Source organism: Oncorhynchus mykiss, chromosome 16, assembly GCF_013265735.2.
Source record: "Oncorhynchus mykiss isolate Arlee chromosome 16, USDA_OmykA_1.1, whole genome shotgun sequence".
Classification (NCBI taxonomy): Eukaryota; Metazoa; Chordata; class Actinopteri; order Salmoniformes; family Salmonidae; genus Oncorhynchus; species Oncorhynchus mykiss.
Genome location: NC_048580.1, coordinates 59,761,287 through 59,831,738, shown reverse-complemented (window position 1 = coordinate 59,831,738; position 70,452 = coordinate 59,761,287). Strand labels below are relative to the sequence as shown.

The following is a 70,452-nucleotide window of genomic DNA, read 5'->3' as shown; positions in this document are numbered from 1 at the left end:
AACAAGAAATTACATGATAAATATTCCCTTACCTTTGATGATCTTCATCAGAAAGCACTCCAGGAATCCTAGGTCCACAATAAATGTCTGTTTTGTTCGATAATGTCCGTTATTTATGTCCAAATACCTCCTTTTGTTAGTGCGTTTTGTATACATATCCAAACGCTCATTCTGGTCAGCGTTACGTCGGACAAAAACTTCAAAAAGTTATATTACAGGTCGAAGAAACATTTCAAACTAAGTACAGAATCAATCATTAGGATGTTTTTAACATGTAGCTTCTATAAAGTTCCAACCGGAGTATTCCTTTGTGTCTTGATGAGCAACGGAACGCAAGTGGATACCATGAGGAATGCGCATGATCAGAAAATGGCTGACTGCCAGTCACCTGATACATTTTGCTCTCATTCAGTCCCACAACACAGCAGAAGTCTCATTCAAATTTCTATAGACTGTTGACATCTAGTGGAAGCCCTAGGCAGTGCAACATCATTATGGCTAGGGGTTCCGCTAGCTGAAAAGGCAGTGCGCGAAATTCTAAAATATTTTATATTTTTGTTAGATCACCACCAAATCCAAAAAAACACACAGCCATTTTTCCCAGCCAAAGGTAGTCACAAAAGTAGAAAAATAGATAAAAATGAATCACTAACCTTTGATGATTTTCATCAGATGACACTCATAGGACTTCATGTTACACAATACATGTATGTTTTGTTCAATAAAGTGCATACTTATATCCACAAATCTTAATTTACATTGGCGCATTACGTTCAGTAATGTTTTGCTTCCAAAACATCCGGTGATTTTGCAGAGAGCCATATCAATTTCCAGAAATACTCGTAATAAACATTGATAAAAGATACAAGTGTTATTCACAGAATTAAAGATGGACTTCTCCTTAACTTCTTGGTAACAGGGGGCAGTATTTTCACGTCCGGATGAAATGCATGCCCAAATTCAACTGCCTGCTACTCATCCCCAGAAGACAAGATATGCATATTAGTAGAGTTGGATAGAAAACACTCTGAAGTTTTTTAAACTGTTTGAATCATGTCTGTGAGTATAACAGAACTTATTTAGCAGGCAAAACCCAGAGGACAAACCATTCAGATTTGTTTTTTTTAGATCACTCTCTTTTCAATGGGTTTTCATTGGGAATCCAGATTTCTAAAGGACCTTCTTGCAGTTCCTATCGCTTTCACTGGATGTCAACAGTCTTTAGAAATTGGGTGAGGTTTTTCCTTTGTGTAATAAAGAAGTATGGCCATCTTGAACGAGGGTAACTTGAAGTGTACTGTTAGATAGAGACGCGTGACCAGAAAGCTAGCTATAGTTTGTTTTCCTCCTGTATTGAACACAGATCATCCCGTCTTCAATTTTATTGATTATTTACGTTAAATACCTAAAGTTGTATTACAAAAGTAGTTTGAAATGTTTTGGCAAAGTTTACAGGTAACTTTTGAGATATTTTGTAGTCACATTGCGCAAGTTGGACCCTGTCTTTTTCTGGATCAAATGCGCCAAATAAATGGACATTTTGGATATATATCGACAGACTTAATCAAACAAAAGGACCATTTGTGATGTTTATGGGACATATTGGAGTGCCAACAAAAGAAGCTTGTCAAGGGTAAGGCATGAATTATATTTTTATTTCTGCATTTGTGTTGCGCCTGCAGGGTTGAAATATGCTTCTCTCTCTTTGTTTACTATGGTGCCATCCTCAGATAATAGCTACGTTTGCCTTCGCCGAAAGGCCTTTTTGAAATCTGACATGTTGGCTGGATTCACAACAAGTGTAGCTTTAAATTGCTATCTTGCATGTGTGATTTCATAAAAGTTTGATTTTTATAGTAATTTATTTTAATTTGTCGCTCTGCATTTTCACTGGCTTTTGGCCAGGTGGGACGTCCCACATATCCCAGAGAGATTAATGCAACCGCTGTGTCAGATTTTTTTTTTACTTTACGGAAAAAGCACATCTTGCAATTATCTGAGTACGGCGCTCAAGAGACCAAAACAGCCAAAGATATTTCCGCCATGTTGGAGTCAACATTAGTCAGAAATAGCATTATGAATATTCACTTACCTTTGATGATCTTCATCAGAATGCACTCCCAGGAATCCCAGTTCCACAATAAATGTTGATTTGTTCGGTAAAGTTCATCATTTATGTCAAAATTCCTCCTTGTTGTTAGCGCGTTCAGCCCAGTAATCCATCTTCATGAGGAGCGAGCACTAGGTCCAGACAAAGTCCAAAAGTTCCGTTACAGTCCGTAGAAACATGTCAAACAATGTATAGAATCTTTAGGATGTTTTTAACATAAATCTTCAATAATGTTCCAACCGGATAATTCCTTTTTCTGTAGAAAAGCAATGGAACGAGAGCTACCTCTCACGTGAACGAGCGTCACGAGTTTGTGGCACTCTGCCAGACCACTGACTCAAAGAGCCCTTATGAGCCCCTCCTTTGCAGTAGAAGCCTCAAACAAGTTTCTAATGATGGTTGACATCTAGTGGAAGCCTTAGGAAGTGCAATTTGACCCCATAGACACTGTGTTTTCGATAGGCCAAGCTTTGAAAAACAATAAACCTCAGATTTCCCACTTCCTGGTTGGATTTTTATCAGGTTTTCGCCTGCCATATGAGTTATGTTATACTCACAGACATTATTCAAGCAGTTTTAAAACTTGTTGTTAACCTGTTGGATCTCTAGGGGCGCTATTTCATTTTTGGATAAAAAACGTTCCCGTTTTAAGCGCGATATTTTGTCACGAAAAGATGCTTGACTATGCATATTCTTGACAGTTTTTGAAAGAAAACACTCTGACGTTTCAGAATCTGCAAAGATATTGTCTGTAAGTGCCCCAGAAATCATTCTACAGGCGAAACCAAGATGAAACGTCTAACAGGAAATGAGCAGAATTTCTGAAGCTCTGTTTTCTAATGTCTCCTTATATGGCTGTGAATGCGACAGGAATAAGCTTAGACCTTCTGCCGTTTCCCCAAGATGTCGGCAGCATTGTGACGCATTTGTAGGCATATCATTGGAAGATTGACCATAAGAGACTACATTTTCCAAGTGTCCGCCTGGTGTCCTGCGTCGAAATTGGTGCGCAAAGCCAGCTGCAAGTTTTTTTCCATTTGATTGAGAGGAGAAACCATGCTTCCACGAACGATATATCATCGAAGAGATATGTGAAAAACACCTTGAGGCTTGATTCTAAACCACGTTTGCCATGTTTTCAGTCGATATTATGGAGTTAATTTGGAAAAAAGTTCGCGTTTTGAGGACTGAATTTTCGGGGTTTTTTTGTAGCCAAATGTGATGTACAAAACGGAGCTATTTCTAATACACAAAGAATATTTTTGGAAAAAACTGAGCATTTGCTATCTAACTGAGAGTCTCCCCATTGAAAACATCCGAAGTTCTTCAAAGGTAAATGATTTTATTTTAAGGATTTTATGTTTTTGTTGAAATGTTGCGTGCTGGATGCTAAGGCTAATGCTAACGCTAAATGCTACGCTAGCTAGCTACTTTTACACAAATGATTGTTTTCCTATGGTTGAGAAGCATATTTTGAAAATCTGAGATGACAGTGTTGTTTACAAAAGGCTAAGCTTGAGAGATGGCATATTTATTTCATTTCATTTGCGATTTTCATGAATAGTTAACGTTGCGTTATGGTAATGAGCTTGAGGCTGTAGTCACGATACCGGATCCGGGTTTGGGAGATCAGAGAGGTTAATCCCACCACAGTGTCCGATTTCAAAAGGCTTTACGACAAAAGCATTCAATGCGATTATGTTGTGTCAGCACCTAGTCACAGAAAAACATAGTCAGAAATAGCATTATAAATATTCACTTATCTTTGATGATCTTCATCAGAATGCACTCCCAGGAATCCCAGTTCCACAATAAATATTTTTTTTGTCCGATAAGTCCATAGTTTATGTCCAAATACCTCCTTTTTATTCGCACGTTTAGTTCACAAATCCAAATTCACGATGCGCAGGCCAGATGTGAAGTAAAAAAATTCCATTACAGTTCGTAGAAACTTTAGGATGTTTTTAACATAAATCTTCAATAATGTTTCAACCGGAGAATTCCTTTGTCTTCAGAAAGGAAAAGGAACGCAGCTACCTCTCATGGGCGCACGCCTGACTGAGCTCATGACATTCTGCCAGACCTCTTACTCAATCAGCTCTTATTCTCTCCTCCTTCACAGTAGAAGCCTGAAACAAGGTTCTAAAGATTGTTGACATCTAGTCAAAGCCTTAGAAAGTGCAATATGACCCCATAGACACTGTATATTGGATAAGCAAAGGCTTGAAAACCTACAAACCTCAGATTTCCCACTTCCTGGTTGGATTTTTTCTCAGGTTTTCACCTGCCATATGAGTTCTGTTATACTCAAAGACATCATTCAAACAGTTTTATAAACTTCAGACTGTCTTCTATCCAAATCTACTAATGCATATATTAGCTTCTGGGCCTGAGCACCAGGCAGTTTACTCTGGGCACCATATTCATCCAAGCTACTCAATACTGCCCCCTGCCATAGGAAGTTAAAACATTTTTCTCCACACAAAATTCTAAAGACAGGTCACCAGATATAAACTCCTTCGGAAATTTTAGCATCTAACACCCAGAGTACATTACAATTGTTTACCTCATTTATTAATGCAATCATACAGATATTATCCCCTATATTCGTGAATTAAAAGCACTGACCTTATTAATTGCAGCTGAGGTTTCAATGTTGGTTGGATCTCATCACCGTTTCTGTCGCATACCAGTTTGCCACCGGCCTGTACAGAACCCTCCGAATGGGGCCAGGTCTCGGTGCACGGTTTCGGTGTCTCTATGGAACGACAGAAGCAGATATTGAGATCCGGCTCAAAGGACCAAGCTGTCACGAGAATTTTCAATCCCAATGATGATAACTAACAATTACTTAAGCTTTGACCAATCCCCAAGGTTTGTAAGACCCTGGGTTTAATAATAATTAGGAAAAGACTCAGCTTATGCAAAAGGTTGGCTCTTTATTCACAAGAACGTTCTGACGTCCATAATACAAAGACATGCCATTTTATAACTCACCCCCTCCCTACCTACTACACGCACATACACGCACATACAGACACACAAACAGTAGGTGGGATGTATCTTTCCCCATAGTTCTCACCACTCGTTTATCACTACCAAGCTGGCAGTTCCATCCTCCCGAGATTAGAGGGACCTTGACGGACTCCCTTTCCTGCCATAAGTTTCTCAGAGATCTAACCATGCACAGTTTAATTGTTCTCTGTATTTTCTTAGTCACACACACACACACATTTCTACTTGTCTCGACCAAACCTTATTAGACTGAAGTTTATCATTCTAATTCATTATACATGTTACAAAATCAAATAATGACTAATAGTTACGTTTGTCTAATTATTCCTTACATATGTTACATAATCTAATCATTATGTTTCAGGGTGGAATTCTTTAGTCATTACCTTAAAAATAAATGACCTTATCAGTAACAAATCAAATCCCAGGACATAGGCATATCTGATATGGGCAGAAAGCTTACATTCTTGTTAATCTAACTGCACTGTCCAATTTACAGTAGCTATTACAGTGAAATAATACCATGCTATTGTTTGAGTAGAGTGCACAATTATGAACTTGACAATGTATTAATAAACAAATTAGGCACACTTGGTCAGTGTTGATACAACATTTAGAACAGATGTGCAACAGTTCATTGGATATGTCTAAAATTTTGCACATATACTGCTGCCATGTAGTGGACAAAATATAAATTGTGCCTGATCTGGAATAATACATTATGGCCTTTATCTTGCATTTCAAAGATGATGTTACAGAAAAATAAATGTTAAAAAAAATGTATTTGTATAATCTTTTACCAGATCTAATGTGTTACATTCTCCTATATTAATTTCACATTCTCACACGCTTCAAAGTGTTTCCTCATTTTAGGCGAAACATTAAAGAAAGGGTCGGATCCTTTTAACAAAGCCTAAGTCTTAATGTTTCTCAAATGGTGACAGTAAAACCATACTACACATGATAGCAATTCCAACATACCAAAATAACTGACTTACCCTGCTCTCTCTGAGTAAGATACCTCAGGGTGAATGCACAGCTTACAAAATGACTCCTAATTTATACTCTGTGTTCCTCCTTTCCTGTCTCCTCCCCATTCTCTCTTCCATCATTTTATTTTCCCTTGAGGGAAAGGGTCTGGTTTGTTCTGGATCTACTCCAGAGGTGAGGGGCTTTTCTTTTCTCCCTCTCAGTATCTCATGTGTCACTACTACATCGCCAGGGGCACTTACATTACCAGAATTCACCACTAGGTGGCAGCTGGACACAGAATTGAGCGAAGTTATTATTACCTTATGCTTACCATATGCTTCCCAGTCAAAACAGTTTGCGCAAATATTATGACAACATTTTGTGTAATTTTTGTTCGTTTTGGTATTTAACGTTTTTTTGTGGGCTGTTGAAGCACACATTCTTGAGGTAAGTTGAAGTTCTGCAATTGGTCAACAGTAGGGATTCTTCAATTAAGTGTTTGTTGTCATTTAATGACAGACGGCTAGTTTTCAAGCTATTTTTTTCACTTGAAATATACGCACCAAACATCTTAGTTAGATGTAAAATTACTCAACCAAGACCTCCTCGGCAAAAACGTAAAAAATATTAAATTATCTTAGATTAATTCAGACTATTTGAGGAAGTGTGCTGGCTGTGTTTTTTATATGTCATCTGGTGATTCTTAGTAACTATACTGTTCTCTTTGAAGTAGAAAGAAAAATGTATATAAGTTGACATATTAGACATGTGTAAGCAGAATGAAGGCTGAAGCCCATGTAAGTGTACAAAGCTGCAACAACAGAGTTAAACATTAAACATGTAAAAAACTGAACGCAAGCAGAATCTGTGTGGATGAGGCATGGTAGATTAACAAAACGTGACTGGTCTGGGTCATGGGCCATCTTGTGAAGGCTATTGGACATGCACATGGGTTAATCATACATAGACAACATCGGCCTGAACTTGTGAAGACCTTTGACAGGAACATTAGCTAATCAGTGATAGGCACCAGTAGGAGTATGCATGTCACGCCACCAATAGAATCTATGCCTCAATGTCTGAGCCAATAAGAGAATGGAAACTAAGTAAGACAACAAGATTCACAAAGTGGAGTGATGATGTTATGTAAGGGTAAAACTGTATAAAACCAAGCACTAAGAATGAAGAGTCAGTTCTTTCATGGAATTGCTTGGCTTTGTTACTCTCTGTAATAAAGTCTATTTGAATTCACAAGCTCCGGTATCTGATAAGTATTTGATTCAGTATTTCCCACAACACCATCTCAAGAGGACAAACAGTAGAATTGCTGCTTGTTTCTTGTTTTTCAAGCGAATGGCTTTTTAAGGGAGAATGCGAGGCTTGCTTCGCCTCGCTGAGTTCTGCTAGGAACAGACCAAACCTGACCTGAACCCAAACATATTCAATCCCCCCCCTTCCATCAAAGCACACACACACACACACACACACACACACACACACACACACACACACACACACACACACACACACACACACACACACACACACACACACACACACACACACCTGATAGGCTACTGAATGGGCAGTGTCCTTGGGTAGATAGTGTCTTTGTCTTTTCTGTGCCCTTAAACCTCCTGCATTGTCCTCAACACACTGTCTAAATCACTTTAGTGTCTAATTCTTTCCTGACCAGAGACTAGGCTGCAGAGTATGTGCCTGGGCACTGTGTCAAGCTTGTACACATCTTTCACCTACTGCATCAACCTTCTTTATCGCCAGGTTGCTTGTTTGACACCAACAATCAATACAAAAAGATACTCTGTAATGTTACTTGGTAAGGAGGTCTGGTGAGGAGGTCAGATGTCACAGGTGAATGCTCATACAGTAAATGAGGAGATAATAACCAAGCATTGGCTACCTCAACATAAAGCCTCATCAGGCACCACATGCATTTATTTAAGTATCATTACAGATGCTGGCAGTGTAGAAGTTTAACATTTAACATCACCTCTTGCACTTAGCCATCCCGGATCCGGGATCGTGAATACAGCCTCAAGCTCATTACCATAATGCAACGTTAACTATTCATGAAAATCGCAAATGAAATGAAATAAATATGCTAGCTCTCAAGCTTAGCCTTTTGTTAACAACACTGTCATCTCAGATTTTCAAAATATGCTTCTCAACCATAGGAAAACAATCATTTGTGTAACAGTAGCTTGCTAGCGTAGCATTTAGCGTTAGCGTTAGCATTCAGCAGGCAACATTTTCACAAAAAACAGAAAAGCATTCAAATAAAATCATTTACCTTTGAAGAACTTCAGATGTTTTCAATGAGGAGACTCTGTTAGATAGCAAATGTTCAGTTTTTCCTGAAAGATTATTTGTTTAGGAGAAATCGCTCAGTTTGGTGCCAAACGCCAAACTTTTTTCCAAATTAACTCCATAATATCGACTGAAACATGGCAAACGTTGTTTAGAACCAATCCTCAAGGTGTTTTTCACATATCTCTTCGATGATATATCGTTCGTGGAAGTGTGCTTTCTGTTCTGAATCCCAGGAGAAAATGCCCGCAGCTGAAGATTACGCACCAATTTAGACAAAGGACACCGGGCGGACCCCTGGAAAATGTAGTCTCTTATGGCCAATCTTCCAATGATATGCCTACAAATACGTCACAATGCTGCAGACATCTTGAAGAAACGACAGAAAGGGCAGGCTCGTTCCTGGTGCATTCACAACCATATAAGGAGACAATGGAAAACAGAGCCTCAGAAATTCTGCTCATTTCCTGTTTCGCCTGTAGCATGAGTTCTGTGGCACTCACAGATAATATATTTGCAGTTTTGGAAACGTCAGACTGTTTTCTTTCCAAAGCCGTCAATTATATGCATATTCGAGCATCTTTTTGTGACAAAATATTGCGCTTAAAACGGGCACATTTTTTTTATCCAATAATGAAATAGCGCCCCCATAGATTCAACAGGTTAATATCAAATACAATACACCACATTAACTGGAATGACATTCACTCTCACGTGTGAAAAAAAGACCCATTAGCAACACCTCCAACTCTTCTGATAAGCTGTCACCACTACATTGCCCCTGCCGCTATTCAATGTGCATGCGAATGAGTTGTTGGTGTCATGCCCTGACCATAGAGAGCCTTTTATTCTCTATGATTGGTTAGGTCGGGGTGTGACTAGGGTGGGTCATCATGGGGATTATGTTTCTATGTTGGCCATGTATGGTTACCAATCAGAGGCAGCTGTTTGTCGTTGTCTCTGATTGGGGATCATATTTAGGCAGCCATTTTCCCCTTTGTGCTTTGTGGGATCTTGACTATGGATAGTTGCTTGTTAGTACTATTGTTAGCTTCATGTTTCGTTTTGAGATTTATTGTTTGATTTTGCTGTGAGTTTCAATAAGAAATAAAAAGATGTGGAACCCAGATCACGCTGCGCTTTGGTCCAGTTATTCTAACGATCGTGACAGAAAATCCCACCAACAACGGAACAAGCAGTGTGCCCAGGAGGAAAGCCAGGAGTGGAAGACATCCTGGATGTGGGAAGAGATTATGGCAGAAGACAGAAGCCTGCCATGGAAGCAGGCGTAGGCAGCGAGGGAAGAACAGCGACAACGCCAGGGTTCACTGCCACGACGCAAGCCCAAAAGAGCCAGAAAAACTGTTTTGGGGGTGCACACAGAGTGGTTGGCGACGCTGAGGGGTGAGTCAGAGACCGAGGAGGTATATTGGGACAGATTGAGCGAGGAGTGGGCAGAGAAAGTAGAACCAGAGCCAACTCCCCATACTCACCGTGGGGAGAGTGTGACCTGTCAGGCACCATGTTTTGCGGTGACACGCACTGTGTCTCCAGTGCGCATTCACAGCCCGGTGCGTTCTGTGCCAGCTCGTCGCACTTGTCGTGATAAAGTGGGTATCTGTCCAGGACGGGTTGTGCCGGCTCAGCGTGCCTGGTCTCCAGTGCGCCTCCTCGGTCCAGGATATCCTGCGCCGGCTCTACGCGCTGTATCCCCAGTGCGCCTTTACAGCCCAGTACATCCTGTACCTCCTCCCAGCACTCGCCCTGAGGTGCATGTCACCAGCACGGTGCCACCTGTACCGGTACCACGAATCTGGCCTCCAGTGCGTCTCCACAGTCCAGTACATCCTGTGCCTTCTCCCCACACTCGCCCTGAGGTGTGTGTCACCAGCCCGGTACCACCAGTGCCGGGTCCAACGCGTCAGGCCTCCACTGCACCTCCACAGTCCAGTACGTCCTGTGCCTGCTCCTCACTCTCATCCTGAGGTGTGTGTAACCAGCCCGGTACCACCAGTGCCGGCCTCACGCACCAAGCTTCCGACAACAGTTCCCAGTCCATAGCTTCCGGCGACAGTTCCCAGTCCAGAGCTTCCGGCGACAGTTCCAAGTCCAGAGCTTCTGGTGACAGTTCCCAGTCCAGAGCTTCCGGCGACGTTTCACAGTCCGGAACATCCAACGACGGTCCACAGTCCGGAAACTCCAACGACGGTCCACAATCCGGAACCTCCTACGACGGTCCACGGTCCGGAAACTCCAACGACGGTCCACAATCCGGAACCTCCTACGACGGTCCACGGTCCAGAACCTCCTGAAACGGTCCACGGTCTGGAACCTCCAGCGACAGTCTGCAGTCCAAAGCCTCCTGCGACAGTCTGCAGTCCAGAGCCTCCAGCGACAGTCTGCGGTATAGAGCCTCCCGCGACAGTCTGCGGTCCTGAGCCTCCAGCGGTGGTTCTCAGTCCATAGTCCCCGGCGATGAACCATGGTCCGGAGCATCCGGTGACGATCCACGGTCCGGTGCCTCCGGCGACAATCCACGGTCCGGTTCCTCCGGCGACGATCCACGGTCTGGAGTCCCCGGCGACGATCCACGGTCCGGAGCATCCAGTGACGATCTCCGCACCAGAGCCGCCATTGAGGATAACGTATCCTCGAGCGGAGTGGGTGCTTCGCCCCACACCGGAACCACCGCGTTTTGTTTTGAGATTTATTGTTTTGGTTTTTCTCTGAGTTTTATTTAGAAATACAAAGATGTGGAACCCAGATCACGCTGCGCTTTGGTCCAGTTATTCTAATGATCATGACAGTTGGAAGCAATTTAGAAACTTTCATTAAACAAAAAATACATAATTTGATTTCAGGCAAATTGAATAAAGTATAATATTTTAAGTACAAGTACATGAACATCAATGTATTACGTTTAGTCATACTGTATACGAGTAGGAATTGTTACAGTTTCAAAGTATGTATATTTTTGAAACAGAATAAAACAATGCTTGATGCTTAATAATGCTCTTCTCCATTTACATATTCATTACTGTATTGACTCTCACGTATCACACTTTCACAAAAAACATGAAGACATGGCTAAAGGTCAATCAGATTTGTGAACATAATCCCTAGCTGTGTATTGCCGCTTTCCATTTTGTCTGTTGTCTGTAGCTTGTGAGGTGTGGAAACACTTTGTTGCTTTTATGGATTTTGTCTTGTTGCTTTTTGTGCCATGTTGCTCTGTCTGTATGCTACGTCTTGCTTGTCCTATGTTGCTCTGCGTTTGCTCACTGCTCATTGATTGTATGTATTGTAATTGCTTTTAATAACCTGCTCAGGGACTGCGGTTGAAAATTAGCCGGCTGGCTAAACCGGCACTTTTACTGAAACGTTAATTAATGTGCACTGTCCCTGTAAAAAAAATATCCTCAAACAAACATCAATGTATTACATTTAGTCATACTGTATACAGTATACGAGTAGGAAATGTTACAGTTTCAAAGTATGTCTATTTTTGAAACAGAATAAAACAATGTTTGATGCTTAATAATGCTCTTCTCCATTTACATATTCATTACTGTATCGACTCTCACTGTTTTTTTCTCAGACACTGAAAAACAGACCAGGCAAGAGGATTTACAAATAGCTCACATTGCTAAGAGTGTACTGTGCAGTATGTCCTCATTTTATTTTTGTTTTTAGTTCTCAACCTATAGCTCATATCTCAAAGTAGCATCAATCATTCTCAAAAAATTATATAAGACACTTCATGATCTTTCTCATTCACACTCCAGGATATGACACGATATGATCCTCACTCTGTATATTTCAACACTATAGCCCAGTTAACTGTGGACCAATGGAAGACTGGCACCCCAGCCGAGCCTATCGTAAGTCTATGTGCGCCAAATAAACAATCAATCAACCTGACCACAAACAATCAGACAATCAACCTGACCACAACCCCTAGACTACAGTGCGGAACTGTACGGTGGTGTTCTTCATCTTCTTCTTATAGTCTTCATCAAACTGTTCACTCTGGGCTACAGTGAAATGGTTCTTCCAGTCACCAACCTTTCCTGGAGTGTGGGAGAGTGAGAGAGAGTCATGAGCAAAGAAAAGGTGGTGGATATAGAGAGGGGAGGAGAGAACGACTGACAGAAAGAGAGATATAGGGGAGAAATGAAAAAGTCTACCTTTTCGCATGAATGGTGAGATCTTGAAATCCATGATTGGAACGGTGGAATAGTTGGCCATGCTGTTCTTCTTCATAGTATCAAACTGCACTCCTCCTCTCACCCTCTCCTTCTCCTCTGCTGAAGGAGACAAACCTAGGAAGGAGCACAGCCTGTCCAGCTCTCTCCCCGTATCCTAGAGGAAAACATACAGTGGATACTGTACTTGTAGTATTATCTAAAAGTATTATCTGCCAGTCCATGTTGTCCTGCATCTGAGTGAGGACAATCCCTAGCCCAAAAGACGATGCATGTGCTGATACCTTTGTCTTAGCGTGGGGACGGTACTGGGCCAGCACTCTCTGTGGGGCCAGGTCTCCATTGACTTTCTCAAACGCCGCATGTTGCATGTGACCCAATGACCAGTCATTCCCTTTGGCTAATAATTCTCTTACGGGTTTGGTTTTGTCTGAAACCTGTGGGAGGAACTTACCCACGTATGTGACCACGCCTAAAAAGGTCCTAACTTCAGCCACGTTCTGGGGGAGGAGCATGTATGTGACGGCACTGATCTTGTCCTTGTCCGGCTCTATTCCAGCTGCACTGAATCTGTGTCCCAAGAACAAGACCTCTGACTGTGAGAAGGTGCCTTTTTCATTGAGTGTCAAGTCAGTGTCCTGGAGTCTAGTCTGAACTGCTGTGAGTCCTCATGCTCTGCTTTGTCCCATCCGCAATCGAGCACACGTCCGCGTGGACTATGACTCCACTTTGCCCATCCAACAGCTGGGACATGCGTCTTTGTAATTGGACCGGAAGCGATTCCAAATGGCAAAACGTTGAAACAGTAGCGGCCAAACCGTGTTATAAACATTGTGAGCGCCCTACTCTCTGGTGACATCGGTATCTCCTAAAATCCTGAGTGGTATCCAGCTTTGTGATGACCTGTGAGCCATCGAACTGGACCGGCGACTGTTCGATGTGTCTCTCTCTGCAGAGTGCCTCATTCAAGTTAGTCATGTCCATGCAGATCCTTATGTCCCCATTGGCATTTGGGAACCACCACCGTCCCTGCACACCAGTCAGTGGGACTCTCTATTTTAGACACAGCCTCAATTTCTTCTATCCTCCCCAATTCGTCCTTTACTTTGACCAATAAAGGGATAGGCACATGGCGGGGGGTGGTAATGGCATTGGGGATGTCATCCTTCTTGAGGCAGATTTTGTAGTCACCTTGTAGCCTAGGAATTTCTTTTTCAAAACTTTGATTGTCAGACAGCTAAAAGTGTCCTCTCCTGTGACATTTCCTGCATTCCTCATCTTTCCAGTTGTGGAAAGGGGATTTCCCACATTTGCCACAAACGCTTGAACTGGTTACTGGCCCTGTCCGTGATTGTTTTTTCCACGTCTGTCTCTGTGTTCCCCTCAGGTTTTTTAGCACGATATGAGAATGCATATATTTCCTCACTCACTTCACTCTGTCTGCATAGAACTTCCTCTGCACAGCATTTCCTGCTGTTTTTTACTGTCTCACTGTGTGATTTACAGCTTTGGACAAGGTAAGCTGTGAATCCAACTATAACTTCAGAAAGTTAGATATTTCTTATTCCCACTAAAATCTGATTTTGGATCAGTTCTTTCCTGAGTGAGCCAAGCTGTCAAATTGACAATGTTCCACTAGCTTGTGAAGAGCTGTGATAAGGCTGTCGGCGGTTTCACCCAGCTTCTGTTTGTGCACATTAAACCAACCTCTCTCAAATATAATGTTGTGTTTTCCTACGAAATCTTTAAGGGCACTGCAGTTAAGTTTCTCTTCCTCAGTCAACAGTGAAGCCTTTAATATGTCCTCGGCTTCATCACCCATAGTGTAAACCATACAATCAACATTCTCAGCGGAGCTAATGCGAAATCTGTCAGCACTAGCCACTGGCCTGTCCAGGTTTGTGCAAGAGCGCATTGAACTTGGGAGTCACCAGACCTGAAATCCCACCAGCTTCTTCAATAGGGTCTAGCTGCAATGTCATCTGTCAGAGCAGTCATCCTTCAGGGTCTCTATGCTGCTACCTACTGATATGTCATCTCTCAGTGCATCTCTCAGGAAAAGTGGGGGTGTATAAAGGAACCACATTAGGAGAAGTGGGGATTTCAAAAAGAGTCTTGAAATACTAGAAACGCTGTAATTCTATAACAACTAGAACCACCATGGCTTGATATTTCAATTATTATTATTTTAAATATTCAATAATATTCCATATTCAATATTGAATATCACCCTTATAATAATATTCAATATTGTAAAATTAATGTATGCTCTTATAAGTAAAGGTAGCTAACGTTCAAAGACAACTCACACAACTTTGTGGGCTATACTCGGCCTTGTCTCAGGATCGTAAGTTGGTGGTTGAATATATACCTCTTGTGGTCTGGGGCCTGTGCTTTGGCAAAGTAGGTGGGGTTATATCCTGCCTGTTTGGCCCTGTCCGGGGGTATCATCGGATGGGCCACAGTTTCTCCTGACCCTTCCTGTCTCAGCCTCCAGTATTTATGCTGCAGTAGTTTATGTGTCGGGGGGCTAGGGTCAGTCTGTAATATCAGGTGTATTTCTCCTGTCTTATCCGGTGTCCTGTGTGAATTTAAGTATGCTCTCTCTAATTCTCTCTTTCTCTCTTTCTTTCTTTCTCTCTCTCGGAGGACCTGAGCCCTAGGACCATGCCTCAGGACTACCTGGCATGATGACTCCTTGCTGTCCCCAGTCCACCTGGCCATGCTGCTGCTCCAGTTTCATGTAGTTTATGTGTCGGGGGGCTAGGGTCAGTCTGTAATATCAGGAGTATTTCTCCTGTCTTATCCGGTGTCCTGTGTGAATTTAACTATGCTCTCTCTATTTCTCTCTTTCTAACTTTCTTTCTTTCGCTCTCTCTCTCGGAGGACCTGAGCCCTAAGACCATGCCTCAGGACTACCTGGCATGATGACTCCTTGCTGTCCCCAGTCTACCTGGCCGTGCTGCTGCTCCAGTTTCAACTGTTCTGCCCGCGGCTATGGAACCCTGACCTGTTCACCGGACGTGCTACCTGTCCCAGACCTGCTGATTTAACTCTCTAGAGACAGCAGGAGCGGTAGAGATACTCTCAATGATCGGCTATGAAAAGCCAACTGACATTTACTCCTGAGGTGCTGACCTGTTGCACCCTCGACAACTACTGTGATTATTATTATTTGACCATGCTGGTCATTTATGAACATTTGAACATCTTGGCCATGTTCTGTTATAATCTTCACCCGGCACAGCCAGAAGAGGACTGGCCACCCCTCATAGCCTGGTTCCTCTCTAGGTTTCTTCCTAGGTTCTGGCCTTTCTGGGGAGATTTTCCTAGCCACAGTGCTTCTACACCTGCATTGCTTGCTGTTTGGGGTAGGCTGGGTTTCTGTACAGCACTTTGATATATCAGCTGATGTAAGAAGGGCTATATAAATACATTTGATTTGCATTTTTTGCAGAACTGAAATTCCATACTGTCATCTGTGGAGACCATGAGTAACATCCGATAACCCAAGCGATGTCTTGAGTGGCACCTTTCGCACTCCACTTCTCCGTATATGGTTCCTTTCAAAACATCCACTCCTTTCAAAAGCCCCACTTTCCTGAGAGGTGCACTACACTGAGATTCCATATCATTAGGTGTCAGTATAGAGACCCTGAGGGATGAGTGCTCTGAGAGATGACGTCGCAGCTGGACCCATCTCGGCTTCTACCTCTTGTAACGTTGCCCGCAGTAACATAGTCCTCTCTCGTTAACTAGCCCAATTATGATCTACGCTGCTAATCTCTGTTTCTGTGCCCTCCTTGCTTTGAAACTGTCTGTCGGCTGTATGATTCACGTGGTAAGTCCTTCACGTTTTTGTGATTATTAAAACCATTCTGACACCATGTAGTATTATTTCAAATAAGGAGGCACAACAAGGTTCAAGCTTCAGCATGTCTACTGGGCTATGCTGTGCATGTCCTACATAGGTTACGGATACCCACAAGGGACATCCTATTACAGTACTCTTCCTCACTGAAAGCTAATTCTTGAGATTATCAATATAACATGGACATACACACTACCTTTATGTACGTTAATGAGCTACATAATCTGCAAAGAGGTCAGAACCTTTATGGCACAGGAGGTAGTTGTTCTACTCACCTCAATCATATCCTCATAGAAAACGTAGTGGAGTTTGGAGTGAGTCTGTGTCCTCTCCCACCAGCCAGTTACATGGTCGTACCAGGGACCAAACACCACTGAGGAAAGCAGCCATGTGGACGAGAGGATGTTAGCGAGATAGATAGAGTTGCATATATAGTCAGGAAAAATACTGATCAATAAGCCAGAATCACAGAGCCTCATCAACATCTGTACTGTGCTATCTCTCTTACTCATTGTAATTGATTTGTTCACAGACTCGTTCATTCACTCGTTTATTCTCTCATTCACTCACTCTTTCCATCCATGAATCTCTGTAAGAAGTTGTTCCAGTCTCCTGGCTCTGGGTCGGCCTTGTTCATACGGTCAAAGTGGAAATAAGACACTGCATTGTCCTTGGCATTACGGGCCACATACACTACCTACAGAGAGAGGGAGAGAGAGAGAGAGAGAAATCATTGCAATTACAACATAACTTGATGTAAGAGTATATTATTTAATTATACAACGGGTGGGTCTAATCTTGCATGCTGATTGGTTAAAACCACATTACAGCTGGTGTCTGTTCCACAAGTTACCACCGGCTAAAGCTATGATGTTGAAATGCCTATTTACTCTGTTCCATCTCACTGCGCAATCCACCGTCTCATCAGCCCATCCAGGCAATTTATAAACTTGATCTCCACTATAAAAAGCATCTAGACATTCTCACATTTCTTTTAGACTAGCATTTGTATAAACCTTGGTGTCTGTCTCTCTGACATTTGCAACATTGTTTCAATATTCAAATTCAGTCTCCAGCGGTCCCATAGTAATGAACGTGTTGGAAGTCAGGACAAGAAAGACAGGCAGGCAGCGTTTCTCAGCCAGTCGAAATCATGAATCAGCTGGCATCATTTTTATGGATATATACAAAGAAATGTCAATAGGAAACAGGTCAAGTGAAGTGAAATGCAGATAGTTTGCAGTCTTTTCAGCTTCAGTTTGAAGTGAGTGTGTTAGCTGTGTTGTTGGCTAGCTCCTCTGAACAACAGTGTCCTGACGAGAGATCATATTTTCTACATCAGGTGAAATCGCGCATCATTAGTTAATTGTTATGCATGTATCCAAATAAATGTCACTAGTAATTCTGGATGCTCTGTTTGACATGACTGTAAGTTAGCCATAGTTGGATAGCTAGCAAGCAAGGTATAAGAAAATCGCCAACCAGTATGGCAATCGAACATTTTGAACGAACGACTAAGGGGCGTCTATAGATACAGAACAAAAAGACATAACAACTGAGTCCCGTCTCTGGCAACCGAACCGATAGAAAGGATGACCAGCCGGCTTGGGTAGCAACCTTAGATTTTTGATGGGACTACATCCCATGGAAGGATGAAAAAGTATGAATAAATTCATCAAAATAATGTTTTTTAATTAACATTTGTCAACCCGTTGTATAAAAGTGATAATGCCCTCGAAGCTGGTGTTTGGAGGATATGGTGGTACAGTTTGCCGGACCTCGACTTCATCTCAGGTCCAACAACACCCATGTCAATATATCCTCCTAACACCGGCTTCTCGGGCAAAATCACTTAAACAAACCACACAGAAGGAAATGGAAGAGGAAAAAATTAGGACAACAAAAACTGTTTACAAAGACTGGAGACTTCGCAGTCCACACGGAGACGCACGCTGGTTCTAGAGAGGTTTGCAAAAGTTAGTGTATTGTGTTATGCTGCCCTCCATTGGGGATTCACACAAATTGTGTCATTAATTAAGTTCACTTACTGGACAAAATGCAGCACAGGAGGTTTGAGGATGCATAAATGTTAACCATATGCTATACCAGCAGACATGAGCAGAGTCAGATTCACAGCCTACACAGACAACAAGCAGAGAGTTACATATAATGTACCCTGCAGTTCTGCTCCCAGAAGGACTTGGGCACCAACTGGACTGGGAGGTGAGTCTTGATGAGGCGAGGAGAGGTGGATAACTTGTCTGCCAGCTCTGTTCCTGTGTGTACAGAGGGGTGGGGATCTGAATCGGTTACTTTTTGGAGATAAGGAAGATTTTTACAGTAAACCTGCTTATTGTCATGTAGCTGGAATATGTGATTGGCACAACTTCTCACAGTATACGATTTCAAGTCATTCAAAAAGTCCTTCAACTTTGTGACAGTAAAAAGGCTGTTGATGAGGACTTAGGTTATTGTATTGTGTGTGGTGTTTTCCGGATTCTGTTTTCAAGCATGACAAAGATTTGATCTACGCAGACTTTATTGATGTGTAATCAAGATAAAGGCTTCACAGTGTGTAGAGTTATATCAGGGTTGTATTCTAACCTGGAGGGATAATATGGAAGTCACTCTCCAGAAAAGGCACCCTCTCATAGATAGGCAGTGAAGTCTGACGCTCAGGGGCTGTCTGACCAAAATACAGCAGGTCTAGAATGTAGGAGACCCATGTGGTACCTGGGAGAGAGAAAGAGGGGGAGGGAGTATGGAGAAATGGGGAGAGAGAGGCATGTCAAAGATTTATTTCTACAAAATGTTGACAACACACAAACACACACACAAACACACACACAGACCTGCTTTGGGGTAAGTGGCAATGAGAATATCATCTGGCCTGGCCTGGAAGTTTTGTATGTTCTCCCAGTTGTCAGTGAAATAGTGGGTCATCGAGACTCCATGGAAGTCAAAGAGTTTTGGTCGTGGTGGCAGCTCCATCTGTTACAACAACACAGTCCACCTCTGATCAGAGAGATATTATCAGGGAGAGTTACAATAATCAACTATTCACTAATATTCTTGCTTCATTGAAGGATATTCTCCAGGTGACAAGAGGTCCCAGTTGCCACATATAATTCCTTGCCAGTTCTCTTGTCAAAATAAATACAGTACAGAAAATGATAGACTGTAGATGGTCACAATGACTTTCCAAAGCACAACTAGCTGACTATTAACATTGTATGTTTCCAACATAATGAGCCTGATATGTGATCTATAAAAAAAGAATTGGTTGAATAGGCCATTTGATCCTGTCTCTACAAAAGTAAGAAGCTGGTTATGTTACGTTAAAGGGAAAAGGTCTGCAGGTTTCCTGGCATGGTCTCTATAGGTAGATGGTCAGTAATTTCGGGACCAGATCTTATCTGTACACACTTCAAAACCAGAGCACAAGCACTTTCAGACATAGGCATGTAAAACCTTTGTCAGTCTCATGGAAAAGATCTAAGAAAAGGCAACAATCTCTTCGATTCTATCGAATAGTAAAATGTACATTTGAATACATTTCATAATATTTGCATTGGTGTCAGTAAAAACTTTGAATAACTTAAACAACTTTATCTGCTTTTGACCCATAATGAACTTCATGTTCACCACAGTCACATTTATTCATGCTAAAATACAAAGCCATCATGCACAAATACACAATAGAAAGCCATCTGCAGTAAGACAAACCAATTTGTGAGCAGAGAAAATAAATAAAAGTCAGTTACATTACACTCAAAATGTTGAAATATGTAAATAGAATCATTAGATATATCAGCTACTGGCACAGAACATTTGACAAATAAAAAAGAGAAGCTCACATTTTCCAGGTTGAATGGAATTCAGTAGTGTCCTGTTTGGCAACTCTTCTCAGCTTTTCAGTCTCTACTTGTCTCGGTACAAGCACTACTTCTGCTTCCCCTTCCCCTGTTCCTTTCTCTTCCCTCACTACAGTCAATGTATTTTCTCTCTTGTTTTGGTTCATATTTTCCAACCCAGCTTCGCATTCTTATCTTACCTCCACTCCTTCTTACATAAGTTCAGAACTCCCTCTCTTGTTACTGCAACCACAGATGTATTGTGTCAAGCCACCCCCTCCATATCCTTTTATTCCCCTGTTAGTGACCACCCTCCTTCTGCTTCACATGCACACATACACTCACTCTGATACTTCTTTCTTCTAATGGGTTCTAATTCTTCTTTCCAGTGTGTAGGTTGGTTTTTATTTCATGCACACATGTATGTGTGTATTAGCACTCCTCTCACAAATGATGTCACAAAATGGGTAAGGTGACAAGAGCCTAAAGCAACTCACTTCAATAAACACACATAAGGTTTTCAGCTCTTTCGAAGCTCCCTAGAACAGAGCAACATGTTGTCAAAGAAACTGGAGAATACCCATTCTCTCAGTCCTTGATTCATTCCACGTCTGCTCTGATAGGTCAGGCTAGCGGATATGAGCAGATTTCAACAGCACAGTGGATCCCCAGAGAGATGCGTAGAAAGTCTGCATGGGTCTGGTTCTAGATGACCTCTCCTCTCTCTTGAAGTAATGCACTGGTTGGATCCTTTGTGCTCTGGGTCTGTGAATTACCACTTCACCATAATGTTCTTTAGTCCTCAGGTACTTTCCCTCTTAATGTCATTGTTAAGCCTAATTTAATTTTACCCCTCGGACACATTGTTGGCCCCTTTTCAAGTAAGCACTTGCTTACCGGAACCAAGCGACCCTCGAACCAAAGAATTTGTCTACTCAGAGAAGGGGGGATTTGTGAAAACAGTTCCCATAATATGTTGTCTACAGGCAACAGTATATGTTAAGGAGATTGCATGTGTGTGCGTGACACAAACTGAAAATGGGAGTATGATTCTCTGAGGTATGTGCGTGACAGAGAGTATAGGGTGGAACAGAGTGAGAGAGGGAGGGGCACTCTTCCACCGCTCTCATGCAACAGAAAGATAAACTATTTTCACTCTTGCATGTCAGAGAGAAAGAGAATGTGTGCCTGTAATCAATCAATCAATCAATCACATCTATTCATAAAGCCCTTTTTACATAGGCAGATGTCACAAAGTGTTTATACAGAAACCCAGCCTAAAACCTCAAACAACAAGGAATGTGGATGTAGAAGCATGGTAGCAAGGAAACACTCTCTAGAAACGCAGGAAACTAGGAAGAAACCTAGAGAGGAACTTAGTTCTCTTGTACCCCTCTGCCTCTAGTCCACTGGGACACATTGTTGGCCCCTTTTCAAGTAAGCACTTGCTTTCCGGAACACTGAACCAAGCGACCCTCTGACCAAACAATTTGTCTACTCAGAGAAGGGGGGATTTGTGCAACCAGTTCCCATAATATGTTGTCTACAGGCAACAGTATATGTTAAGGTGATTGCATGTGTGTGCGTGACACAAACTGAAAGTGGGAGTATGATTCTCTGAGGTATGTGCGTGACAGAGAGTATAGGGTGGAACAGAGTGAGAGAGGGAGGGGCACTCTTCCACCGCTCTCATGCAACAGAAAGATAAACTATTTTCACTCTTGCATGTCAGAGAGAAAGATAATGTGTGCCTGAAATCAATCAATCACATTTATTTATAAAGCCCTTTTTACATCAGCAAATGTCACAAAGTGCTTATACAGAAACCCAGCCTATAACCCCAAACAACAAGCAATGTGGATGTAGAAGCACAGTGGCTAGGAAAAACTCCCTAGAAAGGCGGGAAACTAGGAAGAAACCTAGAGAGGAACTTAGTTCTCTTGTACCCCTCTGCTTCTAGTCCACTGGGACACATTGTTGGCCCCTTTTCAAGTAAGCACTTGCTTTCCGGAACACTGGACCAAGCGACCCTCTGACCAAACAATTTGTCTATTCAGAGAAGAAGGGGGGATTTGTGAAACCAGTTCCCATAATATGTTGTCTACAGGAAACAGTATATGTTAAGGTGATTGCATGTGTGTGTGCGTGACACAAACTGAAAGTGGGAGTATAATTCTCTGAGGTATGTGCGTGTAAAAATGTTCTAAGATAAATACACAATGCAAGAAGGCTAGAGAGCAATAGAACTAGTGCTTTTCAGTTCAACATCTTGATTAGGATCTGTGTAGGAATTTCAGTCCGGGACTCATAGCTACATGTGGAAGGTTTTCATTAGTCCAAATTGTCTATACATTGAGCCTGAAACGGGATACTTGGTATTTGGCCACTGCCTCAATTTCACTGCAAGGAATTCTAATTGGTCAACCACAGGCTAGGCCTGGGTAGAAACTACATCCTGGCTCTTTGTTCAGTGGAGAAAACACTGAGGACAGGGAAGAATAAACATCTACTTTCCAGCATAACAACTATGATTTGTTCTCTTTTAATAAATATATTTTTCTACTCCTGATTTTCTTTGGTGTCTGTGTTATTGAAGAATAACATCAACTGCTAAAGTGCGACAGCGAGTAAAAGGTGGAACAGAGTGAGAGAGGGAGGGGCACTCTTCCACCGCTCTCATGCAACAGAAAGATAAACTGTTTGAACTCTTGCATGTCACAGAGAAAGAGAATGTGTGCCTGTAATTAATCAATCACATTAATTTATAAAGAAACCAAGCCTAAGACCCCTAACAGCAAGCAATGTGGATGTAGAAGCATTGTGGCTAGGAAAAACTACCTAGAAAGGGAGGGAACCTAGGAAGAAACCTAGAGAGGAACCAGGCTGTGAGAGTTGGCCAGCCCTCTTCTAGCTGTGCCGGGTGAAGATTATAAGAGTATATGGCCGCTAAGGCCAGATTGTTCTTCAAGATGTTCAAACGTTTATAGATGACCAGCAGGGTCAAATACTAATCACAGTGGTTGTAGAGGGTGCAACAGGTCAGCACCTCAAGAGTAAATGTTAGTTGGTTCTTCATAGCCGAGCATTCAGAGGTCAAGACAGCAGGTGCGGTAAAGAGGGAGAGGGAGAGGGAGAGAGAGAAATAGGGTAGAAAACAGCAGGTCCGGGACAAGGTAGCACGTCCGGTGAACCGTTCTGGGTTCAATAGCAGCAGGCAGAACAGTTGAAACTGGAGCAGCAGCACGACAAGTTAGCACATCTGGTGAACAGGTCAGGGCTCCAATCGCCGCAGGAAAAACAGTAGAAACTGGATCAGCAGCATGACCAGGTGGACTGGGGATGGGGACAGCCAGGATTTATGAGATATGGTCCTAGGGCTCAGGTCCCGAGAGTGAGAGAGTGTACTTAAGTTCACACAGGACACCAGACAAGACAGGAGAATTTCACCAGATAGGACAGACTGACCCTAACACTCTGGCCCTGTCAGATAATACCCCCAGATAGGGCCAACCAGGCAGGATATAACCCCACCCACTTTGCCAATGCACAGCCCCCACACCACTAGAGGGATATCAACAGACCACTAACTTACTACCCTGAGACAAGGCTGAGTATATGAAGATTTCCTCCACTGCACAAGTCTGAAGGGGCTTCAAACCGGACAGGAAGATCATGTCAGTGACTCAACCCACTCAAGTCGAGTATTGCAAAAAAAGCCTGGCACGACGTGACGCACCCCTCCTAAGGACGGCATTGAAGAGAACTAGTGAGCGACTGACTCAGCCCACGTCATAGGGTCAGAGAATCCCAGTTGAGGGAGGGGAGCAGTCCAGGCAGAGACAGCAAGGGCGGTTCATCACTCCAGTGCCTTGCCATTCACCTTCACACCCCTTGGCCAGGCTCAATTACAGGACTTACTGAAGAGATGAGTCTTCAGTAAAAACTTATCTCACATGGATAGGCAGACCATTCCATCAAAATTGAGCTCTATAGAGAAAGCCCAGCCTCGAGCTGTTAGCTTAAAAATTCTAGGGACAATAAGGAGGCCTGCATCTTGTGACTGTAGTGTATGTGTAGGTATGTATGGCAGGACCAAATCGGAGAGATATGTAGGAGCAAGTCCATGTAATGCTTTGTAGGTTAGCAGTAAAACCTTGACATCAGCCCTAGCCTTAAAAGGAAGCCAGCGCTGGAGTAATATGATCAAAAATGTGGTTCTGGTCAAGATTCTAGCAGAGGTATTTAGCACTAACTGAAATGTATTTAGTACTTTATCCAGGTAGCTGGAGAGTAGTGTTGCAGTAGTCTAATCTAGAAGGGACAAAAGCATGAATGAGCTTTTCTGCATCATTTTTGGACAAAAACTTTCAGATTTTTGCAACGTTATGAAGATGGAAAAAGCTGCTCATTAAATATTCTTGATAGATTCATCAAAAAAGAGTCTGTGGTCTAGAGTAACGCCAAGGTTCTTCACAGTTTTATTTGAGACAACTGTACAACCATCATGATGAATTGTCAGATTAAACAGCAGAGCTCATTGTTTCTTGGGACCTAGAACTAGCATCTCTGTTTGGTCCGAGTATAAAAGTAAAACATTTGCCACCATCCACTTCCTTGTGTCTGAAACAGACTTTCAGGGTTGGCAATTTTGGGGCGTCACCATGTTTCATCAAAATGTATAGCTGTGTGTCGTCCGCATAGCAGTAAATGTTGACATTGTGTTTCCGAATGACATCACCAAGAGGTAGAATATATAGTGAAAACAATAGTGGTCCTAAAATAGAACTTTGAGGAATACAAAAAGTTATCATTGATTTGTCAGAGGACAAACCATCCACAGAGCCAAACTGATATCTTCTGACAGATAAGATCGAAACCAGACAAGAACTTGTCCGTGTAGACCAATTAAAGTTTCCAATCTCTGCAAAAGAATGTGGTGTTCGATGGTGTCAAAAGCGTCAGTAAGGTCTAGGAGCACAGGCACAGATGCAGAACCTTGGTCTGATGCCATTAAAAGATTATTCACCACCTTCACCAGTGCAGTCTCAGTACTATGATGGGGTCTAAAACCAGACTGGAGCATTTTGCATACATTATTTGTCTTCAGGAAGACAGTAAAATGTCACGCAACAGCTTTTTCTATAAAGTTTGAGAGAAATGGGAGATTCAATATAGAAACATCGTTTTTTAAATTTTCAAGGTTTGGCTTTTTCAGGAGAGGCTTTATTACTGCCACTTTAAGTGAGATTGGTAAACATCTGGAGAATAGGGAGCCATTTATTATGTTCAACATAGGAGGGCAAAGCACAAGAAGTATCTCTTTCAGTAATTCCGTTGGATTACGGTCCAGTAGGCAGCTGGAGGGTTAAGAGGCCATTACTATTTTTGTGAATGTGTTGAGAGATACAGGATTAAAAAAACTTGAGTGTCTCCATTGATCCTAGTTCCTGGCTGTTTTATGCAGACTCAGGACAACTGAGTTTTGGAGAAACTCCTGTAAGAGGAGTCTGTAATTTTCTTTATAATGATCATGATCTTTTTGTCGATTGATCACTGCTGAAGTGAAGGTCATCCTCACTTGGAGAATGTGATTTTTAGTTAGCTTTGCAACAGTATCAAAAATAAATGTTGTATTGTTTTTTATTCTCCTCAATCATGTTGGAAAAGTAGGCTGATTGGGCGCCGTATGGATGGTGTGACACAATTTATGGATAGTGTGGCGCAATTGCGGAGCCTCTGGAGCCAATTTCAGCTCCGTAGCACATTGCCGTGTGCCTCTCAAGTTTTTTAACAGTGTGTAGGGCTACATATAGCTCCGCATTGACATGATTGGTTGACTGCAGGTGAGTGAGGGAGAACCTGTATAAACACACAAACATACTTCCTTGACAACCTCCTTCACAACAGCACCGTGCTGCACGGCGAAGTGCAAGAAGTATGAATGCCCTGACTTCTGATTAAATTGTTATAAAGAGTTAAAAGTGAAATAGTCTGGCAAGTAGCAACAAAGAGTACAGCAGTATGGAGACGTCGCAGAAATGCATTGCGTCACCAGTCACCAAACACACTGAGTCAGCGTTGACTGACACTCATTCAAAAAGTAAATGGGACAGCCATTCAGAAAAATTAACAGAGAAACATAAACACATTGTTTTGGTAAATAACACATACAATCTGTTGTGAAATCATATTTCTACACATCTATTTCAATAGCTGCAGAAATCATCAGTTGAAATATAAGTTTTATGTTATGTCTCTTTTTCAGCAATCCATCATCCTCTTCTTTTTCAGCAATCCATCATCTCTGCCACCTCCGCACAGTGGATGTCAAGCCATTTCTCACAATTTATTTAGTATTAGGACTACTATTGTTTAATTACTGTATATCTCAGACAGTTGTTCTATCCAAGGCATCACAGAAAGTAAGCCACATCATGTAATCCAATATGTACACAGTTGCATGATTTACATTATTCATTATTCATAATTATTTCATCATTAACTTTTGGTTCATGCATGTAACCGACCAATAGCTCACGAGGCTTCTTCTCTCCAAGCTGAGACATTGAAACTGAGATATCCCTTTCCATTCTCAAAACAATGTTCTGGGTGTACTGCCTAATTGCTTCTACTAATACTGAGGATTCCTCCCACTCATGATCAATCAGTCACTTTCATGAACCCAGTCTAATTGGTTATTAGAAAAGCACATAATGTTCCTTCACATTCCCTTCTCTTTTAAATGTAACCATTGCAACCATTGCAGTAATATTGCACAGAAGAAGTATTTTGTTGACACAGCTTCCAAAATGGAGTATTACATCAAGCATTTCATTAACTGTAAAACCACTCATGTCATCTATAGATTGGAATGCCCACAGTGCAAGGTGTTCTACATTGGATGGACAAAGAGACGCCTTCAAGACCGCTTAGCGGAACACAAGTACGCCATATGGGTAGGCAATGAAGACTACCCCATGGCAAGGCACTACAAATCCCTACACCATGGCAAGGCACTACAAGTCCTTACACCATGGCAAGGCACTACAAGTCCCTACACCATGGCAAGGCACTACAAGTCCCTACACCATGGCAAGGCACTACAAGTCCTTACACCATGGCAAGGCACTACAAGTCCTTACACCATGGCAAGGCACTACAAGTCCCTACACCATGGCAAGGCACTACAAGTCCTTACACCATGGCAACCCTGCCTCCCTACAAGCTATGGGTATTGATCATATTCCGGCCTCTATTAGAAAAGGGGACCGTCTTAAACAGTTAAACCAAAGGGAAAGTTTTTAATTTACAAACTACAGGCCACTAAATACCCTGGTTTAAATGAAGATATGGATTTCTCACCCTTCCTGTAGGGTTGTGATGGGTCTATTTGCTGTCATCTAGTGGACATTTTGCTCAATTGCCCTCAGCTATGTTTAGACTGTTGTTGTTCATGTTTTGCTGTGTTCTAGTGTACTATGGAATATATTGCTTTCTTATTCTTGACACTTCTCCCAGTAATATTTAAGGTTAGAACTACCTTTTGGTGTTCTGATATTTCTAGCTTGGAGTTGTATTTTTATGATAACATAGCTACAGTATTTCACCTTTTAATGTGTATAGTATTGCTTACTAGGTGTGTCCAATCAATTTTGTAACCACTCCCTCTTCCAATTAGGGCTAATTGGAAAAGCTGTTCAAAAGAGGACATGGTATTCCCTTTTTTTTTTGTACTCCCTGATGAAGGCCATGCAGCCGACAAAAAACGTTGTTTCTGTTGAACATGCCATACAAATAAAGGCATTTTAATTAATTATATGAAGAGTGCCTTGGTCCTCCTTTATTTTTGATGATCAATTTACTCCTTTTACCAAAGAGCACCTTCTGTCTACTAAAACCTACTACTGTGTACCTTAGTACCTTCTGTCTACTAAAACCTACTACTGTGTACCTTAGTACCTTCTCTCTACCAAAACCTACTACTGTGTACCTTAGTACCTTCTGTCTACTAAAACCTACTACTGTGTACCTTAGTACCTTCTGTCTACTAAAACCTACTACTGTGTACCTTAGTATCTTCTATCTACTAAAACCTACTACTGTGTACCTTAGTATCTTCTGTCTACTAAAACCTACTACTGTGTACCTTAGTACCTTCTGTCTACTAAAACCTACTACTGTGTACCTTAGTACCTTCTGTCTACTAAAACCTACTACTGTGTACCTTAGTACCTTCTGTCTACTAAAACCTACTACTGTGTACCTTAGTACCTTCTGTCTACTAAAACCTACTACTGTGTACCTTAGTACCTTCTGTCTACTAAAACCTACTACTGTGTACCTTAGTACCTTCTATCTACTAAAACCTACTACTGTGTACCTTAGTACCTTCTGTCTACTAAAACCTACTACTGTGTACCTTAGTACCTTCTATCTACTAAAACCTACTACTGTGTACCTTAGTACCTTCTGTCTACTAAAACCTACTACTGTGTACCTTAGTACCTTCTGTCTACTAAAACCTACTACTGTGTACCTTAGTACCTTCTATCTACTAAAACCTACTACTGTGTACCTTAGTACCTTCTATCTACTAAAACCTACTACTGTGTACCTTAGTACCTTCTGTCTACTAAAACCTACTACTGTGTACCTTAGTACCTTCTATCTACTAAAACCTACTACTGTGTCCCTTAGTACCTTCTGTCTACTAAAACCTACTACTGTGTACCTTAGTACCTTCTGTCTACTAAAACCTACTACTGTGTACCTTAGTACCTTCTGTCTACTAAAACCTACTACTGTGTACCTTAGTACCTTCTGTCTACTAAAACCTACTACTGTGTACCTTAGTACCTTCTATCTACTAAAACCTACTACTGTGTACCTTAGTACCTTCTATCTACCAAAACCTACTACTGTGTACCTTAGTACCTTCTGTCTACTAAAACCTACTACTGTGTACCTTAGTACCTTCTGTCTACTAAAACCTACTACTGTGTACCTTAGTACCTTCTGTCTACTAAAACCTACTACTGTGTACCTTAGTACCTTCTATCTACTAAAACCTACTACTGTGTACCTTAGTACCTTCTATCTACCAAAACCTACTACTGTGTACCTTAGTACCTTCTGTCTACTAAAACCTACTACTGTGTACCTTAGTACCTTCTGTCTACTAAAACCTACTACTGTGTACCTTAGTACCTTCTATCTACCAAAACCTACTACTGTGTACCTTAGTACCTTCTGTCTACTAAAACCTACTACTGTGTACCTTAGTACCTTCTATCTACTAAAACCTACTACTGTGTACCTTAGTACCTTCTGTCTACTAAAACCTACTACTGTGTACCTTAGTACCTTCTATCTACTAAAACCTACTACTGTGTACCTTAGTACCTTCTATCTACTAAAACCTACTACTGTGTACCTTAGTACCTTCTATCTACTAAAACCTACTACTGTGTACCTTAGTACCTTCTATCTACTAAAACCTACTACTGTGTACCTTAGTACCTTCTATCTACTAAAACCTACTACTGTGTACCTTAGTACCTTCTATCTACTAAAACCTACTACTGTGTACCTTAGTACCTTCTGTCTACTAAAACCTACTACTGTGTACCTTAGTAACACTTCCCTTCCTCCTCTTTCATCTCTCGGCATGTCCAGCCCACTCATTATCTCCGCCAGTCATGGCTAGCGGGAAGGTTGCTCCCTTTTCTGTGGCTAAACCAACTAGGCTCGTAATTTAACCATTTTAATCGTATTTACAGATGGCATACACATTTGATATTAAGGCACATGAAAGTTCACATGTTCGAGGAGGCATCCGTGCCAAAAAACACATTTTGCTAAATATATTTTACGTTCAAACAGCTTTCCTGTGAAACGTGACTTGCGACATACGCCTAGTTTCCTGAATCGGGTCACAAATGTCAAAGAGAATAACAACACACAGTTGAAACCATTTTTGCAAATTGGCTTATGCTCCCTTATCATCTTGGCGATCTTACCACAGAGTTACATGGTCAGGGGGTTAAAGGGCTAACATACACTTCTTCCCTTTTGACACATGACTGGGTGCTGGCGTGTTTGGAAAAATGTAGGGTAAAAACAAACAAAATGGCCAGGCCTTATTTTATTTGGGAGCTCCCTAAACAGCCGGATCAGGGTACCTTTAAACTGTAAAGTACACAGTCTCAATACCTGCTCTTCTAAGGCACCTGCCTCAGGAAGCCTTTCAAAGGGAGAGATACAGAATCATTGGTACATTTGGAAGTGGGCTTTCATCAGTCCTGTAAGAAAAAAAAAAACTTTACTTAGTTTTCACTATGCTACATCTTAGTGAGTCCTAAGATTTCCTTAAGCTTAATCTCACTTACTTCATATTGGGCAGGAAGTCTTGATTAAAACATGTGTATTTTTACATACTTCAGACACATCAGATGATACAGTGTCACATTAAGCGGAATAGGCACTTTCTAAAGTAAAGAATCCAAAAGCCCCTTTCTTCTAATTTTATCATTTTCACCTGTTGCATTGACACATATTGTCATGTTCTGACCTTAGTTCCTTTGTTTTTGTCTTTGTTTTAGTATGGTCAGGGCGTGAGTTGGGGTGGGCAGTCTATGTTTATTTTTCTATGTTGTTTTTTGAGTTCGGCCTAGTATGGTTCTCAATCAGAGGCAGCTGTCAATTGTTGTCCCTGATTGAGAATCATTCTTAGGTAGCCTGGGTTTCACTTTTGGTTTGTGGGTGTTTGTTTCCGTGTGAGTGTTTGGGCCACACGGTACTGTTTCATTTTGTTCACATCGTTTATTGTTTTGTTCCAGTGTTCAGTTTGTTTATTAAAAAAGAAATGAACACTGACCACGCTGCACCTTGATCCTCCTCTCTATCTCCAGACGACATCCGTTACACATGTCCTGTACTGACTGTCCCTGTAACATCAACTAGGCAAAATATGAAACCTGTTGTTTAACAAATCTGCTAGGTCCTTCAGAAAGTTGGTGCTGGCTTATCAGCTCAATATTCAGTACTACAGTTCCACGTAATGGAAACCAGATTATTGTTTTAGGTGACATTACCTTCTTACTTAAATCACTGGTGTTACCCAAACTATAGAATTGAGTAATAATAATTGGAAATTGTCAAAAACGTAGTAAGAGACAAAGATAGTCACATACAAAATACACACACACCTCCTACACAAGCAGACTCCTGTAGTCACATATATCCATACTCACAAACACACGCCATACACACACACACACACACACACACACACACACACACACACACACACACACACACACACACACACACACACACACACACACACACACACACACACACACACACAGTCAACACAGCTGTCCCATGTATACAGTATTTAGACATTAAACCCAGGACACGTCCCGTTTCTTTTAAACAGTTTTTCACACTGTGTATTCATATACTGTATTATTAATGTAGCTCATTCTAATATATCTACTAATGTATCTTTTTATATTGTTTCATTTTTTTACACTGTTCATACGCAAAGCATATTTCTATACTGGATTCTTGACATAGCTCATTGTAATAGACCTACTGCTGTACAAGTAATTATTAGTATATATTTTTGGTGTATATACACATAGATTGCATTTGGATTACTGATAGTATTATTTAGGTTATTATTGGATTAGTTCTGACATTCTTGATTTTTTGTTTCTCGTTTTTGATTATTTGTGTTTGACATTTTACTGCACTGTGAGGATCTAGTAACACAAGCATTTTGCTGCACCCGCTATAAAATCAGCTAAACTGTGTACACGGTCAATAAGCATAGACTTTCCCTGAGGAGGAATTATTAAAATATATATTTTTAAGGGAAAGGGTTAATGAAGTCAGCTGGTAGGTGGAGCAATTGAAGTTGAAGATTCCTGATGTTTGTGACGCCCATCATTTGGGCCTGGTGGGGAGTGTGGTGATAAACAGAGGTGTCAAAGTCTGTCCTTTTGAGTTTTGAATCAGTCTTTATCCGACAACGTCATGTTAGGACATTTCAGTTATCCTGTTAGAGCTTTTGTGCCGAATCTGCTGCGGTGTTTCAGGTGCCACGTTTAAGGTCATGTTGCAGCAGTGCATTCGGGAAGTTTTCAAGACCCTGTGACTTTTTCCACATTTTGTTATATTACAGCCTTATTCTAAAATTAATTAAGTTATTTTTTTCCTCATCAATCTACACACAATACCCTATAATGTCAAAGCGAAAACATGTTTTTAGACGTTTTTGCAAATGTAATAGAAATAAAAACCAGAAATACCTTATTTACATAAAAATTCAGACCCTTTGCTATGACACTTGAAATTGAGCTCAGGTGCATCCTGCCTCCATTGATAATCCCTGAGATGTTTCTACAACTTGATTGGAGTCCACCAGTGGTACATTTAATTGATTGGACATGATTTGGAACACACAATTAGGTCGCACCACAGTTGACAGTGCATTTCAAAAACCAGGCCATGAAGTCGAAGGAATTGTACGCAGAGCTCCAAGACAGGATTGTGTCGAGGCACAGATCTGGGTAAGGGTACCAAACCATTTCTGCAGCATTGGAGGTCCCCAAGGATACAGTGGCCTCCATCATTCTTAATAAATGGAAGAAGTTTGGAATCACCAAGACTCTTCTTAGAGCTGGCCGCCCGGCCAATATGAACAATCGGGGGAGAAGTGCCCTAGTCAGGGAGGTGACAAAGAACCCAATGGTCACTCAGGACAGAACTCCAGAGTTGCTCTGTGGAGATGGCAGACGGAAGCCACTTCTCAGTAAAAGGCACATGACAGCCCACTTGGAGTTTTCCAAAAGGCACATAAAGAGTCTCAGGCCAGGAGAAACAAGATTATCTAGTCTGATGAAACAAAGTTTGAACTCTTTGGCCTGAATGCCAAGTGTCACATCTGAAGGAAACCTGGCACCATCCCTACGGTGAAGCATGGTCGTGGCCGCTTCATGCTGTGGGGATGTTTTTCAGCGGCAGGGACTGGGGGACTAGTCAGGATCGAGGGAAAGATGAATGGAGCAAAGTACAGAGAGATCCCTGACGAAAACCTGCTCCAGAGCACTCAAGACCTCATACTGGGGTGAGAGTTCACCTTCCAACAGGACAACAACCCTAAGCACACAGCCAAGACAATGCAGGAGTGGCTTCGGGACAAGTCTCTGAATGTCTTTGAGTGGCCCAGCCAGAGCCCGGATTTGAACCCGATCGAACATCTCTCAAGAGACCTGAATATAGCTGTGCTGCGACGCTCCCCATCCAACCTGACAGAGCTTGAGAGGATCTACAGAGAAGAATGGGAGAAACTCACCAAATACAGGTATGCCAAACTTGTAGCGTCATACCCAAGAAGGCTGTAATTGCTGCCAAAGGTGCTTCAACAAAGTACTGAGGATAGGCTGAATACTTATGTAAATGTAATATTTTTATTTTTAATACATTTGCAAACATTGCTAAAAACCTGTTTTTGATTTGTCATTATGGGGTACATTGTGTAGATTGATGAGGAAAAAAATATATGTAATACATTTTAGAATAAGGCTGTAATGTAACAAAATGTGGAACAAGTCAAGGGATCTGAATACTTTTCAAATGCACTGTATAGGAGGGAGATTCCAAGATGTGGGAAGTGTAAAGGAGGGCATGGTACAGAGGATTGTATAGTCTTGGTGGAAATAGTACTGTTTGTCAACTGTAAGGGTACCTATGTTGCTGGGGATCTGAAGTGTCCGGTGCGAGAGAAGCAGTTTGAGGTGACCAGAGTCAGTCGTGCAGAAGGTGTTGTATGCTGAGGCAGTGAAGAAAGTAGAGGAGCATGGGTAATGGTTGAGGGATCCTGAGAGGATCGCTTTTAGTAGTAGATCTCTACCAGCACTGAGGGATATGCCTACGAGTGATATATGCTTCATGAAGGTTGGCTTCTTAGTGTTCATAGCAACGGCCCTCAACTGTTCCGCATAAATGGAATGGAAATCATTGAAAATTGATGTTGTGATGGCAGCTGCAGAGAAGTACTTGGGTGTACGAGATTGGACTTCAGAAGAGTTCCAGGATGTGTTGAGTGGTGGTGTCTCATCCTCCCAGTCTGTTGGAATTGTGCAGGAGCAGATCGGCTTAAAAGGGAAAGGGGGATACCTAGCCAGTTGTACAACTGATTGTCTTCAGATGTAATGTGTCTTCCGCATTTAACCCAACCCCTCGGTATCAGAGAGGTGCGGGGGGCTGCCTTAATTGACATCCACATCTTCAGTGCCCGGGGAACAGTGGGTTAACTGCCTTGCTCAGGGGCAGAAGGACATATTTTTACCTTGTCAGCTCAGGGATTCGATTCAGCAACTTTTTGGTTATTGGCCCAACACTCAAACCGTTGGAAGGGTGTTTTTTTTCACCTTTCCCCTTTTGCTTCAGAAAGTATAATGGATTTATACTATAGTCCAGTTGGGTGCTTTTAATGCAACGTATTGGATGCCAACCGCTGTTAAACCTCACAGAAGAAGAAGAAGAAGAAGTAAGTCGTTTGTGATGCTCGTTATTTGGTGCTACGCAGACAGGGTGGTGTGAGTGGTGAAACAAGAGTCATTGTCTGTTCTTTTGAGTTTTGATGTTGAGTCTTTGCCTGAAAAAGTGATATTAGGATATATAAGTTATCCTATATGAGCATTGGTGCCAAATACGTTACGTTGTTACAAGTGTCAAGCTTATGGACATGTGGCAGCAGTGTGTCGGAGGGCGGTTCCTAGGTGTGAGAAGTGTGCAGATGGGCATGAGACAAAGGAATGTGTAGCATTGGGGAAGGTAGTGATATGTGTTTATTGTAGGGGTGCCCATGGGGCTGGGGATCAGAAATGTCCCGTGCAGGTTGTGGTTTCCAGGGTTAGAGTAGTGCAGAAGCTGCTGAGGCAGTGAAGAAAGTAGAGGAAGATGGGTCAAGGGGAAGGGATCCTGAGAGGAGTGGTGTGAGTAGTAAATCTGTACCAGTACAGAGGGGTAGGCCATCTAGTGATATATGTTTCAGTAAGATTGGATTTTTAGCATTTATAGCAATGGTTATCAACTGTACTGCATTGATGGAACGTAAGTCGCAGAAAATTGAGGTTGTGGTGGCAGCTGCAGAGAGGTATTGGGGTGTGCGAGACTTGACATCAGAAGAGTTACAGGGTGTGTTAAAGATATTGATGTCCCATCCTTTCAGGTTGTTGGCATGAGGTAGGACTAAATATATTTAAAAAGTAGAGTGCTTTGTATTTAACTACGCAGTTAGTTAAGAACAAATTCTTATTTACAATGACGGCCTACCCAGCCAAACCCTAACGATGTTGGGGCAATTGTGCACCACCCAATCATGGCTGGTTGTGATACAGCCTGAAATTGAAACACGGTCTATAGTGACACATCTAGCACTGAGATGCAGTGCCTTAGACCGTTGCGCCACTCGGGAGCCCTTGATATGTAGGGTGGTATTTAATTTAAATATTTTTTAAATGTCATTTTTGGGTGAATTAGATGGTAGGGTATTTGTTTCGTTTTTTTCAAGCAAAGTATACGGGAGTTGTACTCCAGTCTAGTAGGTGTAGGTAATGCAACATATTGGATGCCAACCGCCCTTAAACCTCATCGAAGAAGAAGTTAGCCGGTACGTATGGCGTAACAGTTCTTACCGGAAGTTAAAAAATACACAACATAGATGGCGGCGTCCAGCGAGACAATGTTGAAAAAACCACACGTGGGGAAAAAGAGAAAGGTAAAGTTCTACATTTACCTCACCACGTTTACAAATAGATTACTTACGCCTGATCAGCTAATGTAGCTATATTCTGCTCTCGGTCCTACTTTTTTGATCCCGCAACGCAGATTAAAGGCTACACACTGATTGTAGCCCTGATCCCCTATCCAATTTTCTCAACGCTTTCAGTAACATTACACTGCTAACGATTTAGTGACTGCAGCAGTTTCTCAAAACTCGTTGCTTGCTTGCCATTTTGTTGATACGTTTTCAATTGTTTGGGATAAAGAGTATACTACTGAAATCCCTTTACCTTTAGCTAGCTACTCTGTCTTCTTGAGGGCTAACGTTAGTAATGTAAGCGTCGATGCCGCTACTGTCTAGCTACCACTGAAACTGGTGAAAAGGCATCTGAAAAAGTTACTTATCTGTAAGATTTTAAGGTTTTTCATAATATGTATAATGGACAGCATGTAAAAAAATCCAGCCTGCTCCAATTAATGTGTTATTTGACTTAATGATCGATATCTGTTTGTTCTGCAATCAGCCTCCAACGAGATACTGGGAGGGCACAGAGGAAGAAGGGAAGAATGATGGGAAGAAACAGAAAGAAGGGGACAACAATGAACAGACTCCGCAACAAAATAACACTAGGACAAAGAAAGGAGGAAAGCGAGGAGGAAAGCGAGGAGGAGCAGGAAAAAAGGTCATATCAGGGGTAAGTGGTAGGTCAATCTGTAGCACTGAAGATTCTTGAAATGTTTCACCCTATCCTTTAAGAATGTGTTTTTCGTGAATGTTTAATTCAATCCCACAGAAATCAGATCCATTTCCAGGCTCAGCACCTGTCCCTGAAGAGAAGTTGAACAAATTCAAGAGGGGAGTAAAGGGAGAACTGGTGAGGCATTTTTGAATACACATTCATCAAGACATTCTGCCAGAATAATGTCACTTACTAATTTTGAAAATATACCATTGTTTTGTACATGTAGTGTAACTTCAGTAAGTTGTAAGGTTTTCCCCATCCCTCTCTCCCCAGCCCCCTCGGCCACAGTACAAGCTCAGAGATGTGGTCATTCGATCAGAGGCTGCCTCAGACCTGGCCCAGAAGCAGAATGCACGATATGACCTTATGCTCCCAGAGGATGCTGGGTAATGTCAATATATTTGCAGGGCCAAGTTTAGTAGACAAAAATGGCTGGCCCGCTATATTCTCTGCAACTTTCTGTTTTTCTCTGGTCTTAGGTTCCTGGAGGGAGACGAAGATGAGGACACATGCACCATCTCACAGGATGACATCGTTGATGCTGTGGATATTACCGCAGGGGCAAAGGTGAGTCTCTGAAGGGGCAATAGCTAGGTTTCCATCCAATTGGCGACAGATTTTCATGCAAATATGCATATTTTCGCAGCAGTGCTGTGTTTCCACTAAATGGACTTGTTGCAGATAAAAATCAGTGCGTGATGATGTTGTGCGCGCACAATGTACTTTTTCGCTTTTCATGTACCCAATAAAAGTCTACATTTCAATGTTTCCATCATATTTTCAACTCTACTAATAGTTTTGTAACAAAAACGTGCAATAAATAGCAAATGTGCTTATCTGGTCTTGGCACGTACGCTCTAGCCAACAGCTTTCAAATATGGTGCGGGAAGGCTAGTCTACATGAGATTATTATTGATTTAAGAGCGAGAATATTCTTATTTGTGAAACGGCAGTCAAACATCGACCATCATGTCACCAGAATAAGACCCTTGATATTTATTGGAAAGGAGCATCGAGCTCATCACCAATCAATCAAATGTATTTATAAAGCCCTTCGTGCATCAGCTGATGTCACAAAGTGCTGTACAGAAACCCAGCCTAAACCCCCAAACAGCAAACAATACAGGTATAGAAGCAGGGTGGCTAGGAAAAACTCCCTAGAAAGGCCACAACCTAGGAAGGAACCTAGAGAGGAACCAGGCTATGAGGGGTGGCCAGTCCTCTTCTGGCTGTGCCGGGAGGAGATTATAACAGAGAACCTGGCCAAGATATTCAAATGTTCATAGATGACCAGCATGGTCAAATAATAATAATCACAGTAGTTGTCAAGGGTGCAGCAAGTCAGCACCTCAGGAGTAAATGTCAGTTGGCTTCAATATCCCTGTATTATACCACCATTGAGCAAGGCACTTTACCCCTAAGTGCTCCAGAGGCGCTGCTCTGCCACAACCCCTGTGTGTGTGTGTCAGGTAGGGTACTGTGACTGCAAAAAATAAAGAATATCCAGGCAAATGGACCAATAAATCAAGTAGTATTATTATTGTTTTCTAACTCTGTCACTCTCCCTCCACAGTACTTTAGCCTGACCCTGTCTCAGTTTGGGCCTTACCGACTGGATTACAGCAAGACTGGGCGGTCAGTTTCATGTTCTGTTTGTTGAGTGTGTTCTGTGCAAGCAGGCCAGATATTCTGTTTGTGCTTTTATTGTTAGCGCTGGATTTTCTGGGTAAATTCATTGTGATTAGTTGTTTTAGTCCTGGGAAGTCTGATGTTTTGTATGTGTGTGTTCCCTCTATTCCAGACACCTGCTGCTTGGTGGCAGGAGAGGTCATGTGACCTGCCTGGACTGGCAGTCCAAACAGTTGATGTGTGAGATGAATGTGATGGAGACAGTCAATGACGTAAAGTGAGTACACACACTGACATTCAGTTTTAGGCATAATTTCCTCCTCCCATTGACTCATCCTAATCTGTACTTTTCTGTGTGTCCACTAGGTGGCTCCACAGTGAGGCTTTGTTTGCAGTGGCTCAGAAGAAGTGGCTGTATATCTATGACAACAAGGGCATCGAGCTCCACTGCATCCGCAAGTTCAACGATGTTCTCCGCATGCAGTTTCTCCCCTACCACTTCCTGCTGGCTACAGCAGTGTGTAAACTTATACTAACGTTGCAATATGTGTGTATGTGTCAGTGGAATCAATTGTGTAATGAGTGATTTGTGAATCAAGATGTAGGTAAGCTCTGGGGGTTACACAAGTCTTCAGGTCTCAGGTTACTTGTCTCGGGTTACTCGACACAACAGGTGAGTGTTGTCTCACCCGTGAACTCATCCTGTCTCTCTCTACCCCCCTGTCTTGCTACCTCACCTCCTCCAGAGTGCGACAGGCTTCCTGCAGTACTTGGACGTGTCAGTGGGTAAGGAGGTGGTGGCCATCTGCACCAAGGCTGGCCGGTTGGATGTGATGGCCCATAACCCTCACAACGCCATCATCCACCTGGGCCACTCCAACGGCACTGTCACCCTCTGGACGCCAAACCAGAGAGAGCCACTTGTCAAGATGCTCTGCCACCAGGGGGGTGTGCGCTCTGTCGCCGTTGACAAGACTGGCACGTGAGTCCTAGTCAAAGACATAATATAGTTCTGGTTTTGTTATGAGTGGATTTGGTCTCTCGGCCATTGAAAAGGTGGTTATGTTGTGCAGTGTAGCTGTTGTATTCAATATGATATCCACATTTGGGTCAGTGTTTTGTGATTGGTCTTTGCTGGTGTACTTCCCTAAAATGTCCAGCAGGGGGCTGTCCTGTAACACTCTTCTGTCTGTGCAGGTACATGGTGACCTCTGGCATGGACAAGAAGCTGAAGGTGTATGACATCAGAGCCTACCGGCCCCTGCAATCCTACTTCCTGCCTGCGGGAGCTTCCTGCCTGTCTCTGAGTCAGAGGGGTCTGCTGTCCGCCGCCACAGGAGACATAGTCCAGGTCATACATGCTGCTTATAATTTTGCCTATGTTTTTGTCCCATGCCTTTTGTATTTTGCTGTGGTCTTCTTGACACTGCTATTCCATAGTTCCATTCCAGCAAGCCATGGTAACACCTCAGAACTATATTGACCTATATTGTCCACTGAATCTTGAACCAAGCATACTAATGGAATTGACAGAACTGGAACCGGAACCCAAATACTCATTACTCGTGGAGAGAATGGATTGCTCTGAGGCAGCAACATGGTGCCCAGCTCTAACGCTGTCCAAACTCTCTGTACTTTTCCTGACCCAGTTTTTTTTTTCCACTGAGTATTCTTTAAAGGAAAAATCTACCCAAAACCACTCATTCCTTTTAATTTACAGTGTTAAATAACACTGTGAGGATAATATTTTTTGTGAACAAATGTTTAATTTTGGTGTTATAATAAGGTTGTTAGCGACATGGAACATTGTGCGAATCTGCAGCTCAAGTCGAAGACAAAATCCACAATGCAATGCTCTCTCTCTGGATGCTCTCTCTCTGGGCTGCTGTCTTGAGAAATTATATAGGAAGAGAGACTGCAAAGATTTTATCACCCATAATGGTACAGAGTTGAAAGCTTAACAAACATAATCGGGTCTCTACTTTTATAGAAAAGTACAACCACTTTTGTCTCAGTGACAGTTTAGCAGATGTGTGGAAACAGGGGTGGAACATTGTGTAAAAGGCGATTGGTTAAGAGAACTGCGTTTGTCGCAGTTCACACTATAATGTGCTCCTTCCTGCAAGGTTCCACACAGCTGACTTCATGCAGATAGTAAACCCACGAGATGTCTCGCATACTGCAGTCGCTCCTAAATGGATCGTAGCTATACGCCCAGTCACACAACGACACGTTTGTATCAGGTTAGAAAAAACACTAGCAGATAACAAGCGACTAAGCAGTAAAACACAGGATAGCATGACTAATTATGTAATTTTCTACAACACCTGCCTAGCTAGCTAGCTAGAAAACTTTGCTTTACACAATAATACCAAAGACAATATCAGCATGTAACGTAGCTAGTTATCAGAGAGTGAATGGGAGTCTATTGGGCGATAGCACAAAAAAAGAAACCATTAGCACGAATTTCGTCAACACTAAGTACAACATTACAAATCTTTTCTGAGAATTGAGATTATGAACTTGTAGTATCGTATAGCTTTGGAATCGTGGCATCACATACTTGAGGAAAATATTTCTCGACATCTACACTGACTTTGAGAAGGGATTGCGTGACGATTAGTTTAGCAACCGCGTGACAACAACATGAACGCGGTTGGTCGACAGTATGCTGGGTGGGGTTCCTTCATTCATTGGATTCCTATCTCCTTTCTATAATATCTCTGGCAACGGCACCATGCAATGCACACTGGACTAGAGGCAGACAAATAGGAAAAATGTGCTAGACCCTCCGTTAAAATAAAACATTTCTCGAGGTAGGAATATCGCAAAAATAGGATCAATGCCACATTCAAGAGAAGACAACCTCCCGTGTTATGACAGCGACCTGTGTTTAAATCTGACATGTATGATATATGTTTTTGTGATCTAAAAGTCGTATTCCTATTAACTTCCAGTGTAGTGAGAGCGACTTTATCACGGTGCTACGTCATACCGCCTTGAACGCCAATAACTCAGATACACATGAAAACGTGAAATGACCCAGAGAATCGATAGAACATCCCTTAGAGATGCACAAAAACAATATAACATTCAAAATGGGTGAACCTTTCCTTTAATGTCTGTCTCTTGAGTGTTTCTCTGTTGGAACCTCTTGTGCTCATGTTGATATCTCTGTGGTCACGTTGTCTGCTTGTCTGTGTGTAGGTGTACAGAGATGTGTGGGGCATCCCAGTGACCAAGCCCTACATGGCCCACAGGGCAAAGGGCTCAGTGTGGGGTGTGCACTTCTGCCCCTTTGAGGACGTCCTAGGGGTGGGCCATGGAGAGGGCTTCACTAGCATGGTCGTACCAGGTCAGAATGAAATTCGGATTCAAATTCAATCCATATTCTCCTTCCTGTGTGGCGTGTCCAATTGATCTAAATTCTGAGTGACCCCAACCCTGGTGAAGTCTCTAACTCCATACTCTCTCTCTCTGCCATTAGGTGCTGGCGAGCCCAACTTTGACGGTCTGGATGCCAACCCGTACCGCAGTGCCAAGCAGAGGCAGGAGTGGGAGGTCAAAGCCCTACTAGAGAAGATCCAGCCAGAACTGATTGGCCTGGACCCTAGCCAGCTCAGCCAGGTGGACCACTCCACCTGGGAACAGAGACATGTGGACAGGGTCCAAGTACTGGTGAGTACTACCAAGGGATGGGAAGCAGTTTATCAGAGGGATATTGCATATTCTGAATTAAGATAGTGACAAATCTGAACTTTTTCATAAATCATGCATTGATGTTGTGTGTGTGGTTTGATTTCAGGGCTTTGACCCTCTGGCCAAGGAGAAGTTTACACCAAGGTTAAAGACCAAAGGTCGGAGTTCAAGTGGAAAAGTGGAAAAGCGCAAGAAGCAAGTGGCACATGAGGACCAGAGGGTGAGTTCTATTACTACAAAAACACCATGCAATTTATATGGAATTATGTCTTCATTATTTCATCTTTTGATATTTTACTAATTATGTGCATCTCCCTTGGTCTTTCTGCTTCCTACCCTCTCTTGGTGGCTTTCCTCCACTCAGGATGTGATCAGGCAAACAGTGGAAGACAGGATGAAGATAGATAAAGAGAGGAAGGAGAAAGAGAAGAAAAAGGCAGCAGCAGCTGGTCAGAAGTCTGCTCTGGACAGATTCAGGAAGTAAGACCGGGGGACCTGTGTGTGTGTGTAGACGCCTCTGTGGGAATGAGCGTTGACCTTTCAGATAAAGGGCACATTCTGAGTATGGGACATGTTCCTCCGAAGCCCAGCCAGCAGGCTCCAACAGCTACTGCAGACACACAGAACATGCATACCAAACTGTATGAGATGACTTGGAACTGCATCATAATCGGTGCCCTGAGCTCATTCTGTGTGACATTTATAAACTGTCAGTGTATTTCATATCAAAATCTAATTTTATTGGTCACATACACACATTTAGCAGATGTTATTGCTGATGCAGTAAAATGCTGTCAGTGTATTTATGCCAGTTGGAAAGGCTGTCATTAAGTATTATCACCTTCTCTATTGTGACAATTATGATGGGTGTTTTCAACACAGTTTAATACTGTTTTTATATTAAAAAAAACATGTCATTTGTGAAATAAAAAACATTTGTTCACAAAACAATGTGTGGCGTATTGACCAGTCCTTTTCCATCAGTGGCAAAAGATTCCATATTCTACCTCTATAATGTTTCAATTAACTTTAATGTAATGCTACAGTCAAAAGTAGGATGAAATGTCGTCTATCCCCGTTGTTCTCTTTCGGTCTGCTGGAAAGCAAAAACCAACCATCAGTTTTATCTACACAAACACTACTACGACTGACTACTACCAGCATGTCATATCAGTGTGGCATACTAGCACAGCTTTACCAATGTTTTTTTTAGAAACCACTAAACAAAATGCATACTTATTGATATTTAGATTCTTCCAGTTTTAGAACATTGGGATAAAATGTTCTGATGTGAACAGGAACATTCTTATTACGCCTTGTTGGTTTTTATTTATTTTTTACTTTCCACGCCAACTTTCTCATACAGGTTTACTAAAACGTCAACAAAACTAAGGAGATGATTGTGGACTTCAGGAAACAGCAGAGGGAACACCCCCCTATCCACATCGATGGAACAGTAGTGGAGAGGGTAGTAAGTTTTAAGTTCCTCGGCATACACATCACAGACAAACTGAATTGGTCCACCCACACAGACAGCATCGTGAAGAAGGCGCAGCAGCCCCTCTTCAACCTCAGGAGGCTGAAGAAATTTGGCTTGTCACCAAAAGCACTCACAAACTTTTACAGATGCACAATCGAGAGCATCCTGTCGGGCTGTATCACCGCCTGGTACGGCAACTGCTTCGCCCACAACCGTAAGGCTCTCCAGAGGGTAGTGAGGTCTGCACAACGCATCACCGGGGGCAAACTACCTGCCCTCCAGGACACCTACACCACCCGATGTCACAGGAAGGACATAAAGATCATCAAGGACAACAACCACCCGAGCCACTGCCTGTTCACCCCGATATCATCCAGAAGGCGAGGTTAGTACAGGTGCATCAAAGCTGGGACCGAGAGACTGAAAAACAGCTTCTATCAAGGCCATCAGACTGTTAAACAGCCACCACTAACATTGAGTGGCTGCTGCCAACACACTGACTCAACTCCAGCCACTTTAATAATGGGAATTGATGGGAAATGATGTAAAATATATCACTAGCCACTTTAAACAATGCTACCTAATATAATGTTTACATACCCTACATTATTCATCTCATATGTATACGTATATACTGTACTCTATATCATCTACTGCATCTTTATGTAATACATGTATCACTAGCCACTTTAACTATGCCACTTTGTTTACATACTCATCTCATATGTATATACTGTACTCAATACCATCTACTGTATCTTGTAGTTTTGGAATTGTTAGCTAGATTACTTGTTGGTTATTACTGCATTGTCGGAACTAGAAGCACAAGCATTTCGCTACACTCGCATTAACATCTGCTAACCATGTGTATGTGACAAATAAAATTTGATTTGATTTGATTTGAAACATGTGTAAAGAGGGGGACTGATCCCTGTCGAGTACATCATTTGGGAAGAGGCATCGTCTCAGAATGATGGGTGCTGTAGTTGTGCTGGTGTTGCTATTCTGTCTGTCTGGAGCACAGGCTCAGGGTGAGAATGAAACTACTACAACAACAATTCAAGTTGGCTGAATCTGTAATGAGCTGATAGACTTAGTGCACAACCAGGGAATCACAGTGGCGGAATAGAGAGTGGAGCTGAGGAACATGGAGGTCAGACTGGGACAGTGGAGGAGCTGAAGAGAAACAATGCAGCCCATCAGCACACCTGTCAGCCATAGAGTTCTGACTGAATGCAGGTGGTGGAGCTGAGTGCTGATAAGACTGTACTGCAGTGCCATAAGAACAAATCAAAATCAAATTGTATTTGTCACATACACATGGTTAGCAGATGTTAATGCGAGTGTAGCGAAATGCTTGTGAACAAGGTGGAGGAACTAGAGAGAATGCAGCCTTGGACTGGGTGACAGTGAGAATGATGTAGAGGAGCTGAAGAAATACAAAACACCCTCAGAGGCCAGAGTGACAGCCAGGTGGAAGAGCTGAAGAAAGAAAATACCACCTGGGAGGCCAGAGTGACAGCCAGGTGGAAGAGCTGAAGAAAGAAAAGACCACCTGGGAGGCCAGAGTGACAGCCAGGTAGAAGAGCTGAAGAAAGAAAAGACCACCTGGGAGGCCAGAGTGACAGCCAGTGAGAGCCAGGTGGAAGAGCTGAAGAAAGAAAAGACCACCTGGGAGGCCAGAGTGACAGCCAGGTGGAAGAGCTGAAGAAAGAAAAGACCACCTGGGAGGCCAGAGTGACAGCCAGTGAGAGCCAGGTGGAAGAGCTGAAGAAAGAAAAGACCACCTGGGAGGCCAGAGTGACAGCCAGGTAGAAGAGCTGAAGAAAGAAAAGACCACCTGGGAGGCCAGAGTGACAGCCAGTGAGAGCCAGGTGGAAGAGCTGAAGAAAGAAAAGACCACCTGGGAGGCCAGAGTGACAGCCAGGTAGAAGAGCTGAAGAAAGAAAAGACCACCTGGGAGGCCAGAGTGACAGCCAGGTAGAAGAGCTGAAGAAAGGAAAGACCACCTGGGAGGCCAGAGTGACAGCCTGTGAGAGCCAGGTGGAAGAGCTGAAGAAAGAAAAGACCACCTTGGAGGCCAGAGTGACAGCCAGGTGGAAGAGCTGAAGAAAGAAAAGACCACCTGGGAGGCCAGAGTGACAGCCAGTGAGAGCCAGGTGGAAGAGCTGAAGAAAGAAAAGACCACCTTGGAGGCCAGAGTGACAGCCAGGTGGAAGAGCTGAAGAAAGAAAAGACCACCTTGGAGGCCAGAGTGACAGCCAGGTGGAAGAGCTGAAGAAAGAAAAGACCACCTTGGAGGCCAGAGTGACAGCCAGGTAGAAGAGCTGAAGAAAGAAAAGACCACCTTGGAGGCCAGAGTGACAGCCAGGTGGAAGAGCTGAAGAAAGAAAAGACCACCTGGGAGGCCAGAGTGACAGCCAGGTGGAAGAGCTGAAGAAAGAAAAGACCACCTGGGAGGCCAGAGTGACAGCCAGGTGGAAGAGCTGAAGAAAGAAAAGACCACCTGGGAGGCCAGAGTGACAGCCAGGTGGAAGAGCTGAAGAAAGAAAAGACCACCTGGGAGGCCAGAGTGACAGCCAGGTAGAAGAGCTGAAGAAAGGAAAGACCACCTGGGAGGCCAGAGTGACAGCCAGTGAGAGCCAGGTGGAAGAGCTGAAGAGGGAACACAGATCACAAGTGGCATTCTCTGCTGGCCTGGGTGACAGCATTGCAAGCCCCTTCAACATTGAGACATCACTGGTCTGCAGCAACATAGTCTTTGCCAACATAAGCACAGCCTACAACCCAACTACAGGTATCATCACGAGTGAAAGGAGTCTTACCTCAGATTCACCGCCTGCGATCGGCATGCTTCTGCTGTAATGGGTGTGAGGTTATATAAGAATGTCCAGTCAATGATTTGGAATGGATCAACCACAATGGGAGTAATGAGTTTGTGACTAGAGGCTTTGGAGCTGGAGAAGGGGGATGTGGTCTACCTGCATCTCACTGAAGGCCAAGGGCTCACTGATATTCAAGGCAACCACAACACCTTTACTGGCTTCCTACTCCTCCCTATGTGAGGGTAACACCACCTCTGAATAATACAATTGCAACAGAATTAAGCATGAAATGTTTGTGTCTCTTTGGGTTTTTGTTAACATTCCTCAGCAGACCGGTAACAAGTTTGGTAATGTTTTTATCAATGCTCATTGACATTGGTTGATTAATTGCATGCAGGTCTTGCTTCAAGCCTGCTTTCCAGCTGACCACTTATAATCAAGTGTTTGTTGTCACAAATGACAGAGAATATTACTAGAACTGGTTAAGCATATAATGGGTAGAATAAGATACCTGTCCCATGGTTGCTAGGCAACCACGAGGTAAGGCTATACCTGAGGACGAACTTTGTTTTGCTTAATTATCTTTCCGGCTCACTTTTTACATTCCTTTTGTCATCACCTATATGCATCTAACCGCAAGCCTCTACTCAAACCCTGCTGTAATTGTCCTATCCTTATCTTATCCTGATACAAAGGTTTCATAGTTGGACAGAAAATCAGAGGGGGCAAAGTCAACTGCTAAAGATTGTGAGAAGGTGTGAGTGTGAGAGAGAGAGTTGAGTGAGTAAATGGGAAAGATAAATAGAGAGCGAGTAGTTTAATAGGTGAGAGTGACTGTTATTGCAGTTCCAAAAGATATTCAGTCTGAGAAAGTGTATGATTGAGGACTTTATTAGTGATCAATCCATTCTTGCACACACACATTTTCTGAGTACATTCACACATCCTTCACACTAATACTTCATACTAATCTTCACAGAATAGAGTACTCAATATTCATTCTAGGAGAGGGAGGAGGAAGAACATACATGGCTACTTGGAACTGTCTCTGTTCAAACAATGCGAATTACAATGTTTCAGTTCACTTCTCACCACGTTAGTATTGGAAACACTCCCCTCCCCCCATAAAATCCAAGAGATGTCCCTTCGTCTACAACATACATCATACATAATGTTGTAAACTGCATTTGAACTTGTATTGGATCTCCTCAGCTGCATTTACGCAGGCAGACCAATTCAGATTTTTTTCTCTCACCAATTGTTTTTTTTGACTAATCAGATACACGCTAAAAAAGATCTGACGTAAAAAGATATACATTTGGTCAAAAGACCAATTAGTGGAAAAAATATCAGAATTAGGCTGCCTGTGTAAACGCAACCCTCTTGACTACAGAAGAGCACTCTGCAACAGTCGACTGAATCCCTCTCTGGGTCAGACAAATCATTACCCTCCCAGCCCAGAAAAACCAATGCATGTATTTTATTCACACTCTACTTGCAAAACATGACAGTTACATAAGTTATTGAAGCGGGGTTATAAATACTGCATCTGTGTGTGTGTATGTGTTCGCCTATGGCAGTCCATCTCATCTGGTCTTCTTCATGTCTTGAGTGCTGCTGACTGACCATAGCGTTTGAACCACCAAGGAAGTGACTGTGGACTGAGGTGCTCCCTTTGCCTCCGTTTCTTCCTTTGTTCCTTCAAGTTTATCTATAGAACTGCACAGATGAAAGCAAATCATCTATTCAGAATTCAGTTCAGATGAAGGACACGAGTCGATGAGAGGAAACAATGAAAGAAAACCACTTGTTTTGATTGACATTTCAGCTGAATACATAATAGAGAAAATGCTTGGTACTACTGGAGTGATCTGGAGTGGGTGGAGGGTGGGGGAAGAGAGAAACTATCATTTACATTTTTACCATATTATTAAAGTGGAAGCAAGAGTTAGTTGCATTTTGGCAACTTCATGCATCTTTAGTGCTATTGTTTTATAACAGGTGAAAGCAGCCTGAGTCTACTTAGGCAGTAAGTAATCTTACATAGTAGCTATACAGAAGAGACTATGTACTAAGTCCTTTTGCCAGATGTTTCAGTCTTACAGTAAGCTGATTACCTTATGCTTGTCTTGTGGCAGGGCTTGTAAACTATTACAAACTACAAAGGGAAGCACAGCCGCAAGCTGCCCAGTGACACAAGCCTACCAGACGAGCTAAATTACTTCTAAGCTCATTTCGAAGCAAGCAACACTTGTGTTCCGGACGACTGTGTGATCACGCTCTCCGTAGCCGATGTGAGTAATACCTTTAAACAGGTCAACATTCACAAGACCGCAGGCCCGGACAGATTACTAGGACGTGTAATCCGAGCATGCGCTGACCAACTGGCAAGTGTCTTCACTGACATCTTCAACCTGTCCCTGACCAAGTCTGTAATACCAACATGTCTCAAGCAGAACACCATAGTGCCTGTGCCCAAGAACACTAAGGTAACCTGCCTAAATGACTACTGACCCGTAGCACTCACGTCTGTAGCCATGAAGTATTTTGAAAGGCTGGTCATGGCTCACATCAACACCATTATCCCAGAAACCCTAGACCCACTCCAATTTGCATACCGCCCCAACAGATCCACAGATGATGCAATCTCTATTGCACTCCACACTGCCCTTTCCCACCTGGACAAAAGGAACACATATGTGAGAATGCTATGCATTGACTACAGCTCAGCGTTCAACACCATAGTGCCCTCAAAGCTCACCACTAAGCTAAGGATCCTGGGACTAAACACCTCCCTCTGCAACTGGATCCTGGACTTCTCACCATCGAGAGCATCCTGACTGTTTACATCACTGCCTAGTATGGCAACTGCTTCACCTTCAACCGCAAGGCACTACAGAGGGTAGTGCGCACGACCCAGTACATCACTGGGACCAAGCTTCCTGACATCCAGGACCCCTATACCAGGCAGTGGTATAGACTCCAGCCACCCTAGTGATAGACTGTTCTCTCTGCTACCGCAAGGCAAGCGGTACCGGAGCGCCAAGTCTAGGTCCAAAAGGTTTCTCAACAGCTTCTACCCCTAAGCCGTAAGACTCCTGAACAGCTTATCAAATGGCTACCCAGACTATTTGCATTGCCTTCCCCCCCCCCCCCCCCCCCCCCTTTTTACACTGCTGCTATTATCTGTTTATTATTTATGCATAGTCACTTTAACTCTACCTACATGTACATATTACCTAAATTACCTCGACTAACCATTGACTCTGTACCGGTACCCCCTGTATATAGCCTCGCTATTGTTATTTACTGCTGCTCTTTAATTGTTACTTTTATTTATTATATTTTACTTATCTATTTTTTACTTAACACGCATTTTTCTTAAAACTGCATTGTTGGTTAAGGGCTTGTAAGTAAACATTTTACTGTAAGGTCTATACCGGTTGTATTAAGCGGATGTGAAAAATAAAATTAGATTTTAATTAGTAAAACATTCCATTATGCATGAATAACATTACTCTAAATTCTTACATTAATGGCAAATATCCTGTAGGTTATGTGTTTCCTGGTCAGTAATATTTACATATCTACAGCAGTGTTTCCCAACTCCAGTCCTCCAGTATCCCCAACAGCACACATTTTTGTTGTGGCCCCGGACAAACTCCCTGATTCAACTCAATGAGGGCTTGATGATTAGTTGACAAGTTAAATCTGGTGTGCTTGTCTAGGGCTACAACTAAAATGTGTACTGTTGGAGATACTGGAAGACTGGAGTTGGGAAACACTGGCCTACAGCATGTGTCTGTGTGTGTTCTAACAGTCTTAAATATATCTTCACACTAATTCCCTTCAACTACTGATTCATATTCCTTCAGCGTTGACAAAATGCCAGCATTATTACATAACATAAAATACATTCAAATATTCCTAAAAAGCTATAAAAATAAAAGCACATTTTCATAGTGCACAGTGATTCCTTACCATTCCCAATGAAATAGAGCGCTTGTGCTAATCACAGTATTGAAATCCTGGCAGAGGCACAGCCCCCAAAACACAATAGTTTCCTATCCACGAGGGCAACACCCCCCTCACAGCCCCTGATCCACCCCCAGAAAGGTCCCCAGCATGGCCCGGACTTTACAGACCCCCAGAGAGGCGCGCAGGCCCAGCCAGGAGCAGGGGGGAGGGGAGTGGATGTCAGCCCAAAACCGGAGCATCTCTCTGGGGGAGATGTGGTGGATGGACACCATGGCCTGGTAGCAGCAGCGCCCGTAGGGCACTGCGGGCCCACCAGAGAACAGCGGGCAGTGGGAGGGCAGCACTCCAGCCGCACGGGCACACAGACCCACAAAAACGTCCTCGGGTGGCAGAGGGGTGGGCAGAGGTGAGGAAGCGGCCATCAAGGAGATCTTGAGCAGGGAGGAGCGAGAGAGGATGTAGGCAGTGCCACTGCAGTAGTCAGGGAAGACAGATGCAGGGTACGCCCCTCTAGGGAGGTAGTGCTTACTGTCTGGGTCTCGGTCTGGAGCCACGTGAAGGTGGACCCGGCCAAGGTACAGGTCCCCATGCTCGTAGGTGTTGGTCACGGTGCTCCTGTTCAGGTAGCGCAGCAGGGCCCCGGGGTTGAACAGGACGTCATCGTCCACCTTGGCCAGGAAGTGGGCCTGGGGGCAGAAGCGTCGGGCCCAGTTCAGCATGGAGAGGGTCTTCAGGGTCAGGTTAGAGTAGGAGTCCCAGAAGCGCCCTTGGATCAGGTCCCCTCGTTCCCGGGCCTCCTCTATCAGCAGCTTGGCTAGCCCGGGGTCAGAGGCCACCCCGACCATGAACAAGGTCATGACCCTATGACCCCTGACCTCCACCTCCCCACCCCATGTGTCCCGGATGGCCTGGCGGGCCATCTGATTGGCTGGGGCGGAGGTCACCATGGCGATGAGGTAGGGTTTGGCACGCTGGCAGACGAGAGGGCTGGGCATAAGGAGGTACTCCTCGGGTCTGGTTGGGGGGACACTTTGTGGGGGTATGATCCCCCCCTGCGCCTCTACCATTGTGTTCATGTTCATGGAGGTGGCCCATGACTCAATGGAGTCCACGAAGAGCAGAGCTAGCAGGGCAGCACTGACTATCAGCACACAGAGAGCAGGCACCACCCCGAACCGCCCCCGCTTACCAAAGCGGGGCTTACACACCCACAGGCCCCGCCCCACCATGACCTCCAACCTCCACACTGCAGCACCCAGGCGGCTCCACAACTCAACCCTTCTCTCTTTATCCTCCTGTCTTCTTTCACTCCGGCTCTATAACTCAGAATTATTTTCTTTCCTCGTTTCACTTTCTTGCTGTCTCTTGGATGTCTTTCTCAACCCTCAGATAACTCTCCAGATTGTAGGTGGGTGTTTCTTGGATGCTGTCACGCTGGTGGCACGAGACGTCCATTCAGTGCTGCATCATTGTATCCAGAGCAGGACAGGGAAGCTGCGCGTTATAGAGGCAAATAGAATCGGGTTAACACACACACACATTGCCTGGAGCTGTCAATGGCTTCATATCCCACAACACTGTGCGTCAAAGCGTTGTCGTTATTCTCAGGGCAAATTAAAACAAAAGAGAAAGTATTTCCTAAAGGAGGACCTTGGCAAAGCTTCTGAATGAGCGGTATCCTTTTTCGCTTAGACCGATCCTTTAAAAATATATAAGATGTGTAGCAGTTGATTCCTGCTATATAAATATCCTGATCATAAACATCACACTAACCCATAGGCTACACATCCGCCACCAACTGAGACATCGTGCAGTCTGTTAATGATTAACCTAATCTTTAAAACTCCACCCAAACACTTACAGGGAAAACAATAAGGCTTACGCTACAGCACTTCCCCATACGTATAAAAATGCAGTTTAACAGTATACCATTATTTGATACTGATAGGCTACTAGATACTAGCCTACAGTTGTCATGAGCGTTTTGGCAACAAGAGCGTTACGCACGCAACATTGAGATATACTACATGTATTTGTTTTAAAATGTATATATGAAGTTAGTATGATTGAAGACACCCCAATCCTGATCTTATATTAGGCTCCAAAGAAATTGATACATATCGGATGCCTATTGCTTTTCATCGTTCTGTAGTAATCAACTGTAGGCTCCAGCGAATTTGGAACTTTGAATATATGCATTATTGCATTGTTATTATTATTATAAATGGTGCCCACTCTATAAAATAAAAACGCAATAACATCAAACCTTGAATCCAATGAAGACGACCATGTCAACACATCCTGTCCATGGTTCCGTTATCCTCCGCAATATTGTGTGGCTTCAAATATTCCCCACTGAGCATAATGCAGTAACAATCTCGTCACATCCGGATGCAGGCTGTATCATGCACTTAATGTTGAAGACAGATTGATAAAGTCCATTCATGCAAATATACGTATTCGACATAAGACTGCTTGTGGTCGTGCGTTTCTCTTTTTAATGTAGGACTTTTCGTAGGCTATAGGCTTAGTTGAGAAGATATTAGAAGAAGATAGATTTAGAATGTATTATTGCATTTGACAATTCTTCTGTTCTTGATAGTTGCATGACATCTTGTGGACATGTTTGCAAATGTAGCCTATCTTGTCAAGTATCTTTGACCCTTCTGAGCATTATCACACAGTAAGGGTTATGCTACACTACTTGTATGCCTATAATTATTGCTTTTTGATGACCATCAGAATCTCAACGTATTACTTGAGACTTATGTTTGATCATAATGTGGCCAATATTTCTTTATGAGCCCTACTAAAGCGTTTCCCAAACATAGTCCTCGGTACACCAAGGGGTGCAGTTTTGGTTTTTGCCCTAACACTACAAAACTGATTAAAATGATCAAAGCTTGATAATTACTTGATTATGTGAAACAGCTGTGTAGTGCTTGGGCAAAAAACAAAATGTGCACCCATTGGGGTCCCGATGACCGAGTTTGGGAAACCCTGCCCTACTACATTTTAGTGCTAATCAGTGCTAAAGCTGTGTATGTGACATAAGCTTTTACAAGAAGAGATGGTCTGCAATTGAGCAACCTTTTCATGCCCAAAATAATTCAGGCTGTTCTGGAGGCAAAGGAGGCTCCGAACCGTACGAGATGGGTGTAACTAATCAACTGGCCACTTAGTGTCTATCCACCTCTTCCCAGTTCAAAATGTTTGTGTACAATATGCGGAAAGGGGGATACCTATACAGCGGTACAACTGAATGCATTCAACTTAAATGTGTCTTCCACATTTAACCCAACCCCTCTGAATCACAGATGCGGGGGGCTACCTTAATCAGCATCCACGTCATCGGTGCCCGGGGAACAGTGGGTTAACTGCCTTGCTTTGGGGCAGAATGGCAGCTTTTTACATTGTCAGCTCGAGGATTTGATCCAGCCACCTTTTGGTTACTCGCCCAACCCTCCTACAAGCCAGCCACCCACCATATTGCCTTTACCTACCTGCTTTTAGATTATAGTATGTAAATAAAACTCCTTAAATTACAGTCAGATTACAGTCCACACATTGTAACAGTAGAATAACAGGCATGTGTGGGCAGAGAGACCATGTGGTGGTCAATTTCTGTATTATCAATGAGGAGAGACAAACTTATGAGACAATTCAGAGTTATACTTAAACTGAATAGTGAGAGCTCTGCAATAGCGATGGCTGGTCCACGAAACACCCTCAGATGATTTGTTGAGAGCCCTGACACAAAGGATACAAATATATTTTATAGCAAAGATAAACCCACTGTCTTCATGACAAACAACATATGTGTGGAATGGGTCACAAGGTGAGAAAGGAGTATCACCCAGCCAGATAGCATTTACTATGAAGACTGTTCTTACTGTACAGAGTTTGGCACCTAAAACAAGGCTCCGATTTCATTCCTGGTACTTCACATTACAGAAACACCATTCTATGGCATACATTAATTGTCAACTCCAGATACCCCTAACTCAAGTAAAACCCATGTCCTTGACCACACACCTAGACGAGTTCACTGAGGGGAGTGAGCCTAAATCATGCACTATCCCAGGATAGGTGCAACATCAGAGATGACATACAATGGTTCCCAGACACTACCCCACACATCCTGTCTCAGACCTTATCTCCCCCAAAGCCGAAGGAGGGAGTGACTGGGCACAGACATTGTGGAGACAAGTAATTGGTTCCCCATTAATCACGCCATCCCTTCACATGGTTTGTAATAGGTAAAAATACATATACACATATGAAGACAATGTTCCCTAATGTCCTCTTCTCTTTCTGATATTCTGCATAGCAACAGGGACATATGACAGGCAAGCCTGACTTCTCCCTTCTCTGGGCCCCAGGTGACTGAGGCCCATATGGGGAAGGAAGTGCAACTGCCAACACCAGAGTCCAAAGGGATATAATCTAATAACAAGAGTTCAACAGTTTTAATCATATAAGCATTTTAAGCAGATAAGACATCTTAATTATCTATGTTACCGAGCAAATTCTGATTCTCCCGCCACAACCACCAACCTGTTTTTGAGAATACATATTCAGAAAACACAAGAAAAACAAAGTGCCGTGAATGATGTTCTGCCAAATTCTTCGGACACAAATTTTTTATTTCAACAACAATAAGCAATGAAGCCTGGAAAAGCGATGTAAAGCCAGTTTAAATATATATGAACTAGGGCTTATAGCAAGAACCATATAGGGTGAATTTGGAATAAGTTGGACACTTAGTATTTCCATCTTCTGTAACCTTTTTCGACATCTATCCAACATATTAGCCCAACACATGATACATTTCTGAAATCCTCAAGATGTTTCCTAATCACCCACACACACACCAAAAAATGTGATATCATATTCACAGGAGGCATGACCCATCCATTTGTTGACACTGAGTCAAAACCATATTTTCAGTTCGCATTTGGTAGACTGGGACAGCAGGTTAGATCAACTGGGACACCATTATTATTGTCCTAATTGTAACCCAATGACAATTCTATTCAATTTTGTGTGATTGAGAAACATCTGATAATTTCAGAAATGTATCATGTTGGGCTAAACTGGATCTCTTTCCTCCATTGGAGAAGCCTTTAAGACTGGCCCACGTTAGCTACTCCATGATGTCCTACTTTAGCTAGCTATGGTTGGTAAAGCAGAAGAAAAAAATACAGAATTACAAAATTTAAACAATAGTTTAGATTTCCTCTTGTCAGACCAATAAATAAAAGCCTCAGGATTCAGAGATGGGCAGTATTTCTGTAAAACCCGAAATAAGGTTTTGTCTAGAAGGGATACAGCTTCAGTCAAATTTGACTTTTCATAGCAGGTTTAGGAGAACTATGCAGCAGGTTAGGATAATTCATGTAGCAGGTTAGGAGAACTAGGTTAGACATGACCACTAGACATTTTAATTTTCACATACATTTACATTTTGGTAATTTAATTCACACTCGTATCCAGAGTGACTTACTGTCAGTGCGTTCAACTAAGGTAGATAAACAACTACATTTTACAGTTATAGCAAGTTAAACGTTTCTGTAACCATTACTGAGAATGTTGTTGATATGCGGGCTGGCTACTTACAAATGTATTTTACATGATGTCCCATTCTATCCGAATTCCCCCTAGGTGGAATTATTAGCCTTATTACAGTCAGATTTGACAAATGGGCAGATTTACACACCATACTCACCTCTCTCCTTATTCTAAGGAATATTATATTACAAAGAATGTACGCAAGGATTAGGCCTTTAATATTGACAACAAAATCTACCAATCAGGTCCCCTTCGAAGAAGGCAGACAGGCTGACGTCAGTCTGTCTGGCTCGCGCCGCGCGCTAGGAGGGAGAAAAGCGCAGAACGCGCGAGGAGGAAGAAGAAAAAACTCCAAGCATGCTGGCAGAATGGGGTCACGAACTATGACCTTTTACAGAAGAAAAACAAAAACAAATATTTTTTTTTAAATAGAAGACCCAGACCTAAATCTGCAATCTTTCATCCGGTGGTAAGTCTTCACCCAAAATATTTAAGTGGTTTAATGCTAGTGAAGGCATAGTCGAGACAAAAAAAACGGGATATTTTGTTGTAGCTTGATGCTGTGCGGTTCGAGGGAGAGCTCTAGCCGGTGGTGGGCTTGGGTCTGGATGGTTGTCAATCGTGGGCAGTGCTGTCATCTCTCATCTTATTTCAACGTTAGACTTATTACGTCAGGCAATTAAAATATCCATTCAGTGACAACGCCTTTGAAAACCATTTTCCCTCGTGTCAAACTTTTGATATCAACGGAGATATAAACGTGCCAAAATAAAGCTCTAACGCCGAGGACAAAAGATGAGCTGTAGCTGTCAGTGCAGCCAAGTAGCTAGAATGTTAGCTAGCTAGCCGGCTAGTACTACCGCGCAGATGAACCCGACCCTTTTACCTTTGCCATCTCGGGGACAAGGAATTTTGCTTTGATTGCGTAATCATATGCAGGCGCTTTTTTTAATGTCAGGGTTTTATCATTGCAATAATATGTTAAATAACGGGTATTTCATCGATATAAACATATATATATATATATTTACATTTAATGAATGGCTGCCTGCCGTATTGTTGGCGAAATGCCAGGTTCTCCATTTTGTTCGTTTTGAATGTCGGAAGAAATTCGTTTTTGATAGACTTGTCATTTGGCTAGTGAGCGAACGAACCCATGGCCTTCCCCCATCTTTTAGCCAATGACAGTCCTCACCGCGGTTCAAATCATAGCCTTTTCTTCCTTTAATGAGAGAGAGAGAGACTCACTCTTTCAAACACACACAATATGATTGGTAAAATCCAGAAATGGAAAGTGTGATGTGTAATTGTGTACACTTACAGCCATATGCCCTCCACTCCTTAATCAAATCACTGAATAAGATGCCCTCCCCTGGATGAATTGTCCTCAGACAGACATTACATTCTCCTTCAGAGGACAAATCGGGCATGATTGTGCATCTCTGATGAGATGGCTTTGCATGCAAAGTGACTATCACATTTCTCTACGAGAAAATGGAACAATGAAAATAGAATACCTGGCAAATAGGCAAGATGATACCAACGGTATCTCTGGCAGGGCATAACCCTCGCCTGGCATATCACTGGGATACTGAGCAGCAAGGGGCCTCCAATCCACGCCATGAAATCAAAGTCGAAAAAGGAGAATGAGGGAGCTGGCCTTGGTGCTGAATTGCATGAAGTCAAGAGGAGAATTCTATGATAAAAGCACTTATTCATCTTAAAGTTGCTATATTTTGTGGCTGTTGCCGCACACTCTTGTTACGATCCAAATATAATGTACGAAGCAAATTAGGTATTACCTGAACTTGGTTAATGACAATGCTCACGTTTGTTTTCTGTTTGAAAACATTTGCTTAGGTTTGTTCTGATTGAACGTAACCCTGCCTGCTGGTTGCACACTGCAGTTGACAGATGTCTTTGGCCTAGCTCCAGACAGGCCCCTCTAATGACCTTATATCACCATGATGACCAATGTGGAGGTGCTTTCTCAGCAGATAGTGGCGTCTGAGAAGGTGACAGAGGTGAGTGACTGTGTGTGTGTGTGTGTGGTTGTGTTATTATGGGAGAGGATGTGTTTATGTTTGTGTACTGTACGGTAAATTGTAAGGTAAATTGTGCTTGCATGTTGGTTTTCTGTGTTTGTGTGTGTGTGGTTATTTTGTTATTATGGGAGAGGATGTGTTTGTGTGCTATAAGGAGGTAAATTGTGTTTGCATGCTGGTTTTCTGTGTGTGACTGTGTCTGTACTGTGTATGTGAAAGGGCACCCTGACCCTAACCCATCCCACGCTTCCTGTTCAAAGATTATTTACTTTGCGAGACAAAGGCGATACACTTCCAGACACCCCTGTTTTTGTCTGGTTCAATGAACTAAGTAGACCAGACCCAGCTGCTATTGAATTGGTGTCTATGGGAGACACCCAGTTATGTAGACCGGAACTGACCATTTTCAATAGTAAACGGCCTGAGTGAACTGTCTTAATTCATCCACCATCTTTGACGCTGCTTCTCTGTGTGGCCCCGGCAGGTCGCTTCTGACTCCTTGGTTGCCGTGGAGACAGAGGCCACTCTTAACCTTCAGAAGAGAGGGGTCACTCTGAGGGCACAGTCAAGGCCCTCCCTCTGACTAGCTGCTGTTGGCTTCCCTGCTGCTCCCACATGTATTTTGTGTGTGGGTGTGTGTGTGTGTGTGCTTTGTTGCACATAATTCTTAGGATTTGACTGTTAATGTGTTTGTATTGTGTGTTTCAGGTGCAGACCTCTCCCGCTGACTTGTCAGTGATGAGTGGCTCTCCACAACGCTTCCAGATCATCTCCACTGAGCCCTCAGCCACACCGCAGCACATTCAGGTAACAATACCCTACATTATTGACATGCTACTGCTTGAAGTCACTGCCACCTATTGATAGCCTACACACACTGCACCATAGTGACAATTTCTAATATACACAGATTCAGACAAATCCCAATAAAAACAAAATATTGTTTTTAAAACTATTTGGATACAGCTTAAATAATTGTAAGTGCTTCAATTAAAGGGATAGCAATTGTTTGGATGGGTGGATGGATGTGGGATTATGACCCCTCCCTCCCTCTCAGATTGTAACGGACCAGCAGACGGGTCAGAAGATCCAGATAGTCACGACCATGGATCCCTTCAGCGGTCCCAAGCAGCAGTTTATCCTGGCAGCGGCTGATGGCTCCGGAACGGGCAAAGTCATCCTGACCTCCCCAGAAAACCAGGGCACCAAGCAGATAATTTTCACAACCGCAGACAGCCTGGTACCTGGCAGAATACAGGTACTGAAGTAGCCATAACACCACATCTAAACCACAGCATTAGATGACACACTGTGTAACCTTTGACCCCCTCAGTGACCCCTCAGCGACTTCTACTCCTGGTGTTCTAGATTGTGACAGATGCAGCGTCGGTGGAGCAGTTATTGGGGAAGGCAGGGGACGTGGGCCGGCCTCAACCTATAGAGTATTGCGTGGTGTGTGGAGACAAGGCTTCAGGTACGCATGCACACCGCACACACACTCACAGGACATTGGTCCATTCATACCACTAACCCCTCCTCTCTGTTCTGTTGTCAGGGCGTCACTATGGGGCTGTCAGCTGTGAAGGCTGTAAAGGCTTCTTCAAGAGGAGTGTGAGAAAGAACCTGACTTACAGTTGCCGGAGTAACCAGGACTGTGTTGTCAACAAGCACCACCGTAACCGCTGTCAATTCTGCCGGCTGAGGAAATGCCTGGACATGGGCATGAAGATGGAGTGTGAGTCACACCAACGCACGTACATGAAGATGGGAAGAATTTTTTTTCTTCCCATCTCAACATCATCCCAACATCAGTCATGTCTGCTCACAAGGTACCAGTAGGGCAGGGGGAGGCAACTACATTTAGCCGCAGGCAGATTTTTGTCAAGAGTGGAAGGTCGGAACATAATTATAATAATTTGTACACTGCAAATTAGTGCTGAGCGATTTAACCAACATTTCGGTTATTTTTCGTTTTTTAAACAACTAATTGACCAATGTCTGTTAAATTATTTGAATTCCATTTCGTTCATTTTTTTCCTGTGAGCTCGATGTGCAGTTTCTGTAGAGATAAATCAAATAAGGCCTGAACTGTGCAATGTATTAGTTGTAGTTTCCAACAGGTCAATATTCTACATAGCTTAGTGTTGAAAATGTGGTAATCAACTACAATGACCATAATCCATTGCGCACCCACTTAACCTTGTCAGGTCAGACACAGATAGATACTGAGAGAAGAGAGAAAGGGATAGAAAGCAGTTGATTTGTGAGTCTGAAAATAAATTATCTAAAGTGATTGATAGTTGGTATTCAGCAGTCATAAAAGTATGCCTTATTGACTTTGAAGAACTACAAAATAGGGATTTTGTCAGACAGTATAGACAGCAGCTCTATAGATCTGAGATTATGACTTGGAATTAAATAGTAAAGTCATCAAATAAAATAAACATTTTATTAAAGTGAAGTAATGTGAATAAATTATGGTTAATAACAGTGATAAGCAGTAATGGACAGTCACTACCATCATGGACTTTTATTAATAGTTTTATTCAGTGTTGTTACAGCATTCAACAATGGTGCATTTAATGTCAAAACGTTTTTTTTTTTTTTAATTTACCAAAACCGAACTGACTTCAAAAAGCACTAATCGCTCAATGCTACTGCAAATTGACCAGAACTGAGCCCAAAAAGAGATTATATTTGAAAATAACAATCATTTCAATACTTGATTACATTGAGACATTGTCACATCCCACTGGGCACACTGGTTGAATCAACGTTGTTTCCACGTAATTTCATTGTACCAATGTGGAATAGAATGCCCAGTGGGATATGTCTATTTTATATTTGTGGGAATACTTGGTTGGGAACAGATTTCCCAAGTTACACTAAATTTTAGCTGAATTTCATTTATTTTTTTTGCTAAGAACTTTTGGGGGCCTGAAAAAAATCAACCTGCCTGTTGCCGACCCCTGCTGTAGGGTTTTAGTGTTGTTGATGGTGTTTCTGTCCTGTGTGTCCTCAGCCGTGCAGAGTGAAAGGAAGCCCATTGACCTGCCCAGAGAGAGGCCTGTTAACTGTGCTGCGTCCACAGAGAAGATCTACATTAGGAAGAACCTGATGAGCCCACTCATCGCCACGCCAACCTTCATCACCGACAGTGATGGCTCCAGGTCAGAGACTGAGATTACTACTTTGATTGGTACTTTGGGATCAAATCAAATCAAATGTTATTTGTCCCATGTTCCGAATACAACAGGTGTAGTAGACCTTACCGTAAAATGCTTACTTACAAGCCCTTAACCAACAATGCAGTTCAAGAAATAGAGTTCAGAAAATATTTACTAAATAAACTAAAGTAAAAAATGAACACAAGAAAATTACATAACAATAACGAGGCTATATACAGGGGGTACCGGTACCGAGTCAGTGTGCGGGGGTACAGGTTAGTCGAGGTCATTTGTAAAGTGACTATGCATAGATAATATACAGCGAGTAGAAACATTGTAAAAGTAAAAGTGGGTTGGGGTGGGGGGGGTCAATGTAAATAGTCCGGGTGGCCATTTTATTAATTTTTCAGCAGTCTTATGGCTTGGGGGTAGACGCTGTTAAGGAGCCTTTTGATTCTAGAATTGGCGCTCCGGTACTGCTTGCTGTGCGGTACCAGAGAGAACAGTCTATGACTTGGGGGAATGGAGTCTTTGACCATTTTTTGGGCCTTCTTCTGACACCGCCTAGTATATACAGTATATCCTGGATGGCAGGAAGCTTGGCCCCAGTGATGTACTGGGCCGTACACACTACCCTCTGTAGCGCCTTGTGGTCAGATGCCGAGCAGTTGTCATACCAGGCGGTGATGCAACCGGTCAGGATGCTGTTGATGGTGCAGCTGTAGAACTTTTTGAGGATCTGGGGACCCGTGCCAAATCTTTTCAGTCTGCTGAGGGGGAAAAGGTGTTGTTGTGCCCTCTTCACAACTGTCTTGGTGTGTTTGGACCATGTTAGTTTGTTGGTGATGTGGACACCAAGGACATTAACTCGCGACCCGCTCCACTTCAGCCCAGTCGATGTTAATGGGGGCCTGTTCAGCCCTCTTTTTCCTATAGTCCACGATCAGCTCGTTTGTCTTGCTCATATTGAGGGAGAGGTTGTTGTCCTGGCACCACACTGCCAGGTCTCTGATCTCCTCCCTATAGGCTGTCTCATCGTTGTCGGTGATCAGGCCTACCACTGTTGTGTCGTCAACAAACTTAATGATGGTGCTGGAGTCGTGCTTGGCCATGCAGTCGTGGGTGAACAGGGAGTACAGGAGGGGACTAAGCACACACCCCTGAGGGGCCCCAGTGTTGAGGATCAGTGTGGCAAAGTTACCTACCCTTACCACCTGGGGGCGGCCCGTCAGGAAGTCCCGGATCCAGTTCCAGAGGGAGGCGTTTAATCCCAGGATCCTTAGCTTAGTGATGTGGGCACTATGGTGTTGAATGCTGAGCTGTAGTCATTGAACAGCATTCTCACATAGGTGTTCCTTTTGTCCAGGTGGGAAAGGGCAGTGTGGAGTGCAATTGAGATTACATCATCTGTGGATCTGTTGGGGCGGTATGCGAATTGGAGTGGGTCTAGGGTTTCCGGCATTATGGTGTGGATGTGAGCCATGGCCAGCCTTTGGTCATGGCTCACATCACATACCGAGGTGAGTGTTACGGGGTGGTAATCATTTAGGCAGGTTACCTTCACTTTCTTGGGCACAGGGACTATGGTGGTCTGTTTGAAACATGTAGGTATTACAGACTCGGTCAGGGAGAGGTTGAAAATGTCAGTGAAAACAATTGCCAGTTGGTCCGCGCATGCTCTGAGTACTCGTCCTGGTAATCCGTCTGGCCTCGCGGCTTTGTGAATGTTGACCTGTTTAAAGGTCTTGCTCACATCGGCTACAGAAAGCTTGATCACACAGTCGTCTGGAACAGCTGGTGCTCTCATGCTTGCTTCAGTGTTGCTTGCCTCGAAGCGAGCATAAAAGGCATTTAGCTCGTCTGGCAGGCTCGCGTCACTGGTCAGCTCGCGGCTGGGTTTCCCTTTGTAGCCCGTAATGTTTTTCAAGCCCTGCCACTTCCGACAAGCGTCAGAGCCGGTGTAGTAAGATTCAATCTTAGTCCTGTGTTGACGCTTTGCCTGTTTGATGGTTCATCTAAAGGCATAGCTGGATTTCTTATAAGCGTCCGGATTAGTGTCCCGCTCCTTGAAAATGGTAGCTCTAGCCTTTAGCTCGTTGTGGATGTTGCCTGTAATCCATGGCTCCTGGTTGGGAAATGTACGTACGGACACTGTGGAGACAATGTCGTCAATGCACTAATTGATGAAGCCGGTGACTGAGGTGGTATACTCCTCAATGCCATTGAATCCTGGAAAATGTTCCAGTCTGTGCTAGCAAAACAGTCCTATAGCGTAGCATCCACGTCATCTGACCACTTCGTATTGAGCGAGTCACTGGTACTCCCTGCTTTAATTTTTGCTTGTAAGCAAGAATCAGGACCATGTAATTATGGTCAGATTTGCCGCATGGAGGGCAAGGGAGAGTAAAGGTGGTCTAAGTTGTTTTTCCTCTGGTTGCACATGTGACATGCTGGTAGAAATGAGGTTAAATGGATTTAAGTTTGCCTGCATAAAAGACCCCGGCCCCTAGGAGCTCTGATTGGTCCTGTGGGTTAGAGTTTGGTGTCTGACTGGTGTTGTGTCCAGATCCAGTCTGCTAGACCCAGGGATGCTGGTGAACATTCAGCAGCCTCTGATCCAGGCTGACGGGACTCTACTGCTGGCCACAGACACCAAGGTAGAAACTCTGTTATTCCTCAACATTCTCAGTGTAATACCTGTCCTAACATGCTGTGAATGGGACCGGTCATTGGAATCAAAGTGTGTTGTTGTTCTCACTACTGGCTCACTGGATGTACCCCCCTCGACAGTCTGAGTCGGGGCAGGGGGACTTGGGGACCCTGGCCAGTGTGGTGACTTCTCTGGCCAACCTGACCGACTCCCTCAGTGAGTCCCTGAACAACAGTGATACCTCAGACGACCAGCAGGAGGAGCAGTCTGCCAGCGAGATAACACGGTACGCAGTGGCTCTGTTTGAATATGTCTGTCTGTGTGTGTGTGTGTGTGTAATTGCTCCTGTATTGTGTATGTGTCTTCAGTGCCTTCGACACCCTGGCCAAAGCCCTGAACCCATCTGAGTCAGGGGTGGGTCAGAACCTGGCGGAGGGTGGGGAGTGTGTGGGCGGAGCCACCATCCAAGTGATCAGCCGGGACCAGGTGACCCCCCTCATTGAGGTGGAGGGCCCACTGCTCACAGACACACACGTCAGCTTCAAGGTGGTGGATCTAAACTTTAAACTTTTAAATGTATTCACATTTTGCTGGTGTTCAAACCATTTATTTTTGTATGCACGTAACCTTTGAGATTTCAATAATCTGACATCTCTATCTATCTCGGTCCCTCTCTGTCCCTCCTGTAGCTGACCATGCCCAGCCCAATGCCAGACTATCTGAATGTGCACTACATCTGTGAGTCAGCGTCCCGCCTCCTCTTCCTCTCCATGCACTGGGCAAGCTCCATCCCTGCATTCTCCGCTCTTGGGTAAGAACACTCATATCAAAGTGTTATTACGCTTTTGGTATTTATGTGTGTGACTTGAATTGTCTGTGTTTGTGTGCATCATCTTAACCAATCATGATTCAGTGCTGTAACAGTGTGTGTGTCTCAGTCAGGAGAGTAACACCAGCCTGGTACGTGCCTGTTGGAATGAGCTATTCACTCTGGGGCTGGCTCAGTGTGCTCAGATCATGAGTCTCTCCACCATCCTGGAAGCCATCATCAACCACCTCCAGAACAGCATCCAGGACGGTACACCATCCAACCTCCAGATCTCCATACAAAACAATGAACGCACTAAATTCACAAACACACACCCTGATACAATCAGACACACAGTCCCCAGAAAATAAGTTAATTTCTAATTATTTCTGTTGTAAGGTGTTGTCTGCTGTTCCCCTGTAGATAAGGTGTCTGCGGAGAGAGTGAAGCTGGTGATGGAACACATCTGGAAGCTGCAGGAGTTCTGTAACAGCATGGCTAAGATGGAGACAGACAGCTATGAGTATGCTTACCTGAAGGCCATAGTGCTCTTCAGCCCTGGTGAGCATGGTCCGATTAACATCATACATTATGTTAGAAATACATCATAAATCACAGGGGACCCAAGTTTCTCCTGGTCAGGTCACATGGTCGAGGCAATATCAATTCCCTAGTTATGAGAAACATCGGACTTATCAGATTAGAGTAAATTTACTCGGATAAATTATATTTGACATATACAGTACATATACAGTACATGGGTCATTCCACGAAATGAGTGCATTCTGCGTCACTTAGAAATTGTGCGCAAAAATACAATTTTAAAAGCCTGTTATATTAAATGAAGTGCCCGTTTTAATATAGACCACATGGAAAATAAATCATATATGAATAAAGAATTTCTCAAGTGCCAGCATTTTTATATGTCCCTCTTTGCATCCTCAGTGACTTCTAGGAAGATTTTAACTCACTTAACCCTGACATTTCTCAGTTTTTACCATCACTGTAAAGCCCTGGTTATTTTGTTACTCTGACAAAGTCATTTCTGAAGATTGTTATTTATTTCATGTGATTATTTATTCGTTAAAAAAAACTTGTACCTCATTTTAAGGTCAACCCTGTTACTTGAACTGAAATCTCATTGGTGGTGAAACAATTCCTTAAATTTTTTTTGTTGTTTTTTCAAAAGTCTAGTGTAAATTCAGGTGAGTGGGTTCTTCTCTTTTTGGACATTTTCTGGTGTTTTGTGGTGGAAAACTGAGCGGGTCGAGCTGGTCAAGATTGCAATCAATTACCCCTATCTGTTGCACACAACAAGCTTCCATTCCCCTGTCACAAGGGGATTTGGCACTTAATATAGTCTTTTTTTTTCTCTTTAACCTCTTGAGATGGGGAAAACCTGTTTTTTTTTTAATTATGTTGAACATGTGTTCTTTATGACAGAATAAAAAATGTGTTGAAATAAAACATTTTATTTTCACCAAGTTACACTACTCAATCTCACATAAATTATCAATGAACCTACCAGATACAACCCCAAATCCGTAAACACTGTGACCCTCATAGATATCATCCTGACCAACCTCCCCTCTGAATACACCTCTGCTGTCTTCAACCAGGATCTCAGTGATCACTGCCTCAGGGCCTGCGTCCGTAATGGGTCTGCGGTCAAACGACCATCACTGTCAAATGCTCCCTAAAACACTTCAGCGAGCAGGCCTTTCTAATCGACCTGGCCCGAGTATCCTGGAAGGATATTGACCTCATAAAAGTGCTTTCCTCGCCATCTTAAATAAGCATGCCCCATTCAAAACAATTTTAACCAGGAACAGATATAGCCCTTGGTTCACTCCAGACCTGACTGCCCGTAACCAGCACAAAAACATCCTGTGGTGTACTGCATTAGCATTGAATAGCCCCGCTATATGCAACTTTTCAGGGAAGTTAGGAACCAATATACACAGGCAGTTAGGAAAGCAAAGGCTAGCTTTTTCAAACAGAAATTTGCATCCTGTAGCACAAACTCCAAAAAGATCTGGGACACTGTAAAGTCCATGGAGAATAAGAGCACCTCCTCCCAGCTACCCACTGCACTGAGGCTAGGAAACACTGTCATCACCTATAAATCCACAATAATTGAGAATTTCAATAAGCATTTTTCTACGGCTGGCCATGACTTCCACCTGGCTACCCCTACCCGGTCAACTGTACGTTTGTTTATTCCATGTGTAACTGTGTTTTTGTTTGTCGCACTGCTTTGCTTTATCTTGGCCAGGTCAAATAAAGGTTAAATAAATAAACATTTAAAAGGCACCTAATTGGTGGAACAACCCACATAGGTATATGTACAGTATATCAACTAGATGAGTAGATAAGCTTTACATCATGATAACATTTCCATATTTACCTCGTAGTGTATTGTTAGGAAACAGCTATTGTGTGTCTCACTAATCAGACCATCCAGGCCTGAACAGTTGCAGCCAGATAGTGAAGTTCCAGGAGAAAGCCCAGATGGAACTACAGGACTATGTGCAGAAGACTTATCCAGATGACACATACAGGTATGCTGTATGCCAATCAGGATCTTGATATATCCTTAAACCCTCCCCACAGGTCCCATAAATTCATATGTGAATCTGTTTTTTTCTGATTGGATCCATAAATCACATGTATTAACTTGTCTCTCTGATTTGTTGTCCTAGGTTGACGCGTATCCTGATGCGACTCCCTGCGCTGCGTCTGATGAGCTCCAGCATCACAGAGGAGCTATTCTTCACCGGCCTGATCGGCAACGTGCCCATCGACAGCATCATCCCTTACATCCTCAAGATGGAGACCGCCGACTACAACACCCAGATCACCGGTCCCACAGCGTGACCCCCCGCCACCACCCCTATCCACCCCCAAACCTCTCCAGCCCATCTCTAGACTTGTACCATCCAAACAACACCCTAGTTCTGAAACCCCCATCTTTTGTCCTGCAAACATTTGATGTAATTAAAATACTCTTCGCAAGATGCAAAGTCATGGAGAAATCCCTTTCTTCCCAGAAAGTCCGCTCCTCATCGTTTGTGATTATGGGTCGTTACCATGGGGACCCCTGGATGAGGGTTTGATGGTTCTCTGAAAGAGATGCATGATGGGACTGTGAGTCTCTTGTCCAGATTCCGTAATTCAGAGCACTTAACCCCCTGGAGAGGGAGCGCTACTGTGGCTAACACGTCACTGTCACCTCTACTGCTTCAGCAAAATGGCTTCAATGTACTGTAAAGTTGAACTTTTCGCTCAAGCCTTTCAATATGGTTTTATCTTACGCAGGCCTTACTGTACATTCATGCTCAACAAAAAAGTATATTGATTGAGTTACCGCTTGCTTCTGCCTCTAATCTCGATAATCTGTATTTAACACTTAGCCGACATAGACTAAGAATGAGCGACGCTTGCCTGAATGCCGTTACATGAGTAAACTGAGACATGAATTGGTGTAAAGGTTTGTTGTGTTTTTGTACTTTGAACTTTTCACCAGGTATTACAATGTAAAAAAAGAAATTTAAATGTATAAATAGCCTATGTTATGATGCTGGTTCATGCCTCGAGCTCTGTCTGTCCCTGAAACGTTTTGGTTGAAAAGATGACCAATTCCTCTAAATCAGGAATATGACTTAGTTCACAGTTTAATAGCAGCTAACCTGGATCCTTAATCTACAGAGTATATGACGATGGACAAGCAAATTTGTGCACTGAGCCACTCCATTCAGGATAATATGACAACTGTTCTCCACTTCAGATAAAACATCAAATCTATTATTTGTTTCAAACCGAACAGGAGAACGGTTAGAATGGTTACATTTCAATTTTGGGGGGTTCAATTTACTGAAATTGTTATGGAACTTTCCCTAAACCAGTCCATATGATGACAGCCTGTTGCTGGGGAGGGTCATCGATCCTACAGAGAAGGAGTTTAATAACAGTCTTGTTAGTATGTCTGCCTAAAGCAAATGCACATTCATTATATGGTTTAACTTGAACCATTTAGATAATGTGTTGAAGATTTTGTTTGTTCAATCACCACATGACCCTGGCTCCAGGTAAAAGTTGCCCTTACCCATAGATATAAGATTAGATTATCCTGGTAGTTCTAACCTTTACTGTTAGAGAGGTAAAATAAAGTTTAACATCAGTGGTTAGGGGCAACTTTATGGCCACCATTTTGTTTTGCTGTCATGACAATCAAGCCTTGTGTGACATGATGTCCTGTTCTGTGTCCAGTATTTCTCTTTTCTGTTTATTTATTCCCATCCAGCTGGTATTATACAGTGCACTGAGTGCAGTAACACACTGCATACTGTAGTGATCTCAGTCCACTTCCAGACTTACTTTACAGTGTCTGTTTTATTCATATGCAGGTATTCACACCATAGCAAAAATATATATTTTGAGTTCTCAAGACAAAATGTGTTTTCCCTTTAATATTAGCATGATTTATCTATAGTTTCACTGTTGAATGAACATCAAGCAGGTATTTTCCTTTTGTATTCTTGCACAGTATATTGTTCTGTGATATAATAGTTTCCAAAATGTAAAAACGTGGTTTGTTGTGAACAAATGTATTTGTTCCATGTTAATAAGTGTACTTAAAGTACCACACCTCTAGTACCACATGAAAATATGTGTACATTGTCCAACAGCAACAAAACCAGTAACACTAACTTATAACATGTAAAGAAGTAGGTATGTACTCTGAAATGATAGGTGTACTGTTGTAATAGCTGGTTTTAAAACCTGAAAAGACTGTTATTTTGACTATTCTGTGAACTGAGCTCTATACTACATGTATTATCATTCAAATGAGTGCATGTCCTTTTTTTTAATCAGAGTTTTATAATATTGCAACTTGCCAGTATTTGCCCTGAAGAAAATGAGCATTGTTATTGTTTTTGTATAGTGCATTGCTGTGCATGCAATTGCTTATGCATTTTAGTAAATGCTGTACGAAAAATGTGGAGTTTTAATGTTGTGTCTTACAAATGTTATCAGCCTGAGCAATTTCAATGCATTAACTACTAATTGCAACAAAAACTGTTTTCTATTGTTTACATAGGGGGGATATGGATGGTGTTGTTTTTGGTTTGTAAAAGCCTTTGTGTCATGTCTGTAGCTTTTTAAATACAGTACATATAAAAAGTGTCTTCCTGTCGAATGTGATATTGTATTTGGAGAAAAAAAGAAACATATTCCATGGCCCGAGGAACTTCACCTTTTACACACTAACCAATGAGCCTAGTAACTTTATGTTTTCTGAAGGTTATTGTAGGCCTACATATATTCTACCTCTTAACTTGACAGTGAATACAACAATTTGATTCCTGTATCACATCATTCCCTCTCAGGCCACTGGAACTGCAGTTATCAGTGTAATAAACATATCTTCATATATTTAAAAGGTATGTGCTTTTATGATTTTTTTTTACACTACTCCGGGACACGGATGCCATCGCAGCAGGAGAGGACCCTCATGGATATATCTTTCCAGGGTTGAGGACGATGAGAGTAGTTGAGAGGAAGAAGGCAGACATTCTGGTTTAAACTGATAGCACACCGGGAGAAGATAAGAGTACAGACTCGGATGGATGCAGAAAGGATGGCGGCTGCAGATGTGGAACATGGATCGGATGGTGGTGGAAGGAAGAATGGGAAAAGAAGC

General features: G+C 42.8%; 5 protein-coding genes across 16 annotated transcripts in view; 2 read left to right on the top strand and 3 right to left on the bottom strand.

The window, feature by feature from the left end:
* LOC110492439 (cytosolic sulfotransferase 3) overlaps positions 1-8,472 on the bottom strand; it is a 17,148-nt gene extending 8,676 nt beyond the window's left edge. For 2 of the 5 annotated variants that reach the window (XM_036947434.1, XM_036947437.1), the window contains exons 1-2: positions 8,409-8,472; positions 4,739-4,868 (exon numbers count right to left, since the gene is read on the bottom strand). The gene's annotated coding sequence lies outside the window, so the exon portion shown is untranslated. Of the gene's footprint in view, positions 1-4,738; positions 4,869-6,123; positions 6,661-8,408 lie in introns of those variants that run through there. The other 3 variants (XM_036947435.1, XM_036947433.1, XM_036947436.1) reach the window with 3 other exon arrangements.
* A 3,347-nt stretch (positions 8,473-11,819) lies between these two features.
* LOC118936306 (cytosolic sulfotransferase 3-like) lies at positions 11,820-21,268 on the bottom strand. 4 transcript variants are annotated; one of them, XM_036947438.1, is made up of 8 exons: positions 20,701-21,268; positions 19,354-19,492; positions 19,106-19,234; positions 18,677-18,777; positions 17,072-17,198; positions 16,777-16,874; positions 12,613-12,787; positions 11,820-12,495 (listed from the first exon to the last, which is right to left on the bottom strand). In XM_036947438.1, the coding sequence occupies exons 2-8, from the start codon at positions 19,490-19,492 to the stop codon at positions 12,383-12,385; spliced, it is 882 nt and encodes a 293-aa protein (XP_036803333.1). In that variant the 5' UTR covers positions 20,701-21,268; the 3' UTR covers positions 11,820-12,382. The 4 variants fall into 4 exon arrangements, with proteins under 4 accessions (XP_036803333.1, XP_021422441.2, XP_021422443.2 ...); XM_021566766.2 differs by having other exon boundaries at positions 20,359-21,265; XM_021566768.2 differs by lacking the exon at positions 20,701-21,268 and adding an exon at positions 20,359-20,694 and having other exon boundaries at positions 19,354-19,516.
* Positions 21,269-35,994: 14,726 nt separating this feature from the next.
* wdr46 (WD repeat domain 46) lies at positions 35,995-43,175 on the top strand. The gene is made up of 14 exons (XM_021566761.2): positions 35,995-36,148; positions 36,678-36,848; positions 36,948-37,028; positions 37,170-37,282; positions 37,376-37,463; positions 38,470-38,531; positions 38,698-38,802; positions 38,892-39,042; positions 39,272-39,507; positions 39,723-39,876; positions 41,733-41,880; positions 42,013-42,203; positions 42,331-42,444; positions 42,589-43,175. Exons 1-14 carry the CDS (start codon positions 36,092-36,094, stop codon positions 42,706-42,708), a joined length of 1,791 nt encoding a protein of 596 aa, XP_021422436.1. The 5' UTR covers positions 35,995-36,091; the 3' UTR covers positions 42,709-43,175.
* A 4,229-nt stretch (positions 43,176-47,404) lies between these two features.
* On the bottom strand, positions 47,405-53,001 carry b3galt4 (UDP-Gal:betaGlcNAc beta 1,3-galactosyltransferase, polypeptide 4). Of its 2 annotated transcripts, XR_005036566.1 has the most exons (3): positions 52,774-53,001; positions 50,511-52,001; positions 47,405-48,248 (listed from the first exon to the last, which is right to left on the bottom strand). XR_005036566.1 is itself a non-coding variant. In XM_021566760.2 (2 exons), the coding sequence occupies exon 2, from the start codon at positions 51,734-51,736 to the stop codon at positions 50,618-50,620; it is 1,119 nt and encodes a 372-aa protein (XP_021422435.1). In that variant the 5' UTR covers positions 51,737-52,001; positions 52,774-53,000; the 3' UTR covers positions 49,844-50,617. The 2 variants fall into 2 exon arrangements, 1 of the variants encoding a protein (XP_021422435.1); XM_021566760.2 differs by lacking the exon at positions 47,405-48,248 and having other exon boundaries at positions 49,844-52,001; positions 52,774-53,000.
* A 3,374-nt stretch (positions 53,002-56,375) lies between these two features.
* Positions 56,376-69,935, top strand: nr2c2 (nuclear receptor subfamily 2, group C, member 2). 4 transcript variants are annotated; one of them, XM_021566758.2, is made up of 15 exons: positions 56,376-56,547; positions 57,939-58,102; positions 58,832-58,930; positions 59,181-59,381; positions 59,492-59,597; positions 59,679-59,858; positions 61,146-61,293; positions 63,857-63,947; positions 64,081-64,226; positions 64,309-64,486; positions 64,630-64,751; positions 64,879-65,018; positions 65,148-65,309; positions 67,213-67,309; positions 67,451-69,935. In XM_021566758.2, exons 2-15 carry the CDS (start codon positions 58,043-58,045, stop codon positions 67,623-67,625), a joined length of 1,905 nt encoding a protein of 634 aa, XP_021422433.1. In that variant the 5' UTR covers positions 56,376-56,547; positions 57,939-58,042; the 3' UTR covers positions 67,626-69,935. The 4 variants fall into 4 exon arrangements, with proteins under 4 accessions (XP_021422433.1, XP_021422432.1, XP_021422434.1 ...); XM_021566757.2 differs by having other exon boundaries at positions 56,377-56,547; positions 67,204-67,309; XM_021566759.2 differs by having other exon boundaries at positions 56,378-56,547; positions 65,172-65,309; positions 67,204-67,309.
* The last annotated feature ends 517 nt before the right edge of the window (positions 69,936-70,452 follow it).

What these genes read in the sequence shown, in the direction of transcription:
- LOC118936306 (XM_036947438.1), bottom strand. Translation starts at nt 19,492, where the DNA reads ATGGAGCTGCCACCACGACCAAAACTCTTTGACTTCCATGGAGTCTCG. An exon ending in TCTGGGAGCAGAACTGCAGG is followed by an intron (nt 17,199 to 18,676) that starts GTACATTATATG and finishes CTCTCTCTGTAG; the next exon opens with GTAGTGTATGTGGCCCGTAA. An exon ending in GAGATTCATGGATGGAAAGA is followed by an intron (nt 16,875 to 17,071) that starts GTGAGTGAATGA and finishes TGCTTTCCTCAG; the next exon opens with TGGTGTTTGGTCCCTGGTAC.
- wdr46 (XM_021566761.2), top strand. Translation starts at nt 36,092, where the DNA reads ATGGCGGCGTCCAGCGAGACAATGTTGAAAAAACCACACGTGGGGAAA. An exon ending in ACTTCCTGCTGGCTACAGCA is followed by an intron (nt 39,043 to 39,271) that starts GTGTGTAAACTT and finishes CACCTCCTCCAG; the next exon opens with AGTGCGACAGGCTTCCTGCA. An exon ending in CACTAGCATGGTCGTACCAG is followed by an intron (nt 41,881 to 42,012) that starts GTCAGAATGAAA and finishes CTCTGCCATTAG; the next exon opens with GTGCTGGCGAGCCCAACTTT.
- b3galt4 (XM_021566760.2), bottom strand. Translation starts at nt 51,736, where the DNA reads ATGGTGGGGCGGGGCCTGTGGGTGTGTAAGCCCCGCTTTGGTAAGCGG.
- nr2c2 (XM_021566757.2), top strand. Translation starts at nt 58,043, where the DNA reads ATGATGACCAATGTGGAGGTGCTTTCTCAGCAGATAGTGGCGTCTGAG. An exon ending in ACCGACAGTGATGGCTCCAG is followed by an intron (nt 61,294 to 63,856) that starts GTCAGAGACTGA and finishes TGTTGTGTCCAG; the next exon opens with ATCCAGTCTGCTAGACCCAG. An exon ending in CCAGAACAGCATCCAGGACG is followed by an intron (nt 65,019 to 65,147) that starts GTACACCATCCA and finishes TTCTGTTGTAAG; the next exon opens with GTGTTGTCTGCTGTTCCCCT.